The 72,089-nt window shown below is 38.2% G+C and overlaps 6 protein-coding genes and 2 long non-coding RNA genes across 10 annotated transcripts; 2 read left to right on the forward strand and 6 right to left on the reverse strand.

The window, feature by feature from the left end:
• Positions 1-14,574: 14,574 nt before the first annotated feature.
• On the reverse strand, positions 14,575-16,469 carry LOC125490389. The gene has a single exon (XM_048629474.1). It carries the CDS (start codon positions 15,940-15,942, stop codon positions 14,728-14,730), a length of 1,215 nt encoding a protein of 404 aa, XP_048485431.1. The 5' UTR covers positions 15,943-16,469; the 3' UTR covers positions 14,575-14,727.
• A 6,090-nt stretch (positions 16,470-22,559) lies between these two features.
• On the forward strand, positions 22,560-27,703 carry LOC105381365 (axoneme-associated protein mst101(2)). Its single transcript, XM_011551072.3, has 3 exons — positions 22,560-22,843; positions 23,159-27,229; positions 27,350-27,703. Exons 1-3 carry the CDS (start codon positions 22,788-22,790, stop codon positions 27,465-27,467), a joined length of 4,245 nt encoding a protein of 1,414 aa, XP_011549374.3. The 5' UTR covers positions 22,560-22,787; the 3' UTR covers positions 27,468-27,703.
• A 52-nt stretch (positions 27,704-27,755) lies between these two features.
• On the reverse strand, positions 27,756-39,025 carry LOC105381364 (rho GTPase-activating protein 19). Of its 3 annotated transcripts, XM_048629514.1 has the most exons (11): positions 38,499-39,024; positions 38,220-38,404; positions 37,294-37,503; positions 36,756-36,964; positions 36,271-36,420; positions 36,101-36,138; positions 35,195-35,303; positions 30,779-30,842; positions 30,453-30,598; positions 29,427-30,098; positions 27,756-28,689 (listed from the first exon to the last, which is right to left on the reverse strand). In XM_048629514.1, exons 1-11 carry the CDS (start codon positions 38,609-38,611, stop codon positions 27,919-27,921), a joined length of 2,667 nt encoding a protein of 888 aa, XP_048485471.1. In that variant the 5' UTR covers positions 38,612-39,024; the 3' UTR covers positions 27,756-27,918. The 3 variants fall into 3 exon arrangements, with proteins under 3 accessions (XP_048485471.1, XP_037969441.2, XP_037969442.2); XM_038113513.2 differs by lacking the exon at positions 36,101-36,138 and having other exon boundaries at positions 36,233-36,420; positions 38,499-39,023; XM_038113514.2 differs by lacking the exons at positions 29,427-30,098; positions 36,101-36,138 and having other exon boundaries at positions 36,233-36,420; positions 38,499-39,025.
• A 782-nt stretch (positions 39,026-39,807) lies between these two features.
• Positions 39,808-40,698, reverse strand: LOC119692549 (U6 snRNA-associated Sm-like protein LSm1). The gene is made up of 3 exons (XM_038113518.2): positions 40,539-40,698; positions 40,269-40,453; positions 39,808-40,051 (listed from the first exon to the last, which is right to left on the reverse strand). The coding sequence occupies exons 1-3, from the start codon at positions 40,597-40,599 to the stop codon at positions 39,878-39,880; spliced, it is 420 nt and encodes a 139-aa protein (XP_037969446.1). The 5' UTR covers positions 40,600-40,698; the 3' UTR covers positions 39,808-39,877.
• Positions 40,699-41,207: 509 nt separating this feature from the next.
• LOC119692547 (docking protein 1) lies at positions 41,208-44,115 on the forward strand. Its single transcript, XM_038113515.2, has 2 exons — positions 41,208-41,477; positions 41,843-44,115. The coding sequence occupies exons 1-2, from the start codon at positions 41,394-41,396 to the stop codon at positions 43,394-43,396; spliced, it is 1,638 nt and encodes a 545-aa protein (XP_037969443.2). The 5' UTR covers positions 41,208-41,393; the 3' UTR covers positions 43,397-44,115.
• A 70-nt stretch (positions 44,116-44,185) lies between these two features.
• On the reverse strand, positions 44,186-45,048 carry LOC119692548 (DNL-type zinc finger protein). The gene has a single exon (XM_038113516.2). It carries the CDS (start codon positions 44,891-44,893, stop codon positions 44,375-44,377), a length of 519 nt encoding a protein of 172 aa, XP_037969444.2. The 5' UTR covers positions 44,894-45,048; the 3' UTR covers positions 44,186-44,374.
• Positions 45,049-53,330: 8,282 nt separating this feature from the next.
• On the reverse strand, positions 53,331-56,521 carry LOC125490369. The gene is made up of 2 exons (XR_007267636.1): positions 55,389-56,521; positions 53,331-53,534 (listed from the first exon to the last, which is right to left on the reverse strand). It is a non-coding gene; the product is annotated as an uncharacterized LOC125490369 (long non-coding RNA).
• A 662-nt stretch (positions 56,522-57,183) lies between these two features.
• Positions 57,184-58,573, reverse strand: LOC125490368. Its single transcript, XR_007267635.1, has 2 exons — positions 57,761-58,573; positions 57,184-57,310 (listed from the first exon to the last, which is right to left on the reverse strand). It is a non-coding gene; the product is annotated as an uncharacterized LOC125490368 (long non-coding RNA).
• Between the last annotated feature and the right edge of the window lie 13,516 nt (positions 58,574-72,089).

Genomic DNA, 72,089 nt, shown 5'->3' on the forward strand with positions numbered 1-72,089 from the left:
GCTTGTTTAGCTTACTTCATCGGAAAACAAAATCCACCCATTTATTTCCTTAGCTCAGCTTTTGTATAGTAAAAAAACTGCATATAAATTGTGGTTGGCATGTTGTGGGCGGTATCTTACTATGGAAATGGGTAAAAACTGTGAGAAATGGGAGAATTAAGACAAAAGAAGAGAACTACACTATGAAACGATTATATATGATATGAATAATACATATTATAAAGAAAAGATTCGATTGTTTTTAATGAATACCTACATAATAATAATATAGTTCAGGAAAACTTCTATTACACCTACATTATCCGTGATGTAGGTACTAAAATAATAAAGCTAGGTAGGTAATAATAATAATAATATGTGGGGACATCTCACACACGGCCATCCGACCCCAAGCTAGGCAGAACCTGTGTTATGGGCGTCGGACAGCTGATATATCTACACAAATACATAGATAGATAGATACTAAATATAAATATCAACACCCAAGACCCGAGTACAAATATCTGTCATTAAACAAATATCTGCCCCAGCCGGGAATCGAACCCGGGACCTTCGGCTCAGTAGTCAGGGTCACTAACCACTACGCCATTCGGTCGTCAAAGTCGTAGGTACTTTTTGTACTCTAATACAGCCTCACGAAAATGTTTTAAAAGCGTTGCGCAGAACAGTAAACTACCTATATGTATATTAGCCAGTATTCAGTGAACTGAATTTAAACTGGAACTAAAATTTAAACCGTGTGGCTATTGTTGTTCGATTTCCTCAATTCTAATGGTTATTATTGGCGTGTCCGACAAGTAATTCCGATTTCCGAGTACTTCAAAAGTCGATTCGAAGTTAGCTCGGGAAAGGGGAAAAATTGGAAATCTTTTGTATTCACGCCGCCTACATAATACCTTGAGCTCTTCAAATAAAGAAGCCGGGTTTTCTATTAAGGGCGAGGTTTGATATCAGAGTTTGGTATGGGAGTTTGTCAGTGAAGCAGAAATTGTGAGCAGAAAGTATATTTTTTGTAACCAATCATACCTCCTACATTTTTGTTGACGTGCTTACTGTTTTTTTTGTTATTTCTGTCCAACCGAAGCAGTTTTGATAGCATATGGACTATAGTAAAAAATGGAACTTTTTCATTGCCCGTGAGTGTATGACACATTATACAGCCAGTACCGGCGACCAATGGTTCCTATTGATGCTGTTTTGTATTTGTGATGTGTATTCTTTTAGTAAGTAAATAAATGATGTGTCTATGTCTATGTCTAATTTGTGAGAAAGTTAATGTTAAAGTTAGTTTTCTTATCAACCTCCGATTACCTACCACACAGCATAATAGGTATTTCATTAACTAAAATAGCTCCCAAATTTATTTTTTCTTGTACTTACTTATAATAGCACTTGAATACCTAAAAACATTTTAGCTACAAAAAACAACTCGAAATTTTTGTATACATCTGAGTAGCTTCGCTTCAAAAAACAATTAGCTAAAAGGATCTCTTGTTGCGCCCGACAGCGCGTGTCATTTTCCCAAAGACTTCTTCATTATATAAACTAGGGTAGACGGAGCCACAAAATAATAATTACCTACACTCAAGGGCAATGAAAAAAATCCACTCACAAAATATCGACACCAAACCACCCAATTTTTTTCCAACATTTAATTTAAAATTTGAACAAAATATATTTTTTTATCGTTTTTAATTGGTATCCAGATGCTCTGTAAAACGTACTTCAATGTTGCAGAAGGCGACATTAAGCTAGCCATTTCCGTTTGGAACTTTTTCATAAACGCTACAACAGACAGATACAAAAATATATTTTTTGTAGGGGACAAAAATGGAACGGCAATATCCAACATCAGTAAGAGTGAAAGAAACAACACGAATGGAATAGAGCTAATTTCCCCTCGTTAAAGCGCTTCAACCTTAGATAAACGATATACTAACAGGATGGAATGTCAGTGCAAAAGAAACGTCTCGACAAATAACACCCCCTCTTCAACCATCTGAGCTCTTATTTGAAAACTATTTTCTTTTCTTTATGTAGCGCATCTACCTCTGTTTAAATAAAAAGTCTTTGCATTTTCCCGTGAAATGAATAAATATTTCGGATCCGTCGAATCGTCCGTTGATTAATGAACGACTACGGGTTTAATTAAAAAGGCCAATATTGCTTGGTGACTCGTGTTCGCGCCTATTTATCGATAGTGATATTCAATAAGTTAACTTCTTTTTTTGGTGCAGGGTTGGACGTTAGGGTCTTGTGGACCATATTTTGTTTCGTTCGTTTTTCCAGTAGCTATAGGTAGTAATATGGTCGTAAGTGGTCGTAATACATAGTTAATGACTTCGAATCAAGTTACAGATCCATTGGCAGACAAAATAATAATTTAATTGTATTTTATTTTAACAATTACCTATGTGACGAAGCTGTCGCCGAATAAACCCACGCACCTCCTGCCACACTTTGCGGGTGGCTGATACGCGGTGTCTGGATCTCAAAGGGGAAATCTTACCAAGGGGAAAAGGAGACCTAAAACTCTGATCGATGGCAATAAGGACGAGTGGCTCAAACAAATATTTTAAATGGCAACCTACGTGACAGAGTGTAACTACTAAAACATTAGGTAGTAAGAGACAAATTTTCAACATTTTTTTTTAATATTTCAGAAATATTTTAAAAATATATATTTTCTTTTACTAAATAGGAAATATCTTCGGGAGTTTAAATAAATTTTTATATTGTATGTCGTCATATATTTTTTTTGTAACATTATGGAATATAGGTACGCAGGATGAAGTGGCGGGAGACAGCCAAGATTCGTATGAAATACACCTCTGTCACGCAGATTTACCACTCTGTAACATAATTTTAAATACAAAAATATACATTTATATTTTTGTAAACGTTCACAGCTTTTGTGTTTTTAGTACAATGCACGTTGAAATATAAATAAATAAATATATATTAGTAAAACATGAGTTTCTTTCTTCACAACTGATGGAGACACCGTTATGTAGGTTAAAAATAAGAACTGCCCAATTATACATGTATTATATACGTACTGACACCCAAGACCCGTGTACAAATATTTGTCCCGAACAGGAATCAAACCCGACACTTTCAGCATAGCAGTCAGGGTCACTAACCACTACACTAGTCAGCCGTCAAAGTGTGTCTTACTCCTGTTCAACCCCATTACCCCAACATTCCAAGTGTTGCTATTAACAAAATTGTACTGACAAGTATATAAGCCCGGAGAATAATGCATTGGGCACATGAATAACCCATTGTTTGCCGCCCGCCCGCCGAGCGCCGCGGGCTAAGAGAATTGCAAATTAACGATGTTTCCGTCACTATTATGGAGCTTAGGTTACGTCTCGCCGGCTTCTAACTAAGGTTGAACAAAGAAACTACGCTAACCCTTAGTTGGGAAGGTTTGAACGAGTTCAACACACAATATTTTGTTTATTTACTTAGCTATATTAAATATATCTACTAGTGTATTGTATAACAAATAAATACTGGTTTAATGGAACATATTACCCTCCTCCTTCGACAGTAGGGTAAAAATAAGAACAGTGGTGGTGCGAGCCTCATCGTCAGTAGTGTCATAATATATATCTATATTTAACCCTGTAATAACCATTCCTTAATGGTGATTTTAAATTAATCTCGTTCTAAACCCCTAGCACTTAAACCAGAAAAGTGTTTTAGCTGCAAACTTGTATACATTGTAGATACAAAATTTTCCAAAAAATGCAAAATAAATGCCTCGAGCTATCATTAAAACAGGGAGCCGAGCGCAAACAAGTGAACTCACTTTGAATTGACATCGAGTTTCCATTACAAAACTGTACAAAGATTATTCCTTTCGGATTTTGCTGCTGCATTTTCGTGTTTCATCTATGAATAACTCTTGCTTTGACAAAGCAGTGGGGTCATCGCGAAGTCAAAACGAAGTAACAATTACCTAGCTAGTAATTCGTGGCGATGGCGATACAAAACAAGAAAGAATGAGTTAGTAATTAGTGTCCAATTCAATACTATTTGAATCGAAAAATAGTTGTTAAAACAAGCTTGACACACAGAGCATCGAAACGTAAAATAAAAAAATAAATATGTAATTGAAATTCCCCTAATATAAATATGTCCTAAACACAATTAGAAACTAGATTTTTTTTTGAATCGAACCCGGGACCTTCGGCATAGTAATAAACGGTCACTAACCACTAGGTCATCGTAGATTATTCGCAAAGAGTGTACTGAACGCACCCTTGTGGCATAACTAAAAGTTGGCGATCAAACCGACACACACAAGGGGCCAATATCGCAAGTTCTGATAAGCACTGCGAAGGAAGATAGTTTTAGTTTTTGCTGATCGAGCAGCGACATACAGGGTGGAATTTAATTAGTACTATCGACATGCAGAAGGCCAAAAAAATCTCCAGGCCATCTTCAAAATAGAGTTTCATTAATGAATAAATGATGTATAAAGTACGTACACAAGCAGGGCATCATATTTACAAATAGGTAAAATGTTTGATAAATTCCAATCTCTTTACACTGTAAAGTTTCTAAACAACTTGTATAAATTGTAAAGCAGCCATTAGCAATAATTAGAGAGCCATGAATTCATTTTCAGTTCGTAAACAGCGATGAAATTCACCGCTGTGTCCACGGCAAATAAACATGAATGTTGTGAAACCGGCATGATTTGCACCGGATATGCTGGCGAGCAACCGCTGCACGGGTTCGTTATCGACATCGATGTCGATAGACTCGTTTAATGCGCGTTCCACGAATCACAGTGTCGTGTATTTCTGGTGTACCGCGATATAGTAACGTTTATCTACCTACGTCGATAACGAATCCGTGAAGCAGCTGTGTGCAATGACCAAATCGTTAAATTATGCGCCAATCGTCACTGCCCTCTGACTGACTCCCCTGGCATCTTAACCACAGCTGAGAACGAGGTGAGAAGAGGAATGAGTGAGTGAGAAGTGAATATACAGGGTGTCCCACAAGTCAACGGCATGCCTTGGAGGGCTGATAGAACAATTCAGGAGTGACAAGAATATCGAAAAATAACCTAAGTAAAAAAACGTCAGTTTTTGAGATATTGTAAATTTAAAAAGAAAGTGAAACTCGACACCTTGGATAACCTTTTTGCGTGCTATTGGTAAGTAAGTAGGTAGGGTAACGTAACGTACCTTGGGACGCTTGTACCTCGGGACATTGATTGTATTTTAAAAACCGGCTAAATAAACACATTAAAATTCTACCCTAGGTATAGTATTTTACTCGCTTGGCAAAACTAGTGAGTCTCGTGATCATACCAGCATCGAGTGTGTGTTGAAGACAATATGAAGTTTTTTGGAGTCAAAAGTAGCTTTTGTATAGTTTTTTGTGTTGCTTTATCTCATTGAGGCATGCTCAAAATAAAGACATGGATGTCACGTATAACTTTTCAGTTATTTAATTTTATGACATGGCAATTATCTGAAAGATTCCTATTAATTAAAAATAAAGATATTTAAATTTTGGTTAAATATTACTTTTTTGTACCTTGGGACACGGTTAAATTTGTACCTTGGGACACTGTTTCCTATGGCTTTGTACTATGGAAAATGCAAACATCTAAATAACGCCTTATATCTCTGTTCTTATTAGTGCCAGAGTGAAACTAGACAGAAGAGAGATGCAGTAAATCAATAAGAACAGAGATATAAGGGGTTATTTAGAAGTTTGCATTTTCCATAGTACAAAGCTATAGGAAACAGTGTCCCAAGGTACAAACGTGTACCTTGGGTCAAAACAAGCCTTTTTACTTTTATCTTAATTTAATAAAATCTGGCCACACTAAAGCTTTAGCACAAATACTAGTGATAATAGATTATATATCCTACCGATTAACGAAAATTTCACATCAATATCTTAGTTGTACGATGCGATAGCTTCATTCAAAGTTGGGGTAGTCGAAAATGTCCCTAGGTACGTTACGTTACCCTACCTAATTAAGTTTTTTTTTAATTAATTAATCTGTAGGTATAGTCCTACTCAATAATAGTAATTGTCCAAGAAAATAACGAGTGATGCTGTATGCTTAAAACAAATAATATATGGTTTTCTAAGTCATATAAGTAGGTGATCATATTTTATACAGGGTGTTGCAAAATTGGTATACTAAGCCGAATCCTACATGTGCAGCATGTGATATCTAAGCCCGAAACTGAAATCAAAATTTGGAAATTCGCGAAAAAAAAAACCATAGTAAAAAGTCACGTGACCAACAAAGTTTCTATGGAAAATGATATTTTTTTTTGCGAACTTTCAAATTCTTATTTCAGTTTCGGGCTTAGATATAACATGGTTTCGGCTTAGTATACCCTTTTTGCAACACCCTGTATAAGCCACTTTACCTCCACAAGCTGAAAACCTGGCATGTTATTTAAAAAAGTTGGTCATTTAATGCAGTTTGTAAAATGGTTTAGACTCCCAGTATTAAACATACATCCGACCCACAGTTAGTGAGTTCTTGCAAGGAACAAGTGGGACAAATGCATTTAGCAGTTGATTCGAGTCCCGTTCTCGTCGTCAGCTGCATTTCCTCCCTAACTCGGTTACGTGTCTCTAAGGCCCGGTTCCCACGGGACGGGATATAAAGGATGGGCACGGAACGATGTGCAAGAATTTTCGGCCTTTCGAATGAGACAACGAGGCCCTGTACATTAAATCAATACATCATCATCATCATCAGCCAATAATCATCCACTGCTGGACATAGCCCTCTCCCAACGAGCGCCACAACACTCGGTCCTCGGCCTTCCTCATCCAACCACTACCGGCTACCCGCCTAAGGTCGTCAGTCTAGCGGGCAGGAGGGCGTCCCATCCTGCGTTTGCCTGTTCGTGGTCTCCACTCGAGAACTCGTCTACCCCAACGGTTTTCTAGAAGCAAATACATATAATATATTAATTATAATAATTATGCATAGTACAAAAGAAGCAGTGTGCTTAGGAGGCAGGTTATGAGTGTCTGAAGGTAAAAAAAATTACGGACTCCTGTTCCTGCGAGCATGGTCCTTTAAAAAGTTTTCCGGTGTAAAACATAGCCAATATGTTAATGCAGCATGTCAGCTAACTCCATACCAAATTTCATTAAAATCGGTTAAGCCATTTTGACGTGAAGAAGCAACAAACATACACACACACACATACTCAAAAACTTTCGCCTTTATAATATTAGTAGGATAGGTTTTCACATAGATAAAAGTAAGCGTAAGCGTCCCAGTTTAATGAAAAAATCTATATAGGTACTTATAAGTTTTTTTTTTAATTTTGTATGCTTTGTGGACACACTTGTGTGAATCTCTATACAAAGAATACTGAGTGAGATGCGTCCGTTACGTTCGATAGAGAAAAGTGGACACTCACCTTTAGGGTCGTGGAGGCGACCGGCATTCCTCGCTTCTTCTGCTGAAGCGGGCTAAGGAAACTGTTAAAGTAAACTATTTTGTTTTCGATTCTATATTATTGTTGATGTATTCTTCGTTTGTGTGGAAAAGGCAACAAAAAACTAATTTTCCATCAAGTCTCGGTGGATTGGCTGCCTGGCAGAGACCGCTTTAAGTGATAATACCGCCTTTTGTAACTACCCTAATTAAGTTACAACTTGTTAATTTTATTATTCATTTTGGTGTTGCACATAATCTACAGTACCTATCTATCTACAGTAGAATTGAAGTGTTGCACTGTTTCGTTAAAAGGATTTTTATGTCTTACGTACCTAGTTAGATATATGGTCTGTACGTTTTAAATGAGTCAAGGGTCTGCAATAGGGAATCGAGGGTTGGCATTGTCATAGAATTATATAGTAAATGATGCTCTACAGCCTTGAAAAAAATCACACAGGTAGCCGAAGAGTCTAGCTAGGTGCTGAATCATTCGAATTTAAGTAAATGCTTATGGATAACTGTAAATTAATTTCGAAAAACCAGTAAATCACACTCCCGTATTGTAACAACTGTGTCGTAATTATAAAGAATTTTCATATGATTCTTATCAAATTATAAAGATAAATGCTTGGACTAGGCGCTAAATACCTTGTTTTTAAATAAACACACACCTATTTTGTGTAAATTAATAACAAACTTGGGCAATTTTTTTCCCTCAAATCTTCATACAAATATCTATGGCGGCTTTCTGTGTTATAAAATCATAAACACAAGCGACGTTTGACTCAGTCGGCCGCTGGCCTCCAAAGAAGGGTCACGTCGGTTTAGGCAGCACTGACAGCTCGCGATCTTTTCGTGTACAGATACAAAATCACTGCACATTGGTTGTCATTGCACTTTTTCAACTTTTATGACACCAACATAATTTGATTTGAAATTGAGGAAGCATAATTCTTACACTATATTCAATACATTAAATTAAATTAGATAGTGGGCAATGTTCTCGCGTGACATTACAGTCTCGTAAAGGTCCGATGAGGAGCAGGAATATAGCGAATTGATCTAAGTGATGACAATACGTAGGAACATTAGGTTAGGATTCATCAAAAACACAGTCTCATGGTACTGGTTGAGGAATGGTCTCGTGAGGATCTGATGAGGGCAGTAACAAGGTGGTGACTGAATTTTATTTCAAAGATGTTAATAGCTAAAAGCATCGAGTTTGGGCTATTAAGTATGTTTTTCAGAGAGACAGAAAGATATTTTAGGTTTCCTCTGGATTAGTTAGGTTTACTGGGTTTACTAAATTCATTCGTAACGTAAAATTGATAATGACGGAATTTCTTCTATAGACAGTAGTTACTAAAAAAACCAACGATAGATGGCGTAATTTGCAGAAGTACCTATCTAGTCACCCTGTCACGGGGTGACTTCGGTTGGTAACTCAGAAAAAATACTATATGTTATTGCATCAATAATAAAAAAATCAAGAAAATATTCAAAGTTTCCATCCTCGCACACAAATCACAAAATCATGCCCTGTTCTAGGAGCAGGGTCTACCCTAGTGCATTTTCATGACCACTTTTCGGTTCTACCTTTTTTGACCCAAGATTTATTTGCCTAATCTCGTATTGCATAGTAACGTTTGTTCAAAGTCTCGTTTCGCCGAAAATCGTATGGCATAAATCTCGATTAGTAAAAAGTTATTTCGCATTATCTTGTTTAGCCTAATAATGGTAAGGCCAAATCTTGAATAGCCTAATAATAGGTTTATACAAAGTAATAATATTTGTTTGGCTTTAACTTTGACGGAGCGTCTGTCTATAGCGCAAACTGGTGCCTTGTATTGTTTCCGCTGTTTGGAAAACGCTCCGCTCCGCTTCGCTGCGCTCCGCTTTGGTTTTGATGAACATGTGCACCTAACACGCTCCTCCTCGCTTTGCTCGTCGTCGCACCTATCTTTACGTTTCGATCTCATGGGGTTTGTAATAATTATTGTATGTGTATTATAAATGTATGTTGTATTGCTCGTTAACTTTCGATTTTTTAATCATTCAATATCGTGATTTTCGGGATGTATGAGAAAAAATACCACAATTTGTACATTTACTACATACTTAATATATTATTTATTAAGATAACATTAGGAGAAACAAGATTATACATAGGTATAGACGAACATACATTTGAGCAAACGAAACTTAGGTGTTTAAAGATTGTGCCTAAAGAGTTTTGGACGAAACGAGCCTTATGCCACATAATTCTTGGCAAAGTGACGGTTCGGCCAAAAAAGTTTAGACCATACGAGTTATGCGAAATGAGTTTTGGTCAATAAAGATTATGCGAGATGAGGGGAACCGCCACTTTTCACTTGTGTCCCACCGGTTTCGGTGCTCAGCGGAATAGCACCATTAACCATTATTATTCTGAGATATCATCACTTCTTATTCTGAGTTACCCAACATAAAAACACGCCATCTATTGAAATCATTTTTTAATTAGGATTTGTCTATGGTGTGGTCCCCAAATTTAAGGGTAAAAGCGAAATAATTATATTTTAACCTTTTTTTATACCTATTATATTAAAAGACCAATTCAACGATACCCTACCTACACCATCAAAATAACCGGAAAACATATCAGCCCCAATTTACTTGTATGGGAGAGGGAGTACCCCAATATTTTTTTGGGGTACTCCCCATATCTATGCGAAATATCAGCTTGATATCTTTACCCGTTTCTGAGAAAAGGGCGGTGACAGACAGTCAGTCAGACAGACGGACAACAAAGAGATCTTATAACGGTTGCTTTTTTTCCTTTTGAGGTACGAAACCCTAAAAATAAGAAAAAATATTATTCTGCTACCAAAAAATATACTTACAAACATACAATCGAAAAATATTACCCTCCTTCTTCGGCAGTCGGGTAAAAACAAGTGAGACAGGGGGTCATTCTGGACTTTTGTTCTACGAGTTTTAAAAATTAACAAAAAAAAAACCTTTTTCATAGAAACTTTGATGACACGTGACTTTTTACCATGGAAAACGAATATTTTTTTTCGCGAATTTGCAAAACTCGTAGAATAAAAGTTGTTCAGAATGACCCCTTGAGTTGAGTCATCCCCTTTCGGCTTAGTATACCCTTAGTATCTACACTTTAATACCTGTAGTTACCTTTCTACAAGTAAGTAAATACTACATTTGTTTAGAAAGCTAATCGGGTTCCGAGTATGGAGAAAAGTGGTACCCCTATTAATTTCTACTCTTTCCTGGTGCTTACCAGTGTAATTAAAAATTATACTTACCCTCAAACCACTACTTGAAAATAATTGTCAATAAAGTTGGCGAGTAAAAGTTTATGACCCACTGTGCAAACTTACATGTGTGCGTGTCACTGCGTGTGCTGTGTGAAGAGCATTGAAAACCCAAATTTGGCGGGGCACGTCACCCTGTACGGGCCCTTAAAGTAAATGGAACTTATTGTAACCTAAAGGGGGTCAGGTACACGATGTGTCATGCGGTGCCTTCAGAAGTCTAAGAAATTCTCGATAGTAATGAACGTCAAAATTATGACACGTATATTCCCAGAGACTTAGTATATACTGGCGTATATTCCAATATAGCTATTCAAAGTTAATTAACTGGTAAATACGAAACGTATTTTTTATAGAATAAATTATAACATTATTTGGGTACACACGCGTCCGCGTTGTGCTATTGATCATAAAAAAAAATATTTGACACAGACATCACATTTTTTATTACAATTTCGGTAACGCTATAAATGTTGATAAGAATAATAGTCCCAGAAGACATGAGGATTGAAAATGAAAATTATGTTATTAGTGTTCATGTTATTTGTGTTCTGTTAATAAAATAGTATTCTATTCTATCTATCCTATGAGACCAGCAGTACACAAAAATAGCTGCGCTTCACGAGAAAAGAAGCTAGATGATCCATTGTTGCATACTGTTTACTGTTCCATCTGTGCTGCTTAAGGAATGGTTGTGCTAAAAGCAAGCGAGAGCACTTTCTTTGTACCTGTAAATCGCGTTTTATTTCTCACTCACTAGTTCGTGTTCAGCGAAGTAATTGTAAACAATAAAATGTTTGGGAGTGCTTTCTTCAATTATAGTGAGAAATACTACTCAAAAATAGCACATCTAGACGTGTGGTTTATCATAATAATATCTAGATATCTTAACTCACTAATCCGCAGTGGACCAGCGTGCTGGGAAATTGCCCAAGCTTATATAGGAAGGCAGTTTAGAAACCCTTTGAAGGAATTTAAGAGGATGTGCATAAGAGAAATTCATGTGCTGAAAATATAATTGTGTATAGCTTCCATATTTTACAGTTTAAACGGTTAAAAGAGAGAGTCTTAAGAAATATAACCTACCTATATCCTATATCTATTTTTATTTTATTTATTTTGCGGCTTCTACAATTATTTTCCTACCGTTAGTTATTCCAGTAAAGTTATTAAAGAAAGCGGAGGATAAAACATCTTTCGTGGTACTCATTATGATTGTTTATCCCCGTTTATTAATAAAGAATAATTTTCTAAAAGGAGGACGGAAAATCTTGAAATAATCCATTTCCTTTATTCCTGGAATGTTCCAGACGTTTCAAGATAAAACGAAGAAGGCTCTTCAATAAACTTGTTGTTTTCATTTCATTTGGACAGAAAGAAACGTCAATTACCTACAGCTAAGGATGCTTTTCCACCAGGGATGTGCTATGCTGCTTAGCTACACGGATGCGTTTGATATCCACTAATCATATCATTGGTCCACATATCATAGAAATTGTGGGAACGGATTTATTCATCATTGCACATAGCTACAAATCATAATATCTCTAGTGGAAAGGCACCCTAAGACCTATTTCTTTTGTGACAAAAGTATTCACATTGTTAGTGAGCAGTAAGGTAAATAAAGGAAGTGGCCATTAAAGGACTATTATGCTTGATTAAAATAATTATTGTAGGTATTCACAGTAAACACCGTTTTGAAGATTTAAAAGCATATTTAATGGCCATTGGAGATTGACAATATTTAAAAAAAGTATATAGGAAACAGATTATCCAATTGTCTAACGTCAGTTTTACACCTCAGCAAGTTAGCAGAACTTCAGTATGGAAAGAAGCGCTGTGATTGACTGAACCGTCGTTGAGTAGGAGTTAATTCCATGCTTACTTAGATTTACTCAAGTGAGAAACCGGACTCACACCAAAAAAACCTCTTAAGCCGCCCATTTAGAAGCTCACTTTCCGACTTTGGTTCTCAAAAACCATTTTTGAATATCGCCCGCTGGTAACATATCGTGCCGGTTTGAATTTCACATTGTGGTATAGAAAATGGAATAGCCAATAGGAATATTCGAGGAGGCTCGACTGCGGGGCTCATGACTATGAATTAGCCCGGGACTAGTCGGGAGTCTAAACGCTGACTTTGCTGCGGGCAGAATAGCTTTGTTTTGTCATTTCCAAAACGTTGCCCAGAATAGCCTAGTTTTAAATGCAGTATTCAGAGGTTTTAGTGTGTGTCTTCCCAGCGTTTAGGTAATTTAAATAGACTTTGATTTAGATTTTTATATTTATTATTATTCATTACGTGTCTTGTATGTCATAGCTTTCCAAAAAAATAGACGAATTAAAACTCTTCATTCCTACCTAGAATATTTAATTAATGCGTTATACAAAACAAATTTTGCCACCTTCACAACTTAAGTGTTTGGATCCGAGTCACGTCGAGAAATCAGAGCATAACTAAAAACCTTTTCTACGCCTCTGTACACTAAACTTTGTTAAGTATTCGCGACCTTTCGGACAGCCGGATATCTGTTTTGTTAATTTGTAGTTTATTTGGTCATGTTACTAAACATTTAAAATCATGATAAGGTATTATACATAGTTTAATAAGTAACATTAATACTATAGAGGCGAAAGTTTGTGTCTCTTTCACGGGAATATGGCTAAGCCAATAAAAGCCAAGCGAGAAGTACGCGCAGTAGGCTTGCATTTCTAGCAAGGAACATAGTACTTCTTTAAATCTTGAGCAACGGTCTAGTCTAGATAAACTTATCTCACCGTTTCATTCCGTTTTTACTCACTCAATAAACATTGTTTAATTTGTGTTGCTGGTGATTATTCTTCAGAGTAGGTACATGTTTTATAATATTTGCCACGTATGACTGTGGTTTTCAGTAAGATTAAATACATAAATTAATTAAAGAGACAGATATTTTATGTTTCAATTGTTGGCAGCTGAATTTACATAATAATATACATACACATAGGTATACAGGGTCTTTCTAAACCATTCTAGGTACTGTGCTGTTTGCTGAAGAAGAAGAAAAGAAAACTAGATTCATTTAGAATCAAAAATCCTTATGGAAAACCCGGACGTATTATGCAAGCTACAAAGTATATCATATCATATATCAAAGTATAAATAATACATTAACGAGAAAGCGATACAAACAGACATCAGATCATAACTATAAAAAGGCGATTCAATAAATGGATCGAAAGATATTGCTCTTTTCGCATCAGCCTATAAAAACAAATGAACCATTTACATAAAAAAACACAATACTTATAAGATGGTCTACGACGTACGACTAAGAAAATAGGTTTGGTGCGAAAGAAATACTCGCTTCTTTAAACTCTCGACGGAAAAAGAGTGGTGTTATAAGTTTAACGCTTCTGTGTTATCTGTATGTGGTAGCGTAACTCATCATAGATCATTTTACACCGAGCGTCTTATCCAAATTTTATTAAAATCGGCTTAGCCGTTCATAGCGACTTTTAGTGTTGAATACCGGAAGTTTTTAAGGTAGGTTAGGTTATTAGATAAGCTGAAACCTATTAATGTTTTACAACATAGTGAAAAAATATGATGTTAGGAAATGTCTGTGTATATGCTGAAATAGATTCAGATAATGCGAACTGAGCAATGGCTAAAATATGGTTTTCTTTAACTGGTTTTAGAAACGACAAGTTTCTGTTGCAAAGTGAGGGTTTCTAAGTTTGAGATAAAGGTTGTTATTACCAACGTGGCTATGTCAAAGATAAATTGTTTGGGAGTATCCGGGAGGTTTATTAATAAAAAACGGGAGCTGACGATATGATAACTGTATTGCAATGAATAGAACCGCAAGTGAAGTGTTAGTACCTAATACAATTAAATCATCTAATTAGCCTATGTTAGTATGTGCTCGGTGCGTGAATTCAGGCGCTTCAACATATCCCCGGGCGTTGAAAGGATCGCTTTCAACAAGAAGAAGGTGCGACTGGCAGTGGACATATCCTACTGAAGGCCCGTCTGATGACCCCAGTGCTGGTCCTTATGTCAGCAACCCGAGCGATTCCGTCAGAGCCCGGATGAACGGCGACGACTCTCCCCATTCTCCACTTCAGGGGGGGAAGGTTATCCTCCTTTACAACGACCAAGGTGTCCAGCCTCAGACCATCCTTGCATGAACGCCATTTTACACGCTGCTGCAGCTCCGAGACATACTCTTTGCTCCATCTTTCCCAAAAGTGTTGGCGAAGTTGCTCAATGCGTTTGAAGCGGGTCAAAAGAGGAGTGGAGTGATCCTGATAGTCTGGCTGCGGCAAGGAAGTCAGGGCACGTCCGATGAGCAGGTGTCCCGGCGTCAGTGGGGTGCAATCTGAAGGCTCTGATGATAGTGGAGTAAGCGGCCTGGAGTTCAAAATTGCTTCAATCTGGGTGAGGGTGGTGTTAAGTTCCTCGTAAGTTAGGTTACAATTTCCCAACACTCTCCGTAAATGATACTTGGTTGACTTGACACCCGCCTCCCAAAGACCACCGAAATGAGGCGTATAAGCCGGAATAAAATGGAAATTTATGTTGTCATTGGCCATATTTTCGCTCAAAAAATTGCAATTGCTTTTTAGGAAGGCGGAAATATCATTGCACGCACCAACAAACGACGTACCGTTGTCAGAGAATATATGGAGAGGCTTTCCCCTACGTGCAATGAACCTGCGCATTGCTAATAAATAGGTATTACTTGTTAAATCACCTACCAACTCTAAATGAATTGCCTTGGTAGTGAAACAGACAAAGATGCAGATATACACCTTAACAAGCCTACACCCGCGACCTTGACGAGATGCACTCATGATGGGACCGGCGTAATCAACACCCACACTTTCAAAAGGAAAACCACCTGGAAGGAGACGCTGCTGAGGTAAGTTTCCCATCAAAGGAGTCACTACTTTACCCTTCATGCGTTGACATAGTACACACTTGTGATAGCAGGCCTTCGCTAAGTTACGACCTCCTATTGGCCAATAAGTTTCCCTAATGCATGCCAGTAACAACTGTGGGCCGGCATGCATCAACCTTTTGTGTTGATAGGTAAATAATAGTTGTGTAAACAAATGAGTGGACTGTAGTAATATAGGATGCTTTTTATCATACGAAAAATTTGAGTTATCAAGACGACCTCCAACACGCATGATGTGGTCATCGCCAATAAAAACGTTAAATTTAAGCAATGGACTTTTTTTTGGCAAACTCTCTTTATTTAATAGTAATTTATACTCAGGAAAAGAATCCTCTTGACATTTTGAAATTAATAGATTTGATGCTTTACGTAATTCTTCGTCTGTCAAATAGTCAGTCTCAGAAATTTGCTTCCTGCAATGTTTAATAAAACGCAAAGCATAAGCCACTGCACGGATAAGCCGTGAATGATTTGAAAAGCGGCTAAAATCAACGAATGCTTTTCCTTCAGAAATAGTTGCATTCAAAGATACATCAGCGTCAGGACGTGTCTCCGGTAAAGGGCCGACATGCTTGGGCTGAGAAGGCCACTCCGACAGATCATTCTTCAAGAATTCAGGACCAGACCACCACAACTTCAGACCAAGCAGGTTACCAATATCCACACCACGAGATATTGGGTCTGCTGGATTTAAATCTGTGGGAACGTGTCTCCACGTATGGTTACCAGCCTTTTCTAATATTTCAGCTACGCGGTTACGCACAAAGGTCTGAAGCTTAGAAGGCAACATTCTTAACCATCCCAAGACAATTGTGGAGTCTGACCAAAAGAAGATCTGATCAATCTTGATCCGAAGTGAATCGACCACCTTCTCAAAAAGTCGCGCACCCATTAAAGCACCGCACAACTCCAAACGCGGTATTGTCGCTGGCTTAATCGGTGCTACACGACTTTTGGCTATCAATAATCGAACCGTGACATCTCCTGTACTATCAACGCTGCGAACATACGCGCATGCACCATATGCGCGCTCAGATGCATCTGAAAATATATGCAACTGCACAGTTTTATGTGCGTCACAAACCATGATTCGTGGACAGCGAACGGCATTTAAAAGGGATAAAGATTTGGTGATCTCATTCCATCGCTTCTTAATCTCCGAAGGCAACGGTTCATCCCATGAAAGCTTGTCCAACCATAAACCTTGCATGAGCATTTTCATGGTAATAATACATGGAGCTAAAAGACCCAAGGGGTCAAACACCTGAGCAATAACAGAAAGCAATTCACGTTTGGTATTGCCATCAGTTACCAATGAATTTAATGGAAAGCAGAGGTCATCTGAATCCGAATGCCAACCAAGACCTAACAACTTGTTCGGCTCTTGAGAACCAATGTTAAGATCAAGTGATGTCTCAGAAATCTCTGAAAGCAATTCGGGTTCATTTGACCTCCACTTTCTCAATGGCATACCTGCGGATGCTAGCACCGTGGTAACGCTTTCACGTATTGCCTTGGCTTCCTCCAAATCATCGCTGCCTGTGAGCAAGTCATCGACGTAGAAGTCATGCAATATGATTTCAGCTGTCTTCTTGTCGTTACATTCAAGGCCAAGTTGTTTAAGGCAGCGCGTAGCAAGGAACGGAGCACTGGCTGTACCATAGGTGACAGTATTCAATTTAAAGGCTGTGATGGGATGACTAGAATTATCACGCCAGACAATCTGCTGTAGATTTCTGTCATCAGGATGTACTTCTATGCATCTGTACATTTTCGCCACATCAGCTGATAAAATGTATTTATGCTGCCTGAAACGAAGTAAAATAGACAGCAAATCATCCTGGACTACCGGGCCAACCATCTGTAGATCATTAAATGAAATGCCTGAAGTTGTAGGACTGCTTGCGTTGAACACGACGCGTAGCTTTGTCGTGGAGCTGCTCTCACGTAACACTCCGTGATGCGGAATAAAGTAGGCTCCAGCGCAGGAATGAGGTCCCTCACATTCAGACATATGGCCTAACAACTGATATTCAGTGAGAAAGTCGTGGTACATTTGACTTGTCTCAGGTTTACGCTTCAAACTACGTTCTAAAGAAAACAGACACTGTGTAGCTCTTTTAAGAGAGTCACCTAACAACTCAGGGTCGTTTTTAAGAGGTATCCGAACGCAGAATCGTCCATCAGGAAGACGAGACGTATTTTGAACAAAATGATCTTCGCATAACTTCTCCTCGGGCGAGTAATGTGATGACGATGACTTGGAATTAATTTCCTCTAGCTGCCAGAACCGCGTCAAGTCCTGTCTAATGTCATCCATCTCACCAGTAAAATGTGATTCAGTTTTAGCGAAGTTACATTTGATTTCGCTTGAAATCAAAGAGGCATAATTACTAGTGTTAGGACCTGAAACAATCCATCCTAACCTAGTTTCACAAAGAACAGGCCTACCAGTTCCTAACTTAATCCTTTGCGACCCTAACAAATCCCAAAAGAGATCAGCCCCGATTAAAATATCGACTTCGGCAGGCTTATAAAATGTAGGGTCAGCCAGACAAATATGAGAAGGCAGTTGTAAAGTAGATAGATCTAGCTCGCGGCCGGGGACATTACTCGTAATTGATGGCAAAACGAAACAATGAAGATCTGTAGAATAAGATTTATCTAAAGATTTTAAGTGTACACGACACCTTTTGCCTACGTGAGAAGTCACGTTATTAATTCCCATAATTGACCTATCTATCTGAGCGACATCTAGATTTAGTCGCATGTGCAACTCTTCGGTCATAAAGCTGGATGTGCTTCCGCTGTCTAAAACTGCGCGCGCGACGTGTTCGACATTGTTGCAATCAAGCAATATCACTAATGCGGTTGATAATAGCACATCTTGCTGTTGATGACCGATGTTTGCAGATAAAGCTACATTATTTATGCTAGCAGGTGCAGTGGCAGCAACAGACGTCGAAGGTTCAAATACAGACCGTTTTTCGGTCCTTTGACAGATGTTGTCAGTTGCCACTGCATTACTTACTTTTGGCTCTGAGACGTGGACGAGAGTGTTGTGCCTACGTTTACACAGTTTGCAACCTGGCTTCTTGCAGTGGTTCGCGTAGTGACCTATTTTAAAACAATTATAGCAGACCTTATAATTTGGCAGTGAGTTATACCTAGCCTCGTTACTTAGTGCAAGAAATTGTGTGCAATTAGATAAATTATGGTCACCATTGCATTTTGGGCAAACATTTTTAATTGAGTCTGTGTTGGAGTTGTTGTTGTTGTTAGTGTGCTGTACGGAAACCATCGCCTTTAGTTTAGAACTCGATTTATGTGACGTCGAATTCAAGTTACGGGACATCTCTAAAGTCTCGATTAAGTCAGCCCTGCCACGCACAAATTGGATAAACAAATCAAACGTGATGGAGCTATTCTGGTCTAAACGTCCTTTACACTCTTCCCACTCACGGTAAGTTTTTTGATCCAATTTATGCGTAACAATATGGATTAAAAGTGTGTCCCATTGTTTAACTGGCTCACCTAATGATTCTAACGCTCGCAGGTTTTTGTTCAAGTTGTCTATCAAACGTTTCAAAACGACAGATGATTCCCTTGAGATCGGGTCAATATGAAATAATGCTGAAACGTGATTTTGTATCAGCAGCCGCTTGTTATCAAAACGCTCACATAGCACCTTCCAAGCTACAGCATAATTACTAGCCGAAAATTCAAATGATTGAATCACCACAGCAGCAGATCCCTCCAGAGAGGCACGTAGATAATGAAACTTGTTAATCTCGTCAATCTCATCATTAGTGTGAATTAGACTACTGAAGGTGTCATGAAACTCCAACCAGTTCTCGTACGATCCACTAAACTTTGGCAGTTGTATGGTAGGTAATTTAACAAGCCTATGATTGCTAGCTCGGGTAACATTCTCACTACAAGCATCATCGTTATTACTTTTATTATATTTAGTTAATAAATTCTGAGCTCTGGCCAACGCTTTGTAATATTGTGACTCGAACATAGATCGCTCATTTAACTGGGATTGCATGTCATCAGCTGCACATTCAAGTTGCAACTGCACCTCGTCATATTGCGCGTACAATGATTCCACCTTACCTATACGCAATTGCAATTCAGCAATATTGGAATTTTTTAAACTTTCTACCGTGTCTAGGTAACTAATAAACATAGTTAAGCGGCCTTTGTAGCTGCTCCGTTTCTTAACTAGCTTCTCTTCGGTGGTCATTTTGGCAGACGAGAGTATCAACCTGGAATTGAGATAAAACAGCTGTTAACTTAAGTTTTATATAATGTTATTTAATAATTATATTCCCTGTTTTAATCTTTGTGTACTTATACTAAATTTTATTATGTAATAACTTTTATTTTGTTTTAATAACTTCTCGATATTATGTTGTAATGTAAATACTTTTATTACTGTAGCAAATTACCTGATGTTTAATTACTAATGTTCTAAACAGTAAATTGGAAATTAATTAATCAATACAGCCTGTACATATTTTAATGATTTGACAACAATATTTTAATATGTTTACGTAGATAACAAGTGTTGTATTGATATTATTATGGTGTAAATTACAGTTACGGTTGTAAATAAATAAGTCTGAAGTTTAAATTAACCTTGACCATGAGTGCATTGACATTGAATCTTTTGTTAATGAATTACCTCGCTAATCTCGCTGATAGGAATGTAACAATTAATGTAATATAGGTCAAACTGATGTAGCTAAGCTAACTATATTCTTATGAATACGATAATGAGACTATATTACTGCAAATTTATGTTATATTTGCTATTGTTAACTAACGATGCGATAGGTACAATTCTAACTCGAAAGAAATTTAACAAAAGTTATATAATTCAACCAACCTTTTAAGTCCAGTGATTAACACTTATACTTATACCTTAAATGAGAGTGTTGGGTGATAATCACTCATAAGTCCAGACTTAACACCACGTAAATCCAAAATTTGTCCAACTTCCACGTTGCCGGTAACCTCCAATCAGTTGTTAATTTTAATTAACTCCGCTTTTAATTGATTGCACGTCACTTCTTCTTATATATCCACGTAGAACAATGCAAATTTCACATCCGGCGATGATCTTGGACCATGTTCGGGAGTATCCGGGAGGTTTATTAATAAAAAACGGGAGCTGACGATATGATAACTGTATTGCAATGAATAGAACCGCAAGTGAAGTGTTAGTACCTAATACAATTAAATCATCTAATTAGCCTATGTTAGTATGTGCTCGGTGCGTGAATTCAGGCGCTTCAACATAAATTATGAACCGACACTAAAATATTATATAAAAAAAATTAACGTTCGGTCGAAACGGGTATTTTAAGTAGGGTAATAATATGAAGATAAATAGAAATAATAGGCAGACCTCTTTACCTACACAATTATGGACATAAGAAGAAATCTACTTTAGCTGTCTTGCTCATCTACATATTTATATACACTTTTAAAATATTCAAATATGGCCCCTGTGGGCTCAAGTAAAAGTGTAATAGGCGCCTATTTTAATGGTGAAAATTTGCGTATAAAGTAGAACATAAATATTAAAATATGCAACCTTAGTTTTCTTGAAACACAATGATGGTACACACTAGACAAGGGCGACCTTAAGCACTAAATACAATTTATATACAGGGTGTTGAAAAAAGTATATACTAAGCCGAAAGGGGGCGATTCGGGGGGTCATTCTGAACAACTTTAGTACTACAAGTTTTGAAAATTCACGAAAAAAACCATTTCCATAGAAACTTTGTTGGTCACGTAACTTTTGACTACAGTGCGACAAACTTATCTGTTCCGGTGAGAGCGAACTAAATTAATCCATATCTTATTACTTACTGATGAATTATAAATTAATATAGATTAGATGGGTTCATAAAAACCGCAAGGACAAATTCCCACTACGGGCAAACTTAAAATCTTATAGAATGACGAAATATTAGACATTTACGTGAGCTCTCACCGGAACAGAGAAGTTTGTGGCACTGTACCTATACTTTAGTACCTAGTCAAACTCACAAGGCTATTAATTTATAATTCAAACATTGAATTTTAGTAGGTTTGACAAAAGTTTTTTTTACCAGCGCCGTGTTTATCGGACTTCAGTGGTGGCGCTGACTGCAGGCATCATTTTTTTTATAAGTGATAATGAAGTGTGTCTATTGATATTAACTCCAATCATGTTAGCTAAAAATTAGCAGTACAACGACCCCTAAAAACTGAAACAAAAATTGAATCTCTTTCATCGTTACATTTTCTAATGAAAGACGGAACTGTTGATTGAACGGGGAAGTCATTAACTGTGTCTTGACTACTCTTGACATACTATCACAAAGAGCTTTCTTTCCACAACATTCCGCCTTCCCCAAGCCTGTTCAATGTCAGAGCTCATTCAAATCACATCACTAGAAACGTAATTAGACTGGAAATTATTTACATCCCTGTGAAAAAGATTTTAAAGGAATGATTAATTTAGGGGTGATTATGTATTAACCATTGGCGATAATATTTTTTTATTCTAAGTACTATTTTGGTGTATCTTACAAATGCCATAGCGTGGGTACATTGTAGCATTGCTGCGGCCTACGGCGTAGCATATTAATATTATACCAATACTACGGCGTAGCATAAAAAATCGTAGCACTAATAACACTACTGCGTATCTGGCTGGCAGTAGCATGCTATATGCGATGTTGTGTGCAGTCGTTATGTCAGAATAATAACACTTTGTTTTGTTCTATCAGTGAAACAGACGCATGACCATGACACAGAGAAAAAAATCACGACCGGCAAACGTGATCACACGTCAGTACGTCACTCAAGAAATGTTCAATGCATGTTTATTATTTTTATTGCATTCTAAATCTACTTGTTAATAATTTACCATAAAATTACTTTAGTTACCTGCCTTTTCAGCTACTATACTATTATTTATTATAATTATTAATAACTGTGGCTCTGTTTCGAATGTTTAGCTGAAGTAATGAGTGTGAACGAACACATTAGCCTGATTCCACTGAAATTATTGTAATGAAGCTACGTAAAAATACTAAAGCAGCAAGATCTATAGACAGTACATATAAAGAGTGAGTTGTCCTTCAAAATTCATCACTTGTAGATACCTGAAAATATTATATGTTTGCTTACGACGACGGGTTGATTACATAATCTACAGAGGCCTATCCTGCAATGTTCATGGTTAAAATATTAGTAAAATCAAGTATTCACTAAATCGGTAGCCTATTTATATGCCACTATTCATTTCCAAACGAAAATGCGATGGATGCATTTCTATTAAAACTAATTACCTATGCGCATTTAAGGATAGATTGTGAATATTATAATAATAATATCCTGAAATATTTTATACATTATCAATCATCATAATATTGTTGTTACAGATGGCCAAAAGAAAGTTATTCCAAAGAACCGTCTGCAATATCGATAAGATTCAAGAAATCCTCAAAGATAATTTTAAAAGAAAGGGTAATCCCAAGGCCCGAAACACAGAAACTTCTACAACAAATATTACAAAGCGTTCAACAAAAACCAAAGTTCAAAAACAAGTTTTTCAGAAGCACGAATGTAACCAAAAGCATCAAATACAAAACATACAGAAAAGATAGTCGATTTGGCAACAGTAAATCCACTTCAGTACAAGTGTGTTTTCTTGATAATTTAAAAAACAATAATTGTGATTTTGTGTCATGTCTCAGAGATATTTTGTTTGCGGACGAAACCGCAGCATCTTCGGATTTGGGCTTCAAAGAACCAAAATTGCATCACAAAAAACTCAGAATTCATATATCACAATCCAGTCGACCAAATTCAGCGATGGAAGATCAGGAGAGAAGGAATTGCCAGGAACAACACGTGTCACAAAGACGAGGCAAAGATAAAATTCACCAACCTAGTGTTTCACCTTTAAAAGTTCCTCGCTCTACAGAAGAAAATGTACCGGCTAAATCTCAAAAGGATAAATGCAATATAAACATGAAATTCAAAAACATGGTTTCTGGTTTAACTTCGTTTCTAGAACCGTTAATTTTTGACCCAACACTGGAATCCGAAGCTGTTTGCTTAGTAGATAAACAAGAAGAACCAGATCCGTCTCAGATTAAAAGAAGAACAGAAAAGAAAACCAAGAATAGAAGAAAAACTGCATCAGCTACGACAAAAGAAGATTATCTTAAGCAAGAGAACAACATTAAAATTTACGACTCGAAAGATGATGATGTCGATAATGTACAATATACTTCTTGTTTAAAGAGTTATGGCAGTGGCGAAAAAACAGGTATTATGAAAAAGCCGACCAAAAAGCAGAATGATTTCATATTCCCAGAGGCAACATCTTCTGTAATGCGCGCTAAAAAACAAGAAAAGAACCCTTGTAGTCAATATCAAAATCGTAAAGGTAAAGACAGCAAAGAAAATAATATGAAAAACAAAAAGGGTAAAAAGCCATCCTGTACAGAAGAAAAACCTAAGAAAGAGCCTAAGAAGGGAAATAAAAATAAGAAAAAAGGACCTCCATGCCTGGAAGAGGAAGAAATTATAACAAGAGAAAAACCACCATGTCAAGACTACGCCGAGGAAGAAGATGATCCACTTTGTCAAATACCTGAGTGCAAGAGGGAGCTAATCGAAAAACTATTTGAAGATTGCTATGAAAAAACAGAGGGACAATGTGGATTAAAACCATGCTGTACCATACCACCTTGCAAGCGAGAACAAGTTAGAAAGCTGCTTAGTCCAATGTGTACGAGTGATACCACAATTGCTACTGAAAAAGATAAATTCGCTGACTCAAGCGATGAACATGTTGACACTTATGCAAAAGAAATACCAAAACCTCAATTAGAATTAATACAGAAGATGATAGAAAAAAGTATAGAAGAGAAACAATCGCCACATTCTCAGCGTGTCCAAATATCTACTCCAACGTCTTGCAAACAGTCGTGCTTGAGCACACCCTGGGCGACGACCAACATGTCGATGTCACAACGGACTACAGAAACTACACCTGGTTTGTCAAGACCGTCCAGTGAGAGCCGGCTAGACCACGACCCAGTACCAGGCTGTCCACGCTCATGTATAAAACTCCCACCGCCAGAGCCAGAATGTGTAGAGGATTGCCCATCTAGGAAGAAAGAAAAAAAATCATATTGTGCCCAAAAACGAGATGAAGGAAATAGTAAAGAAACCAAGAAATCGTTTTGTGCTGAAAAAAGAGGTAAGATAAAACCCTGCGATGATGATTGTAAACCAGTTAAAGAAGCTGGGCATTGTGAGGATGATTGTCCGGGTAAACCGAAAAAAACTAAGAGAGTTACTCATAAGGTCACCCAAAGTGATGACAGCATTAGCACAAGATCAGGCAAAGAAAGCCCTGTTTACATGACACATACTCGCTCCCATAGAAACGTTTCTACACGGGCCCGAAGGGAGAGCCCAATACATAGTCCAAGGCGTTCAGAGTACATAGAATATAGAGATTCGGAATCAGACACGCGTAGATCATCTCCATCAAACAGTTCACGGCAAAAGTCTACTACCTCCAAGACAAAAGAAACCCCGGCACCTGCCACAAACAAAAAAGTTGAAAAGAGTGCAAGTTCAGACACAGACAAGGAAAAAAGAATTATCTGCAGTCATGAGTCGCCTCTCTGCTCTCGATGCTCATCTAAAGTCAATGCTAATAAAGAATCGAGTAACTCTGAAGTATCTAAAAGTAACAAAGATTCATCATATTGTAATTTAAAAACTCCTTGTTGCTCTTGCTCTGATATAAAGAGTCAAAAAGAGGAATTGCCATGTCTTAAATGTAGAGACAGGCCTCGCAGTGCTGGCCGTGCAAAATGTGATGTTAAAAGTGGAAGAGATTACAAAAGATACCGAGATAGCGAAGACGAATATGAATATCAGATGATGAAAAAACGGAAAGCTAAATCAAAAGGGAGATGTACTTCCGACAGTGATACTGACGACTCAGACGATGAAAGATTTAGAAAACGACAACGACGAGGAAGAGAGTCGGAAAGTGACAGAAGACGACGCAAACAAAAAGAAGAAGAAAAAAGACAGCGTAGAAGAAAAAGAAAGGAGGAAGACCCTATAAGAGTGGAAGAAGAGAGGAGAAGAAGGGAGGAAGAAAAGAGTAGAAGAAGAGAAGAAGAAGAGAGGAGAAGAAGAGAGGAAGAAAAGAGTAGACGAAGAGAAGAAGAAGAGAGGAGAAGAGAAGAAAAAATGAGACGTGATGAGGAAGATAGAGAAAAAGAGCAACAACGTAGAGAAGATGAAAGAATAAAGAAGGAGGAAGACAAAAGAAGGAAAGAAGAAGAAAGACAGCAGCGGGAAATAGAGAAGAAACAAAAAGAAGAAGAAGAGCAGCGGCGAAGAGAAGAGGAGAAAAGAAGAAGAAGGGAGCTAGATAACAAAAGAAGACAGGACGAGGAACGAAGAAGGCAAGAAGAGGAACGAAGAGCCAAAATCGAGGAAGAAAGGAGGCTGAAAAACGAAGAGAGCGAAAGAAAGAGAGAAGAAGAAAGAATAAAAAGAGAAGATGAAAAGAGGAGAAGGGAAGAGGAAGCTGAACGGAAACGGGAAGAGCAGAGGCGGAAAGCGGAAGAAGAAAAGGAAAAGCGAGAAGAAGAAAAAAGACGAAGGGAGGAGGAAAGGCAAAGACAGGAGGAGGAGAGACGGTATAAGGAGGAGGAAAGGAAAGAAAGGGAACGAGAAAGAAAGAGACAGAAGGAAGAGGAGAGGCAAAGACGGGAAGACGAGCGCCGAGAAAAGAAATCTCGGAAAAGAAGACGCGAATCTTCATCAGGGGTCGAAGTTTGCGATTGCCACCGAAAAAGGCACTGTCCGCACCAATCAATGATGGCGGCCCCGCCACCCCCACCACCTCCCCAGCAGTTCGGCGGGTGCCCTTCAAGGGGCAACTTCGGCGCTCCTGGATACCGACCTCCTGGGTACTATTACCCTTTCCAGACATACCCACCAACAAGTCCGATGCAAAGCCCCTGCCCGTTTAGTTCAAATTGCCCTTTCCCTCAGAATTGCCCGTTGTCTCCGGTTCATTACCCTAGTGGTGTGCAGTCAGAGATGAGCATACCTAGTGGTGGTGGAATGTGCCCATGCCCAGTTGGTGGTATGGGTGGTATGGGTCGAATGTGTCCTCCTATGGGCGGAATGGGGGGTGGTATGGGCGGAATGTGTCCTCCTATGGGCGGAATGGGTGGTGGTATGGGCGGAATGTGTCCTCCTATGGGCGGAATGGGCGGTATGGGCCGAATGTGTCCTCCTATGGGCGGCATGGGTGGTATGGGCCGAATGTGCCCAATGGGAGGCATGGGAGATATGGGCGGAATGGGGCGAATGGGTGGGATGGGGATGGGAATGGGCAGGATGTGCCCTATGGGCCCTGGTATGGGCGGCATGTGCCCTATGGGTACGGGATTTGGATGTTTGTAAGTATATTTTGTATTTTATTTTTTCTTCGGCTACAAGAGGTTGTGAAGTAAGATTTCATCTTGAAATGTCTGTAAGAGTACATTGCATTTATTTTTATTACGTTTTGTTTGTTTCAGTGGCACACACAACATGGTGGGTCGATACTACAACTACTGCTATAAGATTTGTTGCAAAACAGCGTTCTGTATCGCTGCAGTGTTGGCTACAATCCTCATCATATTGTTCCTAATATAAGCTCTGAGAGAGTTACAGTTGAAGTGGAGGAATTAAGGCTACATTGCCATAATAAAGGCATCTGAAAATTTTGAGAAAAGGATTGTGTACTTATTTATTGACGAATGTCTTTGATTTAAAGATATTTTACTTATCATAGAACTTAGTAGACTGAACCTATCGCTAAACTTCAGAGTATACTGTTTTTTTTTATTATTTACAAAGTTATTTATAAAATTATATTTTTGTAAAAACTTTACACGAGTTTAATTCAAAGATGCAGTTAGATAATAGTAAAAACATTTATTTAATTGTTAATATCTATTCTATATTAATCATAATTATTAAAGTATTGTGACAGGCACTTGTAGGTAGGTAATAATAATAATAAACAATTAAAAATAATCACATTGGTACATACATAATCATCTTGCATAATTATATGCAACTAAAATTCGAATAATATACAATATTAAAGTTCAGTCTCGCAACATTGTAAATTCTCTTTTTCAACCATTGGTTTTTTGCTGCCGCTTGCCACTTCATCTGTTTTTGCTGCCGTCCGCTTTCTATTAGGGCTTTTCTGCGCATCTATATTTGCAAAGCTATCTATACTTTTAAACGGCGATCTTGTCGACACTCCCTCTACTGCCAAATTGCTTATAGAAGACGTTAAATCCGAGGGAACGTTCCCGTCAAGACAGAAAAGCAAAGAATCGGTAATCTTATCACCTGTATCGTCGCTTGATTTGTTAATTATCGACAGATCAACAGGCGTGGCAGTCAGCACCGACCTGCTCAGTAAATACTCCCGAAAAGGGTCAGAAAGCGCGCCTTTCTGTTCAGACATTTCATGCGCTATTTTGAACTTCGGCACTAACACATCGTCTCCACACAGCGTCGTATTCAGATCATCTTGCGGAATCAACACGGGTCTTTCGTGGCTGATAACAAAATGCGTGTTTTCGGAGCGCACGGCCGACGTACTGGAAACATTCATGTCTTTGTCTAGAGAGAACTGTGATGATCGGGAGGCCATGTCGTCGTCGGACGATACGAAGTCGCTATCGTTCTTGGGCGACAGTGAGTGGTAGATGTCTGGGCCGGGGTCGCGGGGGTCGGGTACGGGGTCGCGGGGGTCGATGCCGGGGTCTGCAAGGGGGTCGGGGGCCGGCGGGAGGCAGTCACGTTGCTCGGAAGTGATGATGAGCGGCTTACGGGAGCGCGGCGTCATTATCGATTCCTGTAACATTGCAATTTAATTTAGTACCTCGATTATTGTGATGGAAAGGTGCAGTAACAGTCAATTTAGATGGAAGGTCCGAGGGTCTCAAGTTCGATTCCCGACCGGAGCAGATGGATTTACGTTTAAAATACAGATATATTGTGTTCACGGATTGGAGCGGTGGTAGCTCAGTCCGGTAAGCGCCCGCTTCTCACGCCAGAGATGCGGGTTCGAATCCCGGCACTGACATGTACCAATGAGTTCTTTTAACTTAAGTACAATGTATACCATCGCTCTTACGGTGAAGGAAAACATCGTGAGGAAACCTACATATCTAGATTTAGCACATCTAGATATGTGAACCCACCAACCCGCAGTGGACCAGCGTGGTGGGAAATGGTCCAAGCTTAGGAAGGCAGTTTAGACCTTGGGGATATGCACAAAGGTGAAACTCGAGAGAGCCAGGTGCAGGTACCTACACCCCCACAGAGAATAGAATAGAATAGAATGTGTTCACGGATCTTGGATATACTCAAAAGTTGGCAATAAGCTCCCCCATAACCTATATTGCATTGTGACTTGAAATTATCGGTTCACTATTAACTAATTGTCTTTGTCATTTATAATAACTATAATTTATACATTAACGAAAATAGTTGCTGAATTAAAAGATAAGTAGCGAAACGTGATTGCTTACATAAACAAATGAAAATGAATGAAAAGAAAAACACATAAAGCTGAACATGACATCAAACCTGCATAGCCTTGGACAGTTTCTGGGTGGACTTAGTTATGGGGGACATCGAGGCTCTGCGGAAATTCATAGTGTACGGCGTCGCCACCTCATCATCAAAGATAGCGGCTTCAGCCATGCCCGGCGTACTAGTCAGGTAATGCATCCTCATTGGCACCTCGATCTCTTCTTCTGAGTCCTCAACCTCCTTTTTCATAAACTTTTTGGTCTTCTTCGGAGTGACGTCTATGGGACTATTCTGTGTTTCCGGACAGGATATCTCGTTTTCGGACGTAGTGTCGTGCTCGTCGAAACAAGAGACGCACGAAGTGGGGGTCCCTCGAACAGCCGCGCGCTTTTGGTACCTTTTATTGATATTCTGTGATGCGGACAGAATTTTCGAACGGAACAACCTAGAGCCGTGTTTCTTGGGGTTTTTGGGCGTCTCTTCATCCATTCTTCCGTCTAGAATGCTCAGGTTCGGTTCGGAAATGAACTTAGGACTCAATTTCTTAGATCGGTTGGAAATAGCGCCTTCGGACAGCGTGCTTTCGTTGCTCGCGTCAGAATCAAAGTCTTCGTTGTCCAGAGACTCTGTGCTAGCCATTTTGTTGGCTAAGTTTTTGAGCACCACATTCTTATGTGTGACGTCAGTTTTAGTGTCGTCGCTTGCAAAGCGTTTGCTCGAATGTTTCTGAAATGCGAGAGGCATGCGTTTAGCACATGATGCGGAGGAAATCATTAATAGAAATAGGATAGAAGAGGGTGATTATGATTGACATTACAATGAGACGATACTTCACACGTAAGAGGTTAATAGACAAAGAGAACACATTAGTCATGCAATATTAGTTTGGACATCACAAAACAGACATAAAACTATGCTAATATTTATAATTATATTCACAAAAGACTACACATTTCGATTTATTATCGAGCACAAATATCAAGACTCTCGTACATAGCTAACAATCGCACATACTTTATTACTGTCCTACATACACGTTATTTTCAAATGCAATTCTAGCATAACTAAATAAACACATACCTCTTCGACAGTGTTGATGGCAGAACCGGATCCCTTCTTGGGCGTCTTATTGAGGAGGCCCTTGTTGAATATGTGCCGCTTGATGGAATCGCCGAAACTTCTAGAACCTGCCGCCTTGCCCGTCCGCTGCACTTGTATTGGCGTTCCTGTTAATAATAATGTCATAAAGATCCATAATCAGTAATTTTAAGGCAGGCAATACTTGGAGGTAGCCTTTCTTCTTTCTCCTAGCCTTATCCCTCTCTTATTTATGGGCGGCTTTGTGCGTCATGTCATGCTATTTTACACACAGGCCTTTTGATGATAGAAAAAAACTGTATAATTACCGTAACCATTCTGTCGGTTGAATTGCTTGACTAGCCGCCTCTTGTGTTGAGATTCGGGCAACGCCTATAAAACAAAAATAATAAAAATAAAATACTTAAATCCAAATATTTAGGGAATAGCAAAACACCAAAAATGCTTGATGAACAGGTTTATGAATCAAAAAGTCCGTTTATAGCTCAAGGTGGCATTTCTGACCAAATCTGAGATTTCTTCACACATTATTATTATGTCTGTCTTTACTAACTCGGGACCATGGGGTCCCGGACATTTGAAAAGCGTGCATGGGGTTGGGGATGAAGCCTACATGCAGAAGCCCGTTTGACCACATTAATCAATATGAAATGTGACACGAACCGACGATTTCACTCTTTCATGCCATCTGTTGGTCGTCCTTGATATCTCTATGCAGGATCTATATCTTGACTTCGCTTGCGCGTATTCATTGTAGATGTCGCCACAATACTTATAGTGCAGGACTATTATCATACATCATCACGACCCATCACGTCCCCACTGCTAAGGCACGGGTCTCCTTCCAATGAAGGAAGGGTTTTAGGCCTAGTCCACCACGCTGGCCTAGTGCGGGTTGGTGGACCCCCACACAAGCAAGCTTGTGCTGAGAGAAAGGGGTAAGGGGTGCGTACTGCGTATTGCGACGTATAAAAACGAAATGTATAATTTCACATTAATTACGTTCACAACATATAATGAACGTTACGTATAACAACAAAATCTATATTTTCATAAGGTATAAGATTCAATAGGTATAACGTACATTTCATATAATATCAAAATAACTAACACTCACGAGGACTAATATCGATTCGTATAAGGGTCAATTCACACTAGAGATGCCACGAATATTCGGCAACTATTCGGTATTCGGCCTATTCGGCCAGTTTTTTCAGTATTCGGTATTCGGCCGAATAGTAAGTAGTATTCGGCCGAATACCGAATACTTAAAAAAGTAGCAAATATCTTACAAAAGGGAATAAAAAACTATTAGATCGAAACATTTAACTATCAAACAATCATTAATTGCAAAAAACTGAATACAACATATGTATTTATAATATTTAAAATTAATTAAAGGCAAATTGTGATGAACATAGACAAGTTTTTCGGCATTTGTTCGTAAGAGACAATTTCGCTTTTTTCATAAAATAAAAATATACAATACCTACTACTGAGACACAGGTATTTTTTAACAAAATATATAAGGTTTGGCTACTGATTCGAACTGGTTGACCACCAGTTGTACGGATCTGCCGTATTAAGAAGAACACTCTTTTTCAACTTATTGAATTATACTGGATCACCTGCCGAATATTCGGTATTCGGCTGAGAGTGCCGGCCGAATATTCGGTATTCGGCCAAATCACTATTCGTGGCAACACTAATTCAGACGTACCACAACCACACCACAGCCACAACCACACTACAGCCACGCCGTGTGGTCGGGCGTATATTTTGTATTGACAATGAATAATCCAATTCACACGTGCCACATTTTGCCGTTGTTATCGACCACGATGAAATACGACCACATCGCAACCACAACGCAACCACATCGCAACGGCAGCGCCGCCACGCGGCGGCGGCACCGCGGCAACCTGTTCTCCGTATTAACTGCACACGACGACGTGGTTACCACATCGCAATGACAGCGACAACGCAACCACATCGACATTTTGTCGCTGCCACAACGCAACTGCAAAAAGCCGCTGTCACACTATTCACACGTAACCACAGCTTGACCACATTATGTCGCTGCGACGTGGTGTGGTTGTGGTACGTGTGAATTGACGCTAAAATACATTACGTATATCAATTAAAATAAATACTATAATTTTGTATAAAGTTCTTCTCATATCGCATAATCTGTTTTTAATTACCCAATGCCGTCAAACCCCCTAGCACAAAAACCTAAAGATAGGTGCGACGACGAGCAAAGCGAGGAGGAGCGGTTAGGTGCACATGTTCGTTAAAAGCAAAGCGGAGCGCAGCGAAGCGGAGCGGAGCGTCTCCCAACATAGCTCCAATAATAATATATTTTTTTGTTCATTATACATAATGTTATTATATCCGGTGAATAATATATGTTATAAACGTTATACAGGGTGGGCTAGCAAAAAGTTTAAATTTAAAAAATTCACAGAAAAAAAACTATAAGAAATATTTCAAAAAATCTTTTTTTAATATAACGTCAGAAGTCGGGAATTTTTTTTGAAATAATAATAGTGTTCATATGACCACCGTCGCGACTTCGGAATTCTTCCAAACGAGAATGGAAATTTGTCAATACTCTTTTGCATATTGTTGGTATTGCCACCATCTCTTCCCTAATCTTTGCTTTTAATTCACGCAGCCTCCTTGGTTTATGAATTCTTCTGACGTTATATTAAAAAAAGATTTTTTGAAATATTTCTTATAGTTTTTTTTCTGTGAATTTTTTAAATTTAAACTTTTCGCTGGCCCACCCTGTATAACGTTTATAACATATATTATTCACCGGATATAATAACATTATGTATAATGAACAAAAAAATATATTATTATTGGAGCTACGAGGGCTACACCGAAAAGATCGGGAATAGAATACTTAGGAATAAATTAGAGTGAAACCTTTTTGGTGTATCAAATGTAGTGTTTTTTCAAACATAATTCCATTTTCGAATTTTAAAAAAAGTAAAAAATAAAAGAGTATTGACCATTTGAATTTGACAAGTCGGTGTAAAAAATGGAGCTTACGCGGGAACATTTCCGTGCAATAATTTTTCACAACTTTCGTCGAGGTTTATCTCAAGAACAATGTCTCGCCGAGCTTGTTTCTATTTATAAACTTGAAGCACCAAGTAAAACGACTATATATCGTTGGTATTCTGAGTTTCGCCGTGGACGTTCCTCTCTTACCACAGTCCCTTCTACTGGTCGGCCAAAAACAGCGGTAATACAAGATAACATCGATGCTGTACGCCAGTTAATAAAAGAAGATAGACATGTGACATACGAGCAGATTCGGGCTTCTCTCAGCATTGGTATGACAGCCATTCAAACCATTTTACATGAAGAACTGGGTGTCAAGAAGTTAGTTTCGCGCTGGGTGCCCCACCGTTTGACCGAGGAACAAAAGTCGGCTCGTGTTAATTGGTGTCGATCTGCTCTGCAACGGTTCAATGGAGGCAGTTCAAATGCTGTCTACAATATCGTCTCTGGTGATGAATCGTGGATTTATTCATATGAGCCCGAAAGAAAACATCAATCGGCAGTTTGGGTCTTCGAAGGTGAGGTCAAGCCAACAAAAGTTATTGGCTCACGCAGCGTGTCGAAAAAAATGGTCGCTTCGTTTGTATCGAAAACTGGCCATGTGGCTACGATTCCATTACAAGAACAAAGGACGGTTACTGCTGATTGGTACACAACAGTTTGTTTGCCGGAAGTCGTAAGAGAACTTCGTAAAACTAACCCGAATCGTCGTATAATCCTTCACCACGATAATGCAAGCTCTCATACCGCTCGCAAAACAAGAACGTTTTTAAATATGGAAAACGTGGAGTTGATGGACCATCCTCCGTATAGCCCTGATCTGAGCCCCAATGATTATTTTACATTCCCAAGAATTAAAGATATGCTACGTGGTCAACGGTTTAGCGGCCCAGAAGAGGCGGTCGAAGCTTACAAATCAGCTGTTTTGACAGTATCCACTTCAGACTGGAATTACTGTTTCAATGATTGGTTTAATCGAATGAAAAAGTGCATTGAATGTCACGGAGACTACTTTGAAAAACAATAAAAGTAAATAATATTATGATATCTTTGTACTTTTTTCTATTCCCGATCATTTCGGTATCGCCCTCGTATGTTGGGAGACGCTCCGCTCCGCTAAGTGGGCAACCCAACTGTCAGATGTTTTCAAGCCGCCCGAAGGCCTCTGACTAGGCTAAACGTGCCGGTGCCTAGGGACCCACGGCTTAACGTGCCGTCCGAAGCACGGAAGCGTCCAGAAAAGCACCACTTGAAATTGGTCACCCATCCATCGGCTGACCGTGCCAGTTGTTGCTTAACCTCAGTAATCAGTTACAATCACTGAGGCCCGCTCGACTACGGACGCTTCAGGACTATTATGCACACACACACACACACACACACGCACTCACGCCTTGTACTAATGTACTCCCTTGCGGGGTAGGCAGAGGTGCATTGCTGCACCCACTTTTCGCCAGAGTGTTATGTTAGTCCCAATGTAATAGGGGGCGGGCCTATTGCCATTTTACGGGCACATTCAAGACCCGAGAACAAATATCTGTGTTTAAACAAATATCTGCCCCAGCCGGGAATCGAACCCGGGACCATCGGCTCAGTAGTCAGGGTCACTAACCACTACGCCATTCGGTCGTCAGGACTATTATGATTACCTGTATATGCGCGTAGAGCTGCGCGAGCGCGGTGTCGGTGGGGTTGGTGGCGTTCTCCACGCGCGTTCTCGTGCGGTCCACGAACGTGTAGATTGTGTTCGCCGCCGTCCTGGAATAGGGATGAGATTTGTGTCAGTATGGAGGGTATGTAGAGGTTAGTGACCCTGACTACTGAGCCGATGGTCCCGGGTTCGATTCCCGGCTGGGGCAGATATTTGTTTAAACACAGATATTTGTTCTCGGGTCTTGGATGTGCCCGTAAAATGGCAATAGGCCCGCCCCCTATTACATTGGGACTAACATAGCACTCTGGCGAAAAGTGGGTGCAGCAATGCACCTCTGCCTACCCCGCAAGGGAGTACATTAGTACAAGGCGTGAGTGCGTGTATGGAGGGTATGGATGAACATGAGCGGATTTGAATGATTGAATAAACATTGGTCTAATATTCTGAATTTACATGCCAAGTGATTTAAACAGCATGATATCACTGACACTCTCATCCAACAGCTGATGTGAGAGTGGTCAGATCAATCTCTCATGAATCTCTCTCTGACAGTGGGGTACTTCTCAATGTCAGTAACCACGCAATCATATTTCATAAGAGATTCATACAATACAACTACATCACTGACTATATCACCTGTACTTTATGCTCCTGGTGCCTCCTGACAGCCTGCTTACCAGTAACTTACCAGGATACCATGTTTAATTAGAGATTTTGGCGAAACCAATCTTTTCTGTGATGAAGTACTCCTCAATATCAGGTACCAGGCAACCATATCCCCGAAATTCATAAAACTATATCACTAACCTATCACTAATACTCTCATCCAACACTAATTCTCTTCTCTACATATCAGTTAATTACCAGGCAATCATGTTTAATAAAGAGATTTATATCTCACCTGTCACTAATACTTTCGTCCAGCAACTGAGGCGACACCAATCTCTTCCGTTCCCTCACAGTGAAGTACTCCTCAATATCAGGTACCAGGCAACCATGTCCTATAGGAGATTAACAAAACCACAGTACTGACCTGTCACTAATACTCTCATCGAGCAGCTGCGGCGAAACCAATCTCTTCCGTTCCCTCACGGTGAAGTACGCCGCGATGTCGGTGACCAGGCGCGCAGGAGGGGCGAAGAGGGCAAGAGCGTGCCGGATCATGAAGCTGACTAGTGGAGCCAGGGCGAGGGAGTCCGAGTGGAACGTTTCTGGTGATAGCTGGGGATGGAAAAAAAATATGATAATATTTAGGGGGATATCAATATGTATCAATTATAATTTTATGATTACATAATTAATTTCGCTATATTATATCTAATGAAGTGTTATCTATAATAATTTTAATTATAGACAAATACCTACAGAAACTATGTATAAGTGATGATGTTTTATGACTACTTTGTTACTGGAACTTTCTCATAATAAGTTTCTGTGAGAATGTTTTATTTTCTTGCTAATTTGTACTGCCTTTACTTCCCCAACTATATTCTCCATCTTGTTTACTTCTCCCCTGTAGACAGCTAATTTTCTAATCTGATTACACTACAACTAACCTTTCTCGGACACAACAGGTGCGGCGTAAACATTGTAGCCAGCGTGTCTGGACTCATCCTATTGGATGCCTCGTTGTCAGCGGCCACCCGCAGCAGTTTGAGCAGGCGCTCCAGGAAGCTCCGGTGGACCGGTGTCAAGAGGAGCAGTAGAAGTTGCAGAGCTAGCAACAGTTTGGACTCTGATGCCTCAGCTGTTGCTGGGTATTGAGCTGTGGGTTGAAGATTGATTCAGTTGTTTATTAGTACTTATATTTACAATACATTTTGCTAATATAGTTTATTAGGGATACATATGAGATTAAATAGTGATACATAGGTACTTACATCAGAATATATCCCAAAATACCCACAGGATAAACTGTATAAACTATACTATGTAGTTCTGAATAATGAGACCAATGACTTATATTTCTTGATCTGACCATATTTAGTATTCAAATTCAAGTCAACAAATTCTTTACTATCTTCTCTTCTAAAGAAGGCTTATTCTCAAATTTCCATTAAAAATAGCTCACAAATCACCAACCGCAACACCCACCTGCTAAAGTACAGTACGTCTGGTAATACTGATCCATCAGCAACGGCTGAGGCAGTTCCGCTATGAACCCCTTGAGCACCGAGGCACAGTCATGCACCGTGAACCGGCCCTCGTCCAGTGCGAGCCCGGAGCCCGTGAGCAGCAGCTGACGCAGCTCCTGTTGCCGGCTGAGCGAGCCTGTGCGACGGAATATGCCCTCTTGCTTCACATCTGCAAACAGGTAGTTGTTTAATGCATTAGATCATTGTGTAATTTTGTGCTATTTTAGTAAAAATAAATAAACTAATTAGTGTCATAGGGTTGATTAAGATTGAGCAGAAGACTATATCACTGCTTTATAATACACATTATAATAGAGGAAACAACATGTGGAAATATTTTTTTATTTGTTTGAAAATAATAAATTATTTTCATCATGCAGTTCATGAAAGGAGCCTCCTTAAATGATGCAACTGTATACATCCAGCTTTGTATAAAATAATCTATCCCTATTTATTTGTTAGAGTGTATCATACATGTTGAAATTATAATAAATAAATAGTCATTTATTTCAGGTGTATTAAGCCCATATCAGAACATTACATCAATAATTATAAAATTAAAATTAGGTACAATCAGAAAATAATTCTTTGTCATTGTCATTGTTTTTATAATTAAAATTATATAAACATACAATAAAATAATATTTATTTAACATTTCCAGAGTGTTGCACCTTCAACCAATGTTGGTAGAATGGATGGTTAATATTGTCACACAACATGCTTATTATGTTTTTTCAATTAATTTATTTACTGTTACAAGCATGTCCGTACATATTAGTTTACGTTTTAACATGAATTTGTGATTATTCATTAGATGGGATAAAATCAACCCTAAACCTTTACATAATATTACGATATTTCTATAGATTGAGGCAAGTACTTACTGTCTTCTTTGGACAAGAAGTCTATCAACTCATAAACTCTAGCTATTCCATCCTCTGTAATAGAATTAATTTCTGTATTGTTCTTAGTATTAGTGTTGGTTTGACTAGAATTAGCTGTGCAGCTCTTTGATTTCTTGAAGTTCCATCTGAACTGTTGCTTTGGTTTGTCAGTTGAGCAATCAACACTGAAAAAACACAAAAGGGACTGATGAGCTTCTGATAAACAAAATTTACGATTTTATGACATGTAATTTTTAATTACACAACAGTGAAACTTACTCGTCTGTATTAATATCCACTACAAAGGATAAATGCATGCGCACTAATGTGAAGAATTGGTCAATATTTTCTTTTCTTAGCTTTTCTATCAATGTAAAGTCCGGCGGGGACATTTTGCACAAAATCAAAGCTTCCTAATTATTACAATTTCATCACAACTTAGTTTGTCAGCACTGGTTTTTGTTTTATTGGTCACATATTACCTAAGTGCGCTTTTGTAAATAATAGGATACTTAATTCAATCATTTTAATGGTACAATCAAATCAAAGCAAGTCAAACGAAACAAATTTTCAAAGAGCGGAAACGGCGCATTGTTTTCGAAACGTCACAAAAACGGCCAATGGAAGAAGTTTAGAAACGTCGACAAACGAAATAGAAAAAGTATGCGTAAACTTTTAAAATAAAAGAAATACATTTATCGTATTATTTTGTATCCAGAAACACATGGATATTTGGAATGAATATTTTATTTATTTTAAAAATCCTTTTATATACAGGCCCTGATAAACATAATTATTAGTTTTAGATCTGATACTTTGCTTTGAATGCAAACTGTGCCTGTCATGTATGAAAATGACAAAAGGTACAGACTAGAGTAGACTAGAAAGTAGAAATAACAGTATCTGTAAACTCAGAATAATAACAGCTTCGTGCAGTCTTTACAAACTGCTTGTGGCAGCAGCAGCTTCAATTTGTAGGCCCTGCGCCCTGACTGCAAGATCACTCTTATCAGTCTGCGTTTGTTGATCCGTTGCAGAGTGAGTGAATGGCCATTCACCACACTTTGTAGTCTTTGTTAACTATGACCCTGACAAGTAACAAGCAGAAACCAACAGCAACATCATTATCATTGGTTCTTATTTTGCTTGATATTATTTAATTCATCTAGCGTTCGTATACACACACTGTATATTTATAGTACATCCCTTGGGCCTATCCCAAACAAACAGCATGACAAAAATGCCATTTAGTCTAGTATTTATGAAAATTACTTAACTTATTTATGCCTACCGAATGGCGTGGTGGTTAGTGTCCTGACTACTGAGCTGAAGGTCCCGGGTTCGATTCCCGGCTGGGGCAGATATTTGTTTAAACACAGATATTTGTTCCTGGGTCTTGGATGTGCCCGTAAAATGGCAATAGGCCCGCCCCCTATTACATTGGGACTAACATAACACTCTGGCGAAAAGTGGGTGCAGCAATGCACCTCTGCCTACCCCGCAAGGGAGTACATTAGTACAAGGCGTGAGTGTGTGTGTGTGTGTGTGTATTTATGCCTATTCAACATTAAAATAAAATAAACTAGAATCAGAAACAGCTTGTTTAGTGATTTTACTTAAATAATACAAAATAATAAGTAAGAAAGGTCAGGAACGTCTTAAAACATATCATCATGCCCCAGTTCTGCTAAGAGATTTAGGCCTCTTTCTTTCAAAGCTTTCGAAAGTAGTTTTTGCTGTTCAACTTTGTTGTCTTGTTCTCTTCGCTGTGCATCAAGTATGTCATCCACTGATACTTCAGTTAGAGGTAGGTTATCTTCTTTGTCCTTGTCCTGAAACATAATTACATTCAATTTAAAACTTGTATGACTGCATGTTAAGGGTGGATTTTAAAGTTAATTCCAAAGATGATGATGCTCTAGAAATATTATGTTGTCAACACTATATCACCAAGATTCTGGGTTAGAATGGACACTTCTTAATAACATACAAGATCCATAATATACAATAGTAGATTGCATTATAATTTGGTAGTAGTTATAAACTTACAATTTCACCCAATAGAACAACATTCTCTCCTCTGACAATGAATATTCCCCTTGGTATATCACCATACTCTTTGCCAACATGGATTCTTTCAATAGTTTTGTGCAAAACCAAATTGGCAAATTGATCCACAGAGCGCAGGTAGCCAATCAGTGTCCTCCCATCCCGAAGCAGCACCATAAGTTTCTCTTTATGGAACAAAAACATTGTTTAGTACATCACCGACTCGACTATTATTATTTTTGTAAACGCGTTTATCTAATAGAAACGTACTGTCTAACTCATCTAATAAGTGAGCAGTTCCAGCTAGAGGGTTAACAGATGAATTATTCATGTTTTAGTTAAATCTTGATGTCTAGGATTCTAAATTTTACAACTTTTATTCGTCCCGGTCCAAACAAAAAATGCAAAAACGCCAAAAACACAAGTTTTCGTTTCGACTCTTGAGACAAATCGGCTCGACATGACAAATGTCAAGTTGACGTTGACAGATAAGAGTTAAGCAGATTTCATGCATAGACTTCATAAAGGTTAGAACCCATTGCATGGAAGTAATAAGTACTTATTTGTACGTACAACAAGTACTTTTTACTTCCATGGTACTATGACTACATTTACTTACATGGTACTTTTTACTTACATGGTATTACTTCCATGGTAGGACCACACTGCACTTCACGCACCACATTCACAAAGGATGGATGCAGGGCTGCGGTAGTCTCATTTGTACAATATGTTCTCTATGCATCAGCCCACGCTTGTTGTGAGTCAGTAGAAATGACTTCCACTGAAGACGCTGAATGAATGCAAAGGACCTGAGTGGTGCGAGTTATTATTCCCATACTTGAAATGGTGGTTCCCTGGTGGTAACCAGGAAATATAATCGATCGATTGATTGTAACAAACATTGTTTCCATTCAAATGGTTGTCAACATTCACATCACTAGTCAAACAAATGGCTTCCGCCGCGAACAGACAGCGTCTGTCTGTCATTCACTTCAAAAAATACTTTGGAATTTCCGTGTGTTTATTTTATAAAATTCATGTGTATGTCTAAGTCTGCTATGTTATCGTGTGCCTTGATGAGAAGATATTCCAATTAATGTAATTAACAGAGTATCAATAAACATGGATCAAGACGACGCAGTGAAGTCCGGTCATTTGTTGTTTCCACCAGCAGGTGGAAATGTTTTCAGTAAATTTCCTAAAAAGGTACTATATTCTGTATATAAACTGTAAATAACAATCGGTACAGTTGTGTTTCCATCATAATTACAAGAGAAGAAAGTTGAAGTATTAGTTACGTATGTATGCTTGTGGTTATAAAATCTATGAGTCACTGCAACGAAACAGGTAGTTTATGAAGTTGTTTTGAACACACAATTTGAAATTACATTTGATACACTTGTCTTATCATGCGTATCAATCAATTTGCCTTTTTATACTACTAATCTGGTTTTCTATTAATCTAATATGTTATGTCTTAGTATTTCTATTTTCTTTTATCTTTGTATTTACGTTTGTAACATGTTCTATCGCCCTTAAATTACTGAACATGCTTTCAAAATGTGTTACAGAAAAACTGGCATCAGAAGTACTGCATCCTTTACAATGCAAGCAATCAAGGAATACAGAGACTTGAGATTTACGACAACAAAGAAGATGTGAACACTGCTGTCATACCGAAAATCATCACGTTGGAGAACTGTATCAAAATAACACATTCTAGTCCTAATATGATAACTTTACTCACAAAATCACATACACAACAAATTAGTACTCAAAGTGAACCCGAGACCTTAGAATGGCTGACCGCACTGCAGGCTGTTGCTTTTAGAGCAGCAGACTCAAACCCTGTCAGCTGTCATGAAGACAATGACCTGTACTGCTCCTCAGGAGAAGGGGTATTCTCTGTCAAAATGTGCCCATCTGATGCTTCCACAAGATGTGGCTTTGAACCAACCAGGTACCTTCTGCTATTGACTGCTACAGCTATTGAGCTCCGAGATGTCAATGACAATAAACTATATGCAACATGGCCATACCGGTACATCAGAAGATATGGCTACAGACAAGGAAAGTTCACATTTGAAGCAGGTAGAAAATGTGATACAGGGGAAGGAATCTTTCACCTGGAGCATCCAAACCAATCTGAGATATTCCAATGTTTGTCATTAAAAATGAAAACCATGAAGCAGATGATTGGTAATGACAACCTGCATAGCCCAGAGCACAGTGAGTTTAATATACAAGCTAGTTTGCTTCCGGGATCACGAAGCCCATTAGTTGCAGCCAAACCTGATGATCTTAACCTCAGCTCAATGTCTTTTAAGTCATCATCAGTGTCCAGTCAACAAAGCAGCTGCACAGAAAGGGACACTGCTCCACTTATGCAGAAACCAGCCTTGAAGCCAAAACCACTGAAACCTCCTCGAAAGATAGTCAACATTCCGAAAAACATCAACAAAGTTCTACCAACTTCATTTGATGAAAGTATTGACTGCAATAAATATAAAGTGTTAGATAATTATGAACCTATAGATCAAGTCAAGAGGGATCCTAGTCCGCCATCAGTGCCATATGACAAGGTGGAAGTCAGGAGTGAAGCTTGGAAGACATATGGAATTGATGACCCTGACCATATTGAGTTCACTCCTAATTTAGGTGACAATCCTAACTGTTTGAAGTTCATTTCACGGTCTCAAGATAACCTGAACAGCAGTGGACCTGAGTCTTCAAGAATAATTCTCCTTCCCAGTCCAGCAGTGGACCCTGAAGATGAGAACTATGACAGACTGCAGTACTTTGGGTCGACTAGCAAGCTTAGTAACAAGTCCTCTGGTTACAAGAAAATTGAAGCTCGACCCACAACACTAGCTCTGAGTGAATTGAAGAGTAAAGACACATGGAATGACTATGATGAAGTGGAGAATGTGATGCAGCCGGCCCGGCTTGCAGATGACTCACACTTGGGCTACGGAGTGATCAGAAAACCTAACACTCCTGGCCCCCAAGTGCCAACAGCTGCTCAAGCAGCAGTGCTACAAAACCAAGTGGGCCTTGAGGATATCAACCACAAGAATTGCAATGGCACCGACTATGCTATAGTCAGTCGCCCCAAAAGAGTATAAAATGAGCTAAGATGTAAAGACTGAAATAAGGTGTAATGTCCTGTTATTAATTGGTACATTCTTAAAATGAGACTGTAATCTTTGAAATATTGAAATTAAGTACATTCCTTTCAACTTGGAAGACTTTGATGTAAAATGCGCAAATTATAATATTAATATCCCATCAACCAAGTATCCATTATCAACTAAGTATAAGAATTTGTGGTATTACAATGTGATTTTAATGTGCCTTATAAATATTATGTTTATATTTTGTGAGATATTTTACTAAGGTGCTCAGAAGATATATGCATGTTTAATACTTAACGTTTTTAGTAGGTAGTTTAAGGTTATATCTACTTGAAATGTTTACTTACTGCCTAGTCTATTGTAAGTTTTGCTACAAGTTGGTGTATTTTTATCCCATGTGATTATTGTAAACTGTTTGTATAATTAAGTAATAGGGAACTGAAGTTTTTAATTACCTAATATCTTAAAATGCTTGTGATAATCAGATAACCATGTACATAAAAGTTACGAAGATGTTACATAATGGTGCCAATTTTATACAATACATATTTTAAGGTTTTATATTTAGTTCGTATGAAATCAAATTTAACTGCATACAACCAGATAATCAAGTAAGATTGGCCGTGTATAAGATGATTTAGATTTGTAATCTCAGTTATGTTATGAATTGATTATTTTAATTTCATTAAAGCTTACACATGTAATCACTTCATCTGACTTTTAATTGCTTGTTTTACAGGTACCTATTTATTTTAAAAGGGTTAAAATTAAAGGCATGGCATGTTAATATGGATTCTTTTAATTATCTATTTCATACTTATTTTGGATTCCAAATATTAATACAGCATAAATTAAAAACTATACAGCTTAATTATTTAAAACATGACCAGCATGTGAATAAAGAATACCTACATAGCTGATTACAGTGACAACACTTTCAACCCGAGGAACATACTACAATGTTTAGTTTCAACTTAACAATGGCTTAACTTCATCTGAGGATTTTTCTTGGATAAAGTCCTTAGCAATAAACTCTAAATCTGTTGTCAATATTTTCTGAACAGTCTCCCCCTTCTCTGCCATAATATCTTCTATATTTTTCTTCTCCCCCATGTCTGAGAACCAGTTGAGGTTATCAGCAATAAGATGTTTATTATGGCATCCATCGCAGGTGACTATCACCACACCTTTGTAATAGCCGAGTTTAGTTATGAGTTTGGAACATCTTGTATTACACTTTTTGCATGTAAACATAAGTTGGAATTTTCCCTCGTACTTATTTGGTTGGGGTGCCAACTGCTGCGTATCATATCTTGATACTGAAGTGCTGAAACTCCTTGGAGACGCAACTTTCGGGGTAGATGAGACGGGCACGACTAGGCGACGACCAAAGTAGGAGTTGCCGCAACTCGGGAAGAAAACTAGGTTGTTGAGGAGGCGAGGACTGTGATATTTCACTACGAAGTCTATGAGAGTTTTGTGTGACATTTTGGTTTTGATTTGAACAGATATTCTTAAGTATCTTCTAACACTTTTTCCACAATACGCTATTGTACAAGTCTTGCATCAGATTTTGTTTTGCTATTGAAAAATTTGGCAATGGCACATCGCACATTAAAATGAAATGTCAAATTTTGCCTTGCGCAATCAAATCACGCACATGCTGGTGAATGAATGATAAATAGTAATGAATGAATGAATACGGAGTGGAAGTCATTATTCAGAGGTCATAGGTCATAGGTACTGTACTTCGCATTTGTAAAGGCATTTCCGGTTAATGTTAAACCCTATAATAGCACAGAGTACATTAATTATTCTGAGAATAGAGCTATCAGTCACACGATGATATCAGCGCCAGCTGTAGATGTGCCCAGGAACTAAATTTCATATATGTATATATAGCACTAATGGTAATACATAGGTATTTTGATTTATTTCTAGCTATTTGTATCTATTAAATACCTACGTGAATAAAATAACGGGGATAAATTAATACATCAGGATAAGGTTTTCGACATTTATTTCTTTTTTATTATACTCCACACATAACATTCCACCAATAGCATTGGTCCATTTTCTGAATCTTCCAGCATCCTTATCAGGATTGGGGAACCTATGTAAGGTACTGGTGGTTTCACCTGCAATAAAAACATTTATATTTAACCAGCATGACGGAGAGCCGTGGTGGCGTAATGGATAAGGCCACGTCCTCTCAATCGAGAGGCTGTGGGTTCAAATCCTGGCCTGTACCAATGATATGGAGTTCATAGTTTAATGCCGCGCGGGATACTGGTTTCTACTCTTGGTTTCGCTTGAGCGTCGATGAACTACGAACGCGATCCATTACGGTATCGCCGAGTTGCTATGAATACGGTATCAGGTCCATTCTTTTGGCAACCGAGTTGTACATAGCTTGATAAGCCGCCACTAAGCACCAATCCTTCAGCTAGATTACATCAAACTTAATTTTACGACGGTAGACACAACACTCGTCCAAAGTCGGAACATTAATTAGTGAATATAGGTACTTACGTTTTTCATTCTGGTCACAACCAGGAATAAAACACTTATGTTTCGACGCCATAGTACAAAATCCAAATCAAAAGGCAAATCAAGGTCAATTATAGTACTCGCAAAGGTCAGAAGGTGAGGAGGCAAATCAGAGTCCACAAAAAGCTAGAGTTGTCGACAAAATCACAAAAATCCGAAAAAGTTATTATGTGTTCTTTCGAAACACACAGCGTTGAGTGAAGAAGCAATTATTTGATTTCTTAGTATAAATAGGAAAAAATGGGTTTTTACATACCAATCTGCTGTATTTTCCTCTCTTTCACTTTAGCCAGTGGACAGTGCAGTCTAGAATCTGGATTCTACTCTGTGACGCGCTGTCAAATTTCTGACATAGCTTTTTGCATAGAGAAAAGAACACTACGTTTTAAGAGATGGGAGTACAAGGGAAAAAAAGTAAAAAATACTAGTATTATTTTTTTTTATTCACGCGTACTAACAGAGGGTACCAACAAAACAAAAATTATGACCTACAAAACTGCCAACATAGCCCCGCTGAAATAGTGATGTGCTTCTTATGGATATTTTTTATCGATAACTAGTAAAAAAAAAAAGTGCGAGTGTATGTATTACTTTAATTTCAGTTTTACACAATAGGATTTCAGTGTTACACAATCATACCAACGTTAAGTCTCGGTTCAACGTTATGTTATGTTCCTATTTGAACACAAAAATATAATCCATAAAATAAACTCGAGATTTTCCGTTGACATAAGTGCTATGATAATTATTATAATGTTGAAATAAAATAAAAGTGGAAAAATATAAATTTATTATAAAATAAAGTGTCTGCAACTCTGCAGTAAGTCCCACACATGGAATTGTTTTTTTTTTTTTCAATTGGATTCTTAAAATGTTGTGGTAGAAAATGATTGCCACAAATTCGTTTAAGTTGATGTAGCTTTTCAATAGGCACATAAACCTGATCCTCCTTACCGGTCATCTTAACCCACTGTTTACATCTGCAAACAACATTTTTATAATTATTATTAAACAATTAAATATTATTTAAGTAGGTATAATAAAAGTCACTGGTAATTTTTGTATGGAGATCCGAATTTGATTTTCGCTAATTTCCAAAACTAGTAGACCAAAGTTGTTCTGATTGATGATGGCTTTTTGATTTCTTGAATCAAACGCGTTTATATATTTTTGAAAATGGATTTTTTACTAATAATCCATGATAATATTCGTGTTTGTGGAATAAAACAATCAATAAAAGTGTTAATTCACTTAATGTATAAAAAACTCTGTATGAGACATCGTACTTTTCGTCAATGTACAAAAAAAATAATTTCGCGCCGCTACCGACGCTCCGCCCGCGGGCCGGTATTTATATTTTTTTCAGAAAACCGAGAAGATCACAAGATTACATGAAGATATTATGATAAATCTCTGTGATAGTGTGAAATATGCTCTCCAGCAATTGGATTCATACCTACCTTCGAAGTCTGAACTGAGTAAGTCAGAAAACTATTTCACGCATGAATCTTTTTCGGTACAAAAACATTGCAATTTACAAATGATATTTTATCTTTGTGCTTATACCTTTAAACCAGAAACCAGCTCTGTTCAATGGTGTTTCTTTATTCAAATAGTATTTACGTTGTTACATACTGTATTTACATAGTTTAACTCCATTTGGTAAAGCTAAAAATTCTCATAAGAGAATGCTTACTTATATGAGAACATTTAATTTTGTTCCTATTCATTTAATGCCATGTTATCTAGCATTAGGAAGCCTCTCAGATGGGCTACAGATGCTTGTTAAACCTTTGGTTGTTGGGTTTATAACCTTTACACTGCTTACTTTGAATTTAAATGTTTCAATTCTAAACATGGTATTGATTCTTGGTTTCACAAGTTTGAAAATATTTTCACATCTGGTATTAATTAGTTAACATGTACCTACCTATCTACATAATATACCAACCTTTTGATTGCTGCATACATAGATGTGTTGTCGCAAAATATTTGTAATTTGTTGATTACATTATTTATTTACCAAGTGTTTATGAAGGGTGACACAATGAAAATAAGTCACTATTTATGCCCTTATGTGGGTCACCTCTGACTACCCCTTCGGGGATTTGCAGTCGTGTGTATATTATACAGAGAACTTTACACTTATATTAGCAGTTTCACTATTGAGACTATCATCTTAAAATAAATTAAATATGACATGCAGTGCTGTGGTTGACAATATTGACTTGCAACCAATGGCTTAAGCCAGTAGCATAGTTTGACCTAGCGGATGGGTTGATGAGATTATAATTTATAAAATCTCTTGGCTAATATTTATCCCTATATTTACAACTTTTGTTGTCTTATAGGTTTTTTACCATAATACCTTCTTACAACTTATATGTATACATGTTGTTTTATGCTCACATAGCATTTAAAACTGGCTCGGGGCCCCTATTTACCATATTGACTTAGTTATTAACCATAATAACTTCTTACAACATGTATGTATACATATAAATATGTTGTTTTTTGCTCACCCACAGGATTTAAACTGGCTCGTGGCCTTTTTATTCCTATTTACCTATTACCTAGGTATACATATTATGTCCTTTTACATGCGGGTGTAATGGACAGAGCAACAAAATACATTGCCAGTCTAAATGCTGATAGGCACTGGCTATGATGAACTCATGGATCATCTCATAATGTATTTTAACTTTGCATAATTTCATTAAACTTTCGGAAAGTTAAATGTAGCAGTTACTAACTGCAATATTAATGATGACACACACATTGGTGGTGTCGGACCCATCTTCAAGTACCTAATTATTGGGGATTTTATGCAAAGTTTATGAAGGTTTGAACTTATAAGTTCATTGTAATACATTGACCAGTCGAAATGCTGTTTATGGCACTGGTGAAGTAAAATGTATTATATTATATTTGCATAATTGCTGGAACCTTCCTCGCGGAGAGGTAAAATCTTATATGGTATCTGCAATTATTCACACATACTGTTCATGGGATACCTATTATGCGAAGTTTATGATGGTTCACAACCGCTTTATATAGCATTTAACCAGTCGAAAAGCCATGGGCTCTGGTAAACTAAAATGCATTGCCACCAAGGTTTTGCAATTATATATGCAAATATTATGATGTTTAACAACCATTTGTATAGCTTTTAACCAGTCGAAAAGCCATGGGCTCTGGTGAACTTAACTGTACTTATTTTATTATTACATAAAGATAATTAACTATTTACTTGCTATCTGTAATATATTTTCATGATTATAACTTTTTCAAAGTAGTTCATGTCATACCCTTGACTTTGTACCTATTTGGGGTTTTTAAGCAAGAATTTATGGGAGTTTCAATACTTAATACTCAATCATTTATTGCATCCATAAGTCTTACAGTTTAAAACTGAAAATAGGCATAATCCACTCATAAAAAGGTGAATTGCCAATTTTTTCTCCTGTTTACCAAAGCAGCTGCCCGCCAGAACAAAGCACAGCCCAAACAGGTTGGGAGATCCTCCCTTTCCAGTGGGGATAGCATGGGACCACCATCACATCCCTATTTATTTTTACAAATAACATCACTTAACGGTTTCTGGCTAAACCCATAATGACAAGATTGTTGCCGCGGAGGCCATGTGCTATTGGGACATTTGATTATTGATATGCAGTGGCCAAACATAATGAAAGCTGATGAAGCAGCTTTCTAGGCCCAAGCCCTTCCTTCATTGGAAGGAGACCCGTTCCCCAGCAGTAGGGACGGGATGGGTTGATGTTGAAGCGTCTGCGCCTTGGCAGCTAGAGTTACACATTTTCAATCTAATATATTGTGTTGTAACTTGCCTACTTTTTCAGGGATCTTTTCTTGAAAGACATAACCTGAGATCTCATATCTTCTATCTTAAAGGTGAGCTCTTGTATTGTGCCTATACTTAATATTGCATACAATACATATTTTTTCTGAATTTAATTTGGTCTTAATAGCTAACACAGGCTTGCCATAAAGAAGAGCTCAGTGATTACAACAGTAAAGTTGACTTCAGAATGAATGTTTATTATGTGTTCTTTCGAAACACACAGCGTTGAGTGAAGAAGCAATTATTTGATTTCTTAGTATAAATAGGAAAAAATGGGTTTTTACATACCAATCTGCTGTATTTTCCTCTCTTTCACTTTAGCCAGTGGACAGTGCAGTCTAGAATCTGGATTCTACTCTGTGACGCGCTGTCAAATTTCTGACATAGCTTTTTGATTTCTTGAATCAAACGCGTTTAAATATTTTTGAAAATGGATTTTTTACTAATAATCCATGATAATATTCGTGTTTGTGGAATAAAACAATCAATAAAAGTGTTAATTCACTTAATGTATAAAAAACTCTGTATGAGACATCGTACTTTTCGTCAATGTACAAAAAAATAATTTCGCGCCGCTACCGACGCCGCTCCGCCCGCGGGCCGGTATTAATATTTTTTTCAGAAAACCGAGAAGATCACAAGATTACATGAAGATATTATGATAAATCTCTGTGATAGTGTGAAATATGCTCTCCAGCAATTGGATTCATACCTACCTTCGAAGTCTGAACTGAGTAAGTCAGAAAACTATTTCACGCATGAATCTTTTCGGTACAAAAACATTGCAATTTACAAATGATATTTTATCTTTGTGCTTATACCTTTAAACCAGAAACCAGCTCTGTTCAATGGCGTTTCTTTATTCAAATAGTATTTACGTTGTTACATACTGTATTTACATAGTTTAACTCCATTTGGTAAAGCTAAAAATTCTCATAAGAGAATGCTTACTTATATGAGAACATTTAATTTTGTTCCTATTCATTTAATGCCATGTTATCTAGCATTAGGAAGCCTCTCAGATGGGCTACAGATGCTTGTTAGACCTTTGGTTGTTGGGTTTATAACCTTTACACTGCTTACTTTGAATTTAAATGTTTCAATTCTAAACATGGTATTGATTCTTGGTTTCACAAGTTTGAAAATATTTTCACATCTGGTATTAATTAGTTAACATGTACCTACCTATCTACATAATATACCAACCTTTTGATTGCTGCATGCATAGATGTGTTGTCGCAAAATATTTGTAATTTGTTGATTACATTATTTATTTACCAAGTGTTTATGAAGGGTGACACAATGAAAATAAGTCACTATTTCTGCCCTTATGTGGGTCACCTCTGACTACCCCTTCGGGGATTTGCAGTCGTGTGTATATTATACAGAGAACTTTACACTTATATTAGCAGTTTCACTATTGAGACTGTCATCTTAAAATAAATTAAATATGACATGCAGTGCTGTGGTTGACAATATTGAATGCAACCAATGGCTTAAGCCAGTAGCATAGTTTGACCTAGCGGATGGGTTGATGAGATTATAATTTATAAAATCTCTTGGCTAATATTTATCCCTATATTTACAACTTTTGTTGTCTTATAGGTTTTTTACCATAATACCTTCTTACAACTTATATGTACACATGTTGTTTTATGCTCACATAGCATTTAAAACTGGCTCGGGGCCCCTATTTACCATATTGACTTAGTTATTAACCATAATAACTTCTTACAACATGTATGTATACATATAAATATGTTGTTTTTTGCTCACCCACAGGATTTAAACTGGCTCGTGGCCTTTTTATTCCTATTTACCTATTACCTAGGTATATATATTATGTCCTTTTACATGCGGGTGTAATGGACAGAGCAACAAAATACATTGCCAGTCTAAATGCTGATAGGCACTGGCTATGATGAACTCATGGATCATCTCATAATGTATTTTAACTTTGCATAATTTCATTAAACTTTCGGAAAGTTAAATGTAGCAGTTACTAACTGCAATATTATTGATGACACACACATTGGTGGTGTCGGACCCATCTTCAAGTACCTAATTATTGGGGATTTTATGCAAAGTTTATGAAGGTTTGAACTTATAAGTTCATTGTAATACATTGACCAGTCGAAATGCTGTTTATGGCACTGGTGAAGTAAAATGTATTATATTATATTTGCATAATTGCTGGAACCTTCCTCGCGGAGAGGTAAAATCTTATATGGTATCTGCAATTATTCACACACATTGTTCATGGGATACCTATATATGCGAAGTTTATGATGGTTCACAACCGCTTTATATAGCATTTAACCAGTCGAAAAGCCATGGGCTCTGGTAAACTAAAATGCATTGCCACCAAGTTTTTGCAATTATATATGCAAATATTATGATGTTTAACAACCATTTGTATAGCTTTTAACCAGTCGAAAAGCCATGGGCTCTGGTGAACTTAACTGTACTTATTTTATTATTACATAAAGATAATTAACTATTTACTTTCTATCTGTAATATTTTTTCATGATTATAACTTTTTCAAAGTTGTTCATGTCATACCCTTGACTTTGTAGCTGTTTGGGGTTTTTAAGCAAGAATTTATGGGAGTTTCAATACTTAATACTCAACCATTTATTGCATCCATAAGTCTTACAGTTTAAAACTGATAATAGGCATAATCCACTCATAAAAAGGTGAATTGCCAATTTTTTCTCCTGTTTACCAAAGCAGCTGCCCGCCAGAACAAAGCACAGCCCAAACAGGTTGGGAGATCCTCCCTTTCCAGTGGGGATAGCATGGGACCACCATCACATCCCTATTTATTTTTAAAAATAACACCACTTAACGGTTTCTGGCTAAACCCATAATGACAAGATTGTTGCCGCGGAGGCCATGTGCTATTGGGACATTTGATTATTGATATGCAGTGGCCAAACATAATGAAAGCTGATGAAGCAGCTTTCTAGGCCCAAGCCCTTCCTTCATTGGAAGGAGACCCATTCTCCAGCAGTAGGGACGTGATGGGTTGATGTTGAAGCGTCTGCGCCTTGGCAGCTAGAGTTACACATTTTCAATCTAATATATTGTGTTGTAACTTGCTTACTTTTTCAGGGATCTTTTCTTGAAAGACATAACCTGAGATCTCATATCTTCTATCTTAAAGGTGAGCTCTTGTATTGTGCCTATACTTAATATTGCATACAATACATATTTTTTCTGAATTTAATTTGGTCTTAATAGCTAACACAGGCTTGCCATAAGGAAGAGCTCAGTGATTACAACAGTAAAGTTGACTTCAGAATGAATGTTTATTCAGTAGACATTGGCCTTAATATCACCTATACAAGGTGTATGCCACAGCACATAATAATATTTTACCACTATGTTGGCTGATATTGTTTGAGCCCGGATTTGAGTACTCCTCATCTAGTGTACCCACATGGCAGGTGGTTGTCAAATGATTTTGCCCAGGTAGCTTTCTATTACCCACATTGCACAAGTTTGTAGTCTCTGGAGAGTACAAACATGAGATAGCTACAAGTCTAAGTGCCTATTATTGTCCTGGACTTTTGTTCACCAAGTTGTGTTAACATTTGGCCTTTATGAGCCTTTCTAAGGATCTATCTGGTAAGGTGCCTATATTATATTGATTTTTATATGTATACCATATACCTACATCATGTGGAGCCTATGACTGATGGCTGTGAAAATACCTATCCAACATATTGGTTGGGCTATTGAATAGTCCCTATAAAGTGTTTACTTGCATTTATGGTGGATTATATTGCAGTAGTAAATTGTTTTTTATCAAGTATAGATAGAGATGATGTGCGGTTCTGAAACTTTATATTTCAACCTGAGAGAAGGGTGTAAGCCTAATAGCTGTACAAAAGCTGTTTCTATTCTAACTGGCCCTTTACTTAAGTAGGTTGCTACCTACATGCAGGCTTGACTTTTTAAAGACTGTTGGTCCTGTAAAATCTTGGTAAAATTAGTCATGTTTGATTGAAATTGGTACATCTATAAACTTTTCCGTGTACCTAGAGACTAGTCATCACCCATGTATATCTCAAAAGGAAAATTATGATAGTGTACACACAGACAGCTGTCATGTAATCCTATTGCAGTAGGCTATTCAACTACCTAGCAAGGGTGGTGCAGTGACATAAGTCTAATACAATCCATATTTCTGTGCTTTATAAAGTTCAATTTTACTTCAACTAAAAAGGAATACTACCTAATAATATGTATGACTACCTAATAGGTACAAATTACCTATGGTTATGTATTACCTAGAGGGCCTATGTAATACAAATTGATAGGTACTTATATAAAGACAATGATGTAAAATTTTATATTTTCTATTGTCTGTTTCTATGCTATTAGGTATTCCTCACACCTGGATTGGTTCTTTACTAGTTCTAACTTTAATTTGATAAGAAATTGGCTTATTTATGTTATACTTACTTACTTAAATTAATAATGGTATGATTTATGATCCCATTAGCAACATACTTACAGATCATAAGTGTAGGTAAGTATGTGACATGTTGTGTATCACACTAGGTATGTAGTGGATACACACCTATTGATCATTAACTAGAGTACCTATGTACTTATAAATTTTGTTTTTAATTAATTTTCTTTCTTTTAGGTGCAAGTACCTTTATGATGAAGGTGCATTTTAAGTATGTTTCCTTTACAACTATGATGTTGTCTAACAGGAATCTTTATTATATTTTAGGTATATTTTACCTAAAAAGGAGATCACATAGCGTTTAGATTTTCTAATCTCTTTCACCAGCAGATAACAAACAAGTCTTCACTCAACGCTGTGTGTTTCGAAAGAACACATAATAGACCTGTTTTGCATTACAACAAAACAGATATTATGTGTATGAAGAAACACACAGCGTTGCAGCAACGGCTTGCAGGTGAGTTTTGAAGACTACTATGTCAGAAATTTGACAGCGCGTCACAGAGTAGAATCCAGATTCTAGACTGCACTGTCCACTGGCTAAAGTGAAAGAGAGGAAAATACAGCAGATTGGTATGTAAAAACCCATTTTTTCCTATTTATACTAAGAAATCAAATAATTGCTTCTTCACTCAACGCTGTGTGTTTCTTCATACACATAATATCTGTTTTGTTGTAATGCAAAACAGGTCTATTCAGTAGACATTGGCATTAATATCACCTATACAAGGTGTATGCCACAGCACATATATTACCACTATGTTGGCTGATATTGTTTGAGCCCGGATTTGAGTACTCCTCATCTAGTGTACCCACATGGTAGGTGGTTGTCAAATGATTTTGCCCAGGTAGCTTTCTATTACCCACATTGCACAAGTTTGTAGTCTCTGGAGAGTACAAACATGAGATAGCTACAAGTCTAAGTGCCTATTATTGTCCTGGACTTTTGTTCACCAAGTTGTGTTAACATTTGGCCTTTATGAGCCTTTCTAAGGATCTATCTGGTAAGGTGCCTATATTATATTGATTTTTATATGTATACCATATACCTACATCATGTGGAGCCTATGACTGATGGCTGTGAAAATACCTATCCAATTATCCATATTAGTTGGGCTATTGAATAGTCCCTATAAAGTGTTTACTTGCATTTATGGTGGATTATATTGCAGTAGTAAATTGTTTATCAAGTATAGATAGAGATGATGTGCGGTTCTGAAACTTTATATTTCAACCTGAGAGAAGAGTGTAAGCCTAATAGCTGTACAAAAGCTGTTTCTATTCTAACTGGCCCTTTACTTAAGTAGGTTGCTACCTACATGCAGGCTTGACTTTTTAAAGACTGTTGGTCCTGTAAAATCTTGGTAAAATTAGTCATGTTTGATTGAAATTGGTACATCTATAAATTTTTCCGTGTACCTAGAGACTAGTCATCACCCATGTATATCTCAAAAGGAAAATTATGATAGTGTACACATAGACAGCTGTCATGTAATCCTATTTCAGTAGGCTATTCAACTACCAAGCAAGGGTGGTGCAGTGACATAAGTCTAATACAATCCATATTTCTGTGCTTTATAAAGTTCAATTTTACTTCAACTAAAAAGGAATACTACCTAATAATATGTATGACTACCTAATAGGTACAAATTACCTATGGTTATGTATTACCTAGAGGGCCTATGTAATACAAATTGATAGGTACTTATATAAAGACAATGATGTAAAATTTTATATTTTCTATTGTCTGTTTCTATGCTATTAGGTATTCCTCACACCTGGATTGGTCCTTTACTAGTACTAACTTTAATTTGATAAGAAATTGGCTTATTTATGTTATACTTACTTACTTAAATTAATAATGGTATGATTTATGATCCCATTAGCAACATACTTACAGATCATAAGTGTAGGTAAGTATGTGACATGTTGTGTATCACACTAGGTATGTAGTGGATACACACCTATTGATCATTAACTAGAGTATCTATGTACTTATAAATTTTGTTTTTAATTAATTTTCTTTCTTTTAGGTTCAAGTACCTTTATGATGAAGGTGCATTTTAAGTATGTTTCCTTTACAAATATGATGTTGTCTAACAGGAATCTTTATTATATTTTAGGTATATTTTACCTAAAAAGGAGATCACATAGCGTTTAGATTTTCTAATCTCTTTCACCAGCAGATAACAAACAAGTCTTCACTCAACGCTGTGTGTTTCGAAAGAAAGAACACATAATAGACCTGTTTTTCATTACAACAAAACAGATATTATGTGTATGAAGAAACACACAGCGTTGCAGCAACGGCTTGCAGGTGAGTTTTGAAGACTACTATGTCAGAAATTTGACAGCGCGTCACAGAGTAGAATCCAGATTCTAGACTGCACTGTCCACTGGCTAAAGTGAAAGAGAGGAAAATACAGCAGATTGGTATGTAAAAACCCATTTTTTCCTATTTATACTAAGAAATCAAATAATTGCTTCTTCACTCAACGCTGTGTGTTTCTTCATACACATAATATCTGTTTTGTTGTAATGCAAAACAGGTCTATTTGTATTATGGCGGCCGTAATAACAAATAACGTTCCGTATTATGCACACATTGCGTGAATGACATATACACACTGAAATATTTTGTAGTATGCAAATTCTATATTTTTTAAACATATTGATGTCAGTATTAGTAATATAAATATATATGTAATGTTTTATTTTATTAAATTTTCGTGAATGACTAGATACTAAAATATTTAATAACTATTATAGCAGTTGAATTTGACGTAATATTTTGACTGTAAAGAAACGTACCATTGCCGGAGTTTTAATAATTACCAGTATTAAAAATAAATAATACTAAAATAATGTTGCCAGATTCAATTCAATTTTGGTTGAATGGCTCTTTGCCGTGTGTGACTAACACGGCTAACTGGGCCAGAGTCACGTGACCAATGCTCACAGTATTGGAAAGCAGTCGTTACGGTTATTTTAGACTATTTACACAGTTAAAACCTGAAACAACCAGACAAACACAATATATACAAACAATAAGTGGACATCACAAGTAATGGTTAGATTTGTTAGTATATATGTACAAACACATTTACAGTTTAATATTGTTAGTCTTAAGGAATTTGTACAGTATATTAACAAGGGGAGTATGTACAAGGGTAAGAAGATAGTTAGTATTTACAGGTTTGGGAATGGTGGGGGGGAGGATGTCATATAGGGAGGTTTGAAGGTTGGGACATTCGAAAAAGAGATGATCAACAGATCCTTCACTGGCACCGCAGTCGCAGACAGAGCTATCACGGACCCGAATCCTAGCCAAGTGCACCGGTGTGCACGCGTGGCCCAGACGCAGTCTACAAAGAGTGGAAGTTGCTGGTTTATCTAAGTGCTTTGCTTTAAAAAACCATGGCTTTTTTGGAATATGAGGTTGGATATGGGAGTAAAATTTACCTTTAAAATTCCTAGAAGTGTCCCAGGACACTTTCCAGGATCTATCCAGCCTCGGTCCTGCGAGCGAGGCAAGGTCATGGGCAAAATTTTGGTAATGAGTGTCCAGGCCCAAGCTAACGGCATCCTTAGCAAAGGAATCTGCACACTCATTACCAATAATACCACTGTGCCCAGGTATCCAAGCGATAGCTACTTCTATACCCTGAGTCATGCAACGGAATAGGGTTTCTCTAATTTTTTAAATGATAGGGAATTTGGATTTGGATTTAAAGGGAAAGGAAATAATTGCTTGTAATGAACTGGCCGAATCAGAAAGGATAATAGTTTTGTTAAGTTTGTGTGACTCAGCGTACAGAAGCGCCTCGAGAATAGCTGTTGCCTCGCCCGTGAAGACCGAGGACTCAGGGGGACGCTTAAAACTGAGTGCAACTTTGTACTTGGGCAGCCATACGGCCAAACCCACGTTGCTGTTTTCGGAGAGTTTGGATGCGTCAGTGAATATGGGGAGCCAGCCTGGCCACTCTGAATTGAGTTTCGCACTTAGAGCTTTTTCAGCGGCAGGAGAGTATTTACTGATACCTAAATCCATTACTACATTGGGCTGAAAAACTAAGGCGTCGTAAGGAACATCAAACCGAGGGTAAATACTAAATTTGGATGTAGGGTGGGGGAGGTTAGAAGAAAAGATATAAGTTTTTAGTAGATAGGAAAGTCCATGGGTTTCTTGAGCATTACACAGACGCTTAAGGATATCAAGTTTGGGCAACAAAGGATGGGAGTTAGATTGCCAGATTCGAAAGAAAAACCGATCACATAAGTGTTGTCTCCGAAGTGAGAGAGGAGGGTCAACACACTCAACCTGGAGGGCATTGGTAGGGGAGGATTTCATCGCACCTGAAACTATGCGAAGGCACTTGTACTGCACTTTGTCAATTTTCTCCAGAGCTGCTTTATTGCAAGGGTCTATAATGAAGGCAGCATAATCGAAATGGCTCCGGACAATCGCATTATATAGCAGTTTTTGTGAGTAAGGGTGGGAACCCCACCAAACACCCGACAGTGATCTGAGGACGTTGACACCCCTCTCACACTTCCGAGCCACATAGCTCATGTGATGGGTACCTGATAACTTGGAATCCAATATCACGCCTAAGAATTTTACTTCACTTGATACAGCAATTGAATCTTCTCCAATAACGATGTCCACGTCAGGGACGTTGCGCTTCTTGGTAAATACGACTGCTGTACATTTTTGAGTGGAGAGGGATAAGCCATGTCGAGTCAGCCAGTCCGAGAGGTATCTTAGGGCCAGGTTCAGCTGGACATTTGTCTCTCCTAATGAAGAAGAAGCGTGGTAGAGTGCAAGGTCATCAGCATATTGTAAAATGTCGCAAAAGCAGTCAACGGACCGTTCAAGATCGTATGTATAGAGGCTGTACAGGAGAGGGCTCAAGACTGATCCCTGGGGGAGGCCTTTCCAAACAAATTTTGGGTGGTCTAGGGAAGATGATGGGGATTTTATAAATATGGATCTCTCCATTAGTAGGCTGCAAACAAGACGGGTAAGCTTCACTGGAATACTCAGCTGGCGCATTTTCTGCCTGAGCACAGGAAGAAGTACGTTGTCGTAAGCAGATGCTACATCAAGAAAGACACCCACCAGGTATTCTTTCCTCTTAAAGGCAATTTGGATGTCTGTAGTGAGTATCGCAAGGCTGTCCAAAGTACTCATGCCTTTCCGAAACCCAAACTGGGTTTTGGCTAAGATACCTTTGTTTTCGACTAGCCATTCGAGCCTGCACTTTATTATGTGTTCGAGAATTTTAGCCAAGGAAGAGGATAGGGCGATCGGTCGACGGGAGTTTGGATCACGAGGGTCCTTTCCGGATTTCAAAATAGGTACGACTATTTGTTTACTCCATGAGCTCGGAGTAACTCCGTACTCAAGGAAGTAATTTATCAGCTCCAAGTAGACCTGCTTGACCTTGAGGCTTGATTTTGAAAGAAACGAATATGGAATGCCATCAATGCCTGGAGTTGAATCGGATAGACCTGATAGAGCAGATTGAAGTTCGTCCATAGAGAATGGTGAATCCAATCTGTCTGAAGATTGTATAATAGACGGGGGAGGAGGAAGAGAATCATAGTGTGGGACATATGGAGGGGCCAGCTTGTCGCTGAACCCTTCGAGCCATACAGAGGGATCATTGGATGTGATGTTTTCGACGTTCAGAGATCCACGGAAACGTCGAATGTATCTCCACACTAAGGAAGGGGGAGATCTGGGGGAGAGACGTTCACAAAACCTGAACCAGCCCTGTTTCTTCTTTTTTTTAAGAAGCCTTTTAGTGCGAGCCGCAATGTGTTTATAATTAATAAAATTGTCCATGCTCATGTTTGAGAGATAAACACCCTCAGCATTATTGCGCTCGTCTATGGCCGTGGTACAGTCGGAATCCCACCAAGGCGGTGAGACTCTTTGGCATTTGCGAGTTTTCTTGTTTTTCGCTGAGGATGTCAATGCTCTCTCAAACATGTCGTAGTTGGCGAGAAAATTGTCACTAGTACAGGGCTGGATCAGGCTAAGTTTATCTTCTACTGATGAGATGAAGTTGGACCAGTCTTTCTCGCCAACCATGTACCTTGGAAAGGCACATCTGTCGGTAAGAATGCTGGACCTGTTGGGAATAGTGATTGAAATGGGAAAATGATCACTTCCAAAGGTATTTGGAAGGACCCTCCAGAATATTGATGATGAAAGAAGAGGAGAGCAGAAGGATAGATCCACTGCACTTTTAGGGTTTTGATGAGGATGGACTCGACGGGTTGGAGACCCGTCATTTAAAATGCAAACATCTAAGGTATCAAGCACGTCTAAGAAGGCGACAGAGAATGAGTCAGTACGATAAGAGCCTCAAGAGGAATGGTGGGCGTTAAAGTCCCCCATGATCAGGAGGGGATGAGGGAGGGAAGAAATTAAATTGTAGAAAGAAGGAAGAAGAGAAGGGTGAGGACCAGGGAAGTAGACGGACACGAATGTAACGCCTATAGCCCTAAGAGCCACGACGTTAAACTCCTGCCCGTGGGGGGGGATAGGGATAGAAGAAAAGGTAAGGGAACGCTTTACTAGCAAAGCGCACCCAGCATACCCGTCATCCCTGTCATCCCGCAGACATGAGTAACCAGAAACCCGAAAACGGGAACCCGGCACAAGCCATGTCTCCGAGATGGCAAGGACAGCGGGCTTGATGTCATCAATTAATGTGAGCAGTTCGCTTTTCTTGCTGTTAATGCTCTGAGTATTCCACTGAAGAACCCGGATCGGGTTCGCAGCCATTGGGGATGGGTTCAGAGCCATTGTGGCATAGAGACGAGATAACTTGTAATTTTTGGGCAACGTTGGGCGGTAGGGTGTCACTGAATTTAGCCAGCAGACTAACAACCAGAGACAAGAGGTGGTCAAGCAAATTGTCGTTAGGAGTGATTACACTCAGGGCACTTCCATTAGGAAGTGAAGAAGATGGAGAAGAGATGATAGCCTGATGGGCAAGTTTGTCGTATCCAGGACGAAGGGGAGACCTAGGCCTGCGTTGTGTGACTACAGTTTTTTTGTAGGAACGGTTGGGAGACTGGCCATTTGGTTTGGTTGAAGCAACTTCAGCAAAAGACTTTTTGCTTGAGGGTAAGCGAGCATCTGCCTCAGCAAATGAGATGCTGTCCTGCGACATAAGCACTTTAATAGATTTTTGCCTTGACTGTTCAGGGCAATTCTTGTCAGTTGAGGGATGATTACCAGAACAGTAAAGGCATGTTGGTTGGGAAGTATTGCACGATTCACCCAAGTGTGGTTGAGCACACTTGAAGCACCTTGGTTTTGAACGGCATTGAGCCTGGGTGTGTCCAAATCTACAGCAGGCATAGCATTGAATTGTGGGGTAAGTATACCTCACAACTTCTACTACAGCCCGGAAGGAGTAAATTTTCTCAGGTAGATATTGTCCCCTGAATGTAATCACTACATTTTGTGTTGGGACGTGTGTTGTTATACCTTCGTTGACCACCTTTCGGCTGAATCTGCGGGCTTTCAGGACAACCCCGCAGCCATGTGGGAGATCAAGGGAGTTGACAAAGTCATCTAGTGATAGATCCACCGGGACTCTTTTGGCAACACCCATTCGGGTTATGTTGTATGTGGGGATTTCAGCTTTAAATTTGTTTGGTGCAAGTGCGGGATGATGGAAAAATTCATTGGCTGCCTTTGCGGTCTTAAACTCAACTGAGACTCTGTTTCTACCAGTCATTTTTACACCATCTCGTGTTATGTCAGCTACTTTGTTTTGATATAAAAATTGACCAAACTTGATAGCCCTAAGGGGGGCACCAGAAGCAGGATTTCCTGATGGGATCTCCTGACTAACATTAACAAGAAATGGACCTGCGTCTGTTTCGTCGTACACCTTGGTGGCGTCGAGGCTTGGGTGGGTATAGATAGTCTGGATGCTAGCGGATGCTAGATCTGGACTAACAATAACGCGCTTACCTTGCGTTTGCGGTAGTTAATCATCCCTGGGACGCTTTCGCGTCTCCTGGGACGGTTCCGTGAACATCGGGGGGGATAGCGGGGGTTGATCGGGTGTAAGCATTTCGCCATCAGGGGGATCCGGCGGGAGCCGGATCGGAGGATCCGAATGATGCTCCATTATTTAGAATGGAACCGACACTTTAAAGAGAAGGGATTTATGGACGAACACAACACTAAACACTTACCAGCACCACAATTACGACAAAAAACAAGAGTTAACTGGTTAAATTGACCCAGAAAGGGGTCCAAGAAACGCGAAAATTGAGGAACACGTGAGCACCAACCAACGCGAACCCCGGAAAAAAACCATGTTGCCAGATATTATTTGGACTCAATTATCATTATGTTTTTTTTCGATGGGAAGTGTTTATGGCGGTGCATGTGCTTTGCAAAAAAATATTCATTTCTTGCTAAAAAAACTTACTTTCTGCTTGCTTTCTTGCTTTCCTTGAATACTTAACGTCTTATTAGTGCTGTGTTTATATATTTATGTGTTTATCTTGCCTTGGAGTCCGGTAATTTTTTTTAAATAGTTTTTTTTTATGTTTGAGGACCATGGAGGGTGACAGGGATAGACCGCCCCCAGCCCCCCCTGATCCTGACGTCTCTGACCCTCTTTCCCCTCTACCTCCTCCTTATTCCCCATTATCAAATGGCGATGACGAATTAGAACAAAATAGGAGAAAGCGTCCCATATCCAATGATAGTGAGGATGAAACCCCTACCGTAAAATCTGTAAAGACTTCCATTGGTCGAGCTCGATACTCGGCCATGGACAGACCCCCTTACCTCGTCCACGTCTCCCGCTACGAGCAGGAATCAAACTCAGGTTCAACAATGCACCCGATCAAATTTGGACAGCTCCTTATGAGACTGAAAATAACAAATATAATGCAGGATGGAATTAAAAGAGTTGGCCGCAACCGTGTAGCCGTTGAATTTAAATCCCCAGAATCTGCCAACGCCTTTATTGTTCACCCAGAACTAACGCTGAAGGGCTATTTGACCAGCATCCCAACCTACAATATTACACGTATGGGCATGGTCAAGGAAGTCCCTTCAGAATGGTCAGAAGAGGATATTATATCAAATTTAACTGTTCCCGCGGGTTGTGGTAAAATTCTCAAAGCTAGGCGCATAAACTACAGATTTAGGAATGCAGAGGGTTCCACAGAGTGGCGTCCCTCACAATCGGTAGTCCTGACGTTCGACGGACAAATCTTACCTCAAAGAGTATTCGCTTGCTATTCCTCCCTGACAGTAGAGCTATACCACTTCCCCACCATAATATGCTTCAATTGTTGCCGATATGGTCATACCAAAACCAAATGTCGCTCCAAACCAAAATGCTTCCGCTGTGGAGACAATCACTCCAGTGATAGTTGCTTCACTGCAGAATCAGATGCGTGCTGTATGTACTGTGATGGTAAACATTACGCTACAAGTAAATCTTGCCCCGAATACCAAAGACAAAAAAACATAAAAGTAGTCATGGCTGAACAAAATATTTCTTTCGAGGAAGCGTCCAAAAAATTCCCGTCTGTCTCTCGCTCTTATGCGGACATAACCAACTATATCCCACAGACCCTTCAGAGTCCGCCTATATTCTTGTCACAACCCAGTCAATCTCAACCCGCTTCTACTTCTTTTTCTTCCAGAAAAACCATCACAAAAAATCGAAATTCTCATGCCCCGCTTCCCTCTGGCTATGATAAACATGCTCATCAATCCATCGTTAATAGCTATTCTTTCCCATCTTCCCCAAATGGTTGCGCTCTCCAAAACTCGTCTCAACCTTCATCATCTAATAACTAGAGATGCCACGAATATTCGGCAAGTATTCGGTATTCGGCCTATTCGGCCAGTTTTTTCAGTATTCGGTATTCGGCCGAATAGTAAGTAGTATTCGGCCGAATACCGAATACTTAAAAAAGTATCAAATATGTTACAAAAGGGAATAAAAAAGCAATTTAATAGAAACATTTAAATATCAAACAATAATTAATTGCGAAAACCAGAATACAACATCAGTATTTTTAATATTTAAAATTAATTAAAGGCAAATTGTGATGAACAAAGACATGTTTTTCTGCATAATATGTTCGTAAGAGACGATTGCCCTTTCCTTCATAAAATATACAATATCTGCTACTGAGACACAGGTATTTTTTAACAAAATGTAGGTATAAGATTTGGCTACTGATTCGAGTTGGTTGAACACCAGTTGTACGGATCTGCCGTAAGACTCTTTAAATAAAACTTCAACTTATTGAATTCTATTGGATCACCTGCCGAATATTCGGTGGCCGAATATTCGGTATTCGGCTGAAAGCGCTGGCCGAATATTCGGTATTCGGTATTCGGCCAAATCACTATTCGTGGCATCACTACTAATAACTCCACTTCACAGATAATTGAACTTCTCCTAACACTTTTGTCTCAGATTATTTCAAAAAATAATTCATCTCTACCTGACCACGTTGCAACCCAAATATTTCAGCTTGTAAAATTATTTAACAATGGCCCCTCTGACATTCCTCCAGTGGAACGCCAGGAGCGTAGCTCCTAAAAAACATGAAATTTCTTTCTTGATTAACAAACACTCTCCATCTTTATTTGCCATCAGTGAGTCCTGGCTACAGCCAAACTGTAGCTTTAATATCCCAGGGTTTATCTCCTTCAGAGATGACAGACCCGATGGCCATGGTGGCACGGCAATCTTAACGAGCAACCGCATTCCTTCGTCTCCCATTCCTCTCCCTCCCTTTGACGATGACGTAAATGTCATCGGTATTCAAGCCGAAGGTATAAATTTTATTATAATATATATAGCTGGATTACCACTGACTGATTCATTGACATGATTGTTCTCCCAGAAGGAGCCATTTTTTGATATGAAAATGTTTTAGGGAAATGTACAGGGTGCTCGGGTGAGTAGAGAAAAAATCCGACATTTTAAAAAAAGTTGTAAAAAAAAAAAAATTTTTTTGCTCCTCTTTTTTGGTGACCATACATTTTTTTATATTTCGAGGGTGTGTTTAGAATGTCTGACAGATTATAAAAAAAATATAAAAAAATAAAAAAACAAAATGGCGGCCGAGTTGCAGTGAAGCAAAGTTTAGGGCGTGTCAGACCCGACTTGAGGTGAATTGATCTCCCGGAAGGGGGGGAGGTGGGGGGATGCTGTTTTTTGTAAACTATGAGGCACATGATGAAATTTAAGGGAAAATTCCAAAAAATTATTTATTTTTAATTACGGGGGGAGGGGAGATTTTTTTATAAAAACGTGTTTTTTCGGGGATTTTCAAAGCATTTTTTTATTGTGTTCGAGGCATTTCACAGGTTTGACTTGTATGGAGCGGTTGTGTAGTTTGACGAGTAGAGTTGCCATGCGAAAGAATTTTCCCCATTTTTAGGGTAAATTTCGAGATTTTCCCCAAAAACATGAAAAGTAGAAATAGCCAGTTTTAATTTTAAAATTTGATGCAGTTTTGTCGGAAAGACCCGCACTAATGACATTTGACCATTTTTATTACTTTCGACTGGCAACCCTGCGCGATAGGCGAGATTATATTTTTTCGGATTTTTTTACGTCGACCCAACTTGAGGTGAATTGATCTCCCAGAAGGGAGGCAGGTGGGGTGATGTTTTTTTTTGTACACGGTCTGATGTATGGTGCAATTTATGGGAAAATTCCGAAAAGTTGAAAAAACAAAATGGCGGACTGCTTTGGCGGCCATTTTGTAAAAGTGACTTTTTTTCACGATTTTTGATTGGATTTTTTACCGATTTAGAGTGGTTGGGGAGATTTGTCTTGTATGGCGCATTTGTGTAGTTTGTAGAGTTGACTATACCTACTAAATAAAATTTCCCCATTTTTAGGGAAAATTTTGAGATTTTCCCCAAAAACGTAAAAAATAGAAATAACCGTTTTGGATTTAAAAAAATGATGCAGTTTAGTCAGAAAGGCTCATACTAATGACATTTGACTATTTTTATCACTTTCGGCTGGCAACCCTGAGAAATACGGGAGATTATATTTTTGAAAAAGTTCGACGTCGATTCAAGTTGAGGTGAATTGATCTCCCAGAAGGGGGGGAGGTGGGGTGATGTTTTTCTTTGTACATGGTTGGATATATGGTGAAATTCATGGGAAAATTCCGAAAACTGCAAAAATCAAAATGGCGGATAAAGTGGCAGCCATTTTGTAAAAGAAAAATGTTACATGTTTTAGGCTATTTCACCTGTATTGAGTGGTCTGACAGTTTTGACTTGTAGAGCGCGTTTGTGTAGGTGGATGCATTTAGTTTGCTTATGAAATAAAAACTCCCCATTTTTAGGAAAAAAAAACAAAATTTCCCAAAAAACATGGGATATTTTACATAAATATGCAATTTTATCGTTTTGTGATGGTCTGAGGGGATTCGAATGTATGGCGCGTTTGTGTAGTTAAATGTATAGATTTTTAATTAATAATAAAAACTCCTCACTTATAGGAAAAAAAACAAAATTTTCCTAAAAACATGGGAAAATTTACATAAATATGCAATTTTATCACTTTGAGATGGTCTGAGGGGTTTCGAATGTATGGCGCGTTTGTGTAGTTAAATGCATACAATTTAAATTTAAAATAAAAACTCTCCACTTTTAGGAAAAAAATCAAAATTTCCCTAAAAAGGTATAAAAAATTACCAACATTAGCAATTTCACCCCGTTGAAGTGGTCGGACAGATTTATTGTATATGGCGCATTTGTGTAGATAAATACAAACAATAATTATTTAAAATAAAAACTCCCCACTTTTAGGGAAAAAATCAAAATTTCCGTAAAAACGTAGAAAAAATTACCAACATTAGCAATTTCACCCCGTTGAAGTGGTCAGACAGATTTATAGTATTTGGCGCATTTGTGTAGATAAATTCAAACAATAATTATTTAAAATAAAAACTCCCCACTTGTAGGGAAAAAATCAAAATTTCCCTAAAAACGTTGAAAAAATTACCAACATTCGCAATTTCACCCTGTTGAAGTGGTTGGACAGATTTATGGTATATGGCGCATTTGTGTAGATAAATACAAACAATAATTATTTAAAATAAAAAATCCCCGCTTTTTGGGAAAAATATATTCCCTTAAAACATACAAAATGTAAATCAACTTTACCAAAGTTTAAGTGCAGTTTGAGGTCATAGTCCTTCTACAAGCCATACCAAAATAAAACCAGCCGAGCGCAGCGAGGCATCCGACAAGTGACCCTGCCATAAAGAAATGAAATCCGAGCGAAGCGAGGCATTAGGTATCATAATTATAAATATCAATAAAGAAAAACTACGGAAAAAGTCCCGTTTACGAAGTGGAAAGCCGAGCGAAGCGAGGCAAAACAACCTAAACCATCAATCCAAAACATAGAGAGCCGAGCGGAGCGAGGCAAAACTACTGAAACCAACATCCGAAAACCCGAAGAGCCGAGCGAAGCGAGGCTAAAGCACAATAAACAGCAAGTGCCTATGTAACTGCAGAGCCGAGCGAAGCGAGGCAAAACAACCGAGACTAACATTCCGAGACCTGGAGAGAAGCCGAGCGAAGCGAGGCTAAACTACTTTAATCACCAACTGCCTGTTTAACTGAAGAGCCGAGCGCAGCGAGGCAAACAATCCAAACCATCATACCACAAACCTTGGAGAGCCGAGCGTAGCGAGGCAAAACATTTCAAAACATTATACCACAACCACTGAAGAGCCGAGCGCAGCGAGGCAATACAACTCAAGTTTTACCTAACCGTAAAAATGGAGCCGAGCCAATCGAGGCAAAACAATGCGAACCACCATACTGCAAACCCTGGAGAGCCGAGCGAAGCGAGGCAACACTACTCAAACCCTCGTCAACACAACTACGTATATAACCTGAGAGCCGATTGTGGTTAAGAAATAACTTGAATGAATAAAAAACAAAGACAAAGTTTAAGTTTGGCCGCGTTTATAGTTCCATATACGTGTGCAACCAATTATGAATTAAATTTCAGTAAAGCATAGTTCTATAACGTTAAAAAACGCACTTTATCCTACTTACTGTGTCTTAAACAGCAAACCCACATAAGAAATTAATGAATAAAAAAGCCTGTTAATTTCGTTGCTATGAAAAAGTTTCTTTTCAGGACAGAGTAAACTAATAATCGAGACGCTAGAAAAACGCGCGAATGGAGGTGACTCAGATTTATGAGGTATTAAAGAACCCAATATTTGTACACAAAACGATGTTCGCTCGCTACTAGGTAAAGTTTACGAAACCAAAAAATGTCCATATAGATCAGTTTCTCTACCGTATTTGTGTGAGACAATCCGTAATTTAAAAATAGTTTTCACGGCAAATATTAACATTCCTGTGGAGTTTTAAAAAACTCTACAGGAATTGGGGTCGTATGGGGTCGGCATTTTGTGAGTGGAACTTATTCATTGCCCGGGAGTGTACAACGGATATTTCTTGAATTTGTAAGTTGTGAGTGTATTATGAGAAAATCAATACCCATCTACTACCAAATTTCATACTGAAATTAGATTTCAAGGGAAAACTAAACCCCATAAAATATTCGATACGTTATAGTCAAGTGAATAACCGTATCTCAACAAAATTCATACTGAAAACTGTATCACACCTAAAACTAAATCATCAGGTACCCCTTTAATAAAGAAATTCATAGTGAAAACAGTTTTAACGCCTTACAAAACGCATGAAAGATTTGCTTCAATTTATGTTCAAGTAAATACCTTGCTGAAACCGAAATTCATATTGAAAACTGTATCCCCCCCTGAAACAAAATCATAAGTACCCCTTTTATAACGAAATTCATACTGAAAACTATTTTTAATCCAAAACAAAACACAACAAAGACTTGCTACGGTTTGTTCAAGTCAATACCCTGCTGAAATCGAAATTCATACTGAAAATTAATCCCACCTGAAATATAATCATCAGTACCCCTTTAATAAAGACATTCATAGTGAAAACTGTTTTAAGGCGTAAAAAAACGCAAGGAAGATTTGCTACGATATGTTCAAGTCAATACCCTGCTGAAACCAATATTCATACTGAAAACGTATAACTATCTAAAACAAAATCATCAGTACCCCTTTAATATAGAAATTCATAGTGAAAACAGTTTTGAAGGCATAACAAAACGCAAGAAAAATTTGCTACGGTATGTTCAAGTCAATACCCTGCTGAAACTGAAATTCATACTGAAAACTGTTTCCCACGTCAAAAAAAAACGTCAGTACCCCATTAATAAAAAAAAATCATAGTGAACACAGTTTTTAAGGCGTAACAAAACGCAAGAAAGATTTGCTACGATATGTTCAAGTCAATACCCTGCTGAAACCGAACCAAAAGCATCAAAGCCCCGCGCGGCTGCTTGCAGCCCGCGCCACAACGCGACCTCTAGTTTCTATTTATATAGCTGATCCAAATATTAGAATTATCCCCTATATCCGTAGTTTAATTCTTTCCGTTTCCCCCCCATTAATACTCCTTGGTGACTTTAATGGACACCATTACTCCTGGGGCTCTTCCCATTGTGACGTATTTGGCACCGCCCTTTCAGATCTTTTTGATGACCTTAATATGTGCATTTTAAATGATGGATCCCCCACTCGTCTGACCCGCCCGGGTGAGAGTAAAAGTTGTGTTGACTTGACAGTGTGCAGTGCTGATATAGCTTCCAGTTTGCAATGGAACCGGCTTAATAGTACACATGGAAGTGACCATTTCCCAATCAAAACAACCTTTTTTAATAAAACAGTTCCTCATAAGGAGTCTAATCCCCTCCTTAAGTATAATCTATCAAACGCCAACTGGGAGACATATCGGGATTCTCTTGATTCGTTTATAGAGCATCTCCCTGATGCAAACCCTTCAAATATAACTTCGTGCTTTGAAAACTTCTCTTCTTCTCTTTCTTCTGCGGCGGATGTTTCTTTCCCTCTTAAAAATTCTCATTCAGGCAAATTATCCTCTCCCCCGTGGTGGGATAGTGAGTGCTCTGATTTAATAAAAGAACGGAATAAAGCTGAACTAGTATATAACCAAAATATGACCATTGAAAACCTAGTATTATATAAAAAACTCCTTGCAAAATCTAGACGAGCTTTCCGTAAAAAGAAAACGGATAGCTGGAAAAGATTCTGTTCCTCACTATCTCCCTTTACGCCCCCTTCCCTGGTATGGAAATCTATTAATAGATATAGACGTGGATGTTCCCCTAATAACTCCCCCCCAATTCCGAGACCCATTGCAGAAGCCTTCTTTGATAAACTTGCTCCCCCTTTTGTTCCACTTGAAGACGATCTACCATATTATTCAGAAAGTGGTCCATCTGACAATATCCTAGATTCCCCTTTTACCATGAATGAACTTTCTTCCGTTCTTTTATACGTTCACGATTCCGCCCCAGGTATAGATGGTTTTCCTTACTCGTTTATTTCCGAAGCTAGCCTCAAATGTCAACAATACTTCTTAAACCTTATCAATTTATGCCTCAATCTGGGTTATGTTCCAAACACTTGGAAGTGCCAAGTCATCCTTCCTATACTTAAGCCCGGAAAGGCACCTGACAACCCCGACCATTACCGCCCTATTGCTCTCTCTTCAGCCCTCTCTAAAATCATGGAACATCTAATTAAAAATAGACTAGAGTGGTATGTCGAAAGCCAAGGTTTATTAGCAGATTCACAGTTTGGCTTCCGTAAAGGGTATAGTACCATGGACAGCATTAGCCTTCTGGTCTCAGATATTCGCATCGCTTTCAGTAGTAACGCCTCCGTATTAGCTGTATTTTTAGATATTTCCTCTGCTTATGATAATGTGCTGCTTTCAATGCTCAGGTATAAATTACGCCAGCTGAGCATTCCTGATAAGTTAGTAAAGCTCATAAGTAATCTACTTATGTCTCGTACCGTTTCTCTTCGGGTTCCTGGGGAGGACTTTGAAACTAGAACTGTATGGAAGGGTCTTCCTCAAGGCTCAGTGCTTAGCCCCCTGCTTTATGATATCTACACAGCTAAACTTCACACTTCCCTTAACGCAGACTGTAAAGTATTGCAATATGCTGATGATTTGGCTCTATATATACCCTGTGATTCAATAGAAGATGCCAATGAATCGATACAATTGTCATTAGATTCTCTCAGTGAATGGCTTAACCTGCATGGGCTCCATCTATCAGCACCTAAAAGCAGTGCAATAGTATTTTCCAGAAAACGTAATATCCCCGAAGTTAACATAAAGATATGTAACAACAGTGTTCCAGTTAATGACAAGGTCAAATTTCTTGGCGTGTTTCTTGATACTAAGCTAACGGGTGTAGTCCATCTAAATTACATTACAAAAAAATGCGAAAAGTCTTTAAATATCCTCAGAGTCCTATCCGGCGTCTGGTGGGGAGCCCACCCTTTTACTTTAAAACTTTTATATAATGCCCTTATCCGTAGCGTTTTAGATTATGGTTCTTTCCTCTTAGAACCATGTAGTAAATTAGCTTTAAAAAAACTAGAATCTATCCAATTCAAGGCTTTAAGATTAATAACTGGATGCATGAAGTCCTCCCCTGTCAATGCTTTACAGGTTGAATGCGCTGAGCCTCCCCTTAACGTCAGAAGACAATATCTATCGGATCGCTTTTTATTCAGAACATATATTAGATTATCACACCCTTTATTTGACAAATAAAAAATATTATACAGTCATTGCAATAAA

The sequence above is a fragment of the Plutella xylostella genome, chromosome 23, assembly GCF_932276165.1.
Source record: "Plutella xylostella chromosome 23, ilPluXylo3.1, whole genome shotgun sequence".
NCBI classification, from domain to species: Eukaryota; Metazoa; Arthropoda; class Insecta; order Lepidoptera; family Plutellidae; genus Plutella; species Plutella xylostella.

Coding starts and splice junctions, on each gene's coding strand:
- LOC119692549 (XM_038113518.2), bottom strand. CDS start 40,599: ATGAATAATTCATCTGTTAACCCTCTAGCTGGAACTGCTCACTTATTA. Junction 40,454..40,538: donor CTTATTAGATGAGTTAGACA/GTACGTTTCTAT, acceptor TGTTCCATAAAG/AGAAACTTATGGTGCTGCTT. Junction 40,052..40,268: donor TTGTTCTATTGGGTGAAATT/GTAAGTTTATAA, acceptor ATTATGTTTCAG/GACAAGGACAAAGAAGATAA.
- LOC125490389 (XM_048629474.1), bottom strand. CDS start 15,942: ATGCGTGTTGGAGGTCGTCTTGATAACTCAAATTTTTCGTATGATAAA.
- LOC119692547 (XM_038113515.2), top strand. CDS start 41,394: ATGGATCAAGACGACGCAGTGAAGTCCGGTCATTTGTTGTTTCCACCA. Junction 41,478..41,842: donor TCAGTAAATTTCCTAAAAAG/GTACTATATTCT, acceptor AATGTGTTACAG/AAAAACTGGCATCAGAAGTA.
- LOC119692548 (XM_038113516.2), bottom strand. CDS start 44,893: ATGTCACACAAAACTCTCATAGACTTCGTAGTGAAATATCACAGTCCT.
- LOC105381365 (XM_011551072.3), top strand. CDS start 22,788: ATGAAGCTACGTAAAAATACTAAAGCAGCAAGATCTATAGACAGTACA. Junction 22,844..23,158: donor ATAGACAGTACATATAAAGA/GTGAGTTGTCCT, acceptor TTGTTGTTACAG/ATGGCCAAAAGAAAGTTATT. Junction 27,230..27,349: donor GGTACGGGATTTGGATGTTT/GTAAGTATATTT, acceptor TGTTTGTTTCAG/TGGCACACACAACATGGTGG.
- LOC105381364 (XM_048629514.1), bottom strand. CDS start 38,611: ATGTCCCCGCCGGACTTTACATTGATAGAAAAGCTAAGAAAAGAAAAT. Junction 36,965..37,293: donor GACGTACTGTACTTTAGCAG/GTGGGTGTTGCG, acceptor TTCAACCCACAG/CTCAATACCCAGCAACAGCT. Junction 28,690..29,426: donor AACTGTCCAAGGCTATGCAG/GTTTGATGTCAT, acceptor GCAATGTTACAG/GAATCGATAATGACGCCGCG.